At 40.9% G+C, this 72,089-nt stretch overlaps 2 pseudogenes; one reads left to right on the forward strand and one right to left on the reverse strand.

The window, feature by feature from the left end:
• The first annotated feature begins 14,285 nt into the window (after window positions 1–14,285).
• LOC123168018 (achilleol B synthase-like) lies at window positions 14,286–27,618 on the forward strand (annotated as a pseudogene).
• Window positions 27,619–69,844: 42,226 nt separating this feature from the next.
• LOC123166395 (desmethyl-deoxy-podophyllotoxin synthase-like) overlaps window positions 69,845–72,089 on the reverse strand; it is a 5,676-nt pseudogene continuing 3,431 nt past the window's right edge.

Below are 72,089 nucleotides of genomic sequence, written 5' to 3' on the forward strand. Positions count from 1 at the left end.
TTTTTGTAGCAATCGTAACAGTGGCAACGGAAAAGGAACTAAGCAACGATCAATATGTGAAAAGCTCGTAGGCAATGGATCAATGATGGATAATTATGTCGGATGCGATTACTCATGCAACGGTTATAACATAGGGTGATACAGAACTAGCTCCAGTTCATCAATGTAATGTAGGCTTGTATTCCGAATATAGTCATACGTGCTTATGGAAAAGAACCTGCATGACATCTTTTGTCCTACCCTCCCATGGTAGCGGGGTCCTATTGGAAACTAAGGGATATTAAGGCCTCCTTTTAATAGAGTACCAGACCAAAGCATTAACACTTAGTGAATACATGAACTCCTCAAACTACGGTCATCACCGGGAGTGGTCCCGATTATTGTCACTTCGGGGTTCCCGGATCATAACACATAGTAGGTGACTATTGACTTGCAAGATAGGATCAAGAACTCACATATATTCATGAAAACATAATAGGTTCAGATCTGAAATCATGGCACTCGGGCCCTAGTGACAAGCATTAAGCATAGCAAAGTCATAGCAACATCAATCTTAGAACATAATGGATACTAGGGATCAAACCCTAACAAAACTAACTCGGTTACATGGTAAATCTCATCCAACCCATCACCGTCCAGCAAGCCTATGATGGGATTACTCACGCACGGCGGTGAGCATCATGAAATTGGTGATGGAGGATGGTTGATGATGACAATGGCGACGGATTCCCCTCTCCGGAGCCTCGAACGGACTCCAGATTAGCCCTCCCGAGGAAGATTAGGGCTTCGCGGCGGCTCCGTATCGTAAAACGCGATGAATCCTTCTCTCTGATTTTTTCCTCCCCGAAAGTGAATATATGGAGTTGGGGTTGAGGTCGGTGGAGTCCCAGGGGGCACACGAGGCAGGGGTGCGCGCCCCGGGGGGGGGGGGGCGCCCTGCACCCTCGTGGACAGGGTGTGGGCCCCCTGATGCTGATTCTTTTGCCAATAGATTTCATTAATTCGAAAATGTGTCTCCGTTGATTTTCAGGTCATTCCGAGAACTTTTATTTCTGCACAAAAATAACACCATGGCAGTTCTGCTGAAAACAGCGTCAGTCCGGGTTAGTTCCACTAGTCATCAACCCGTGCGTGTGCACGAACTAGCGATCGTGAGACAAAAACACTTGGTGTTTAATATATTTTGGAAAAAGAACAAACATATAATAGTGTTTACATTTGTTAGCCTTTGCAGCAATGTTCAACCATAATTTGATTTAATGTATAAATTTGATATATGTTCAGTACAAAATGAGGAAATAATCCCTAATTCATGGTAGTAATCCAAAAATTGACCTAAAACAATCTAAAGTTGGCGAAATCATACATGGTTGATAAACAGAAAGAAACAAACTTAGTAATATTTAAAAGGGCGCATTTCTTGCAATTGTAAATTTAGTCTCAATTAGCTTTATCAATTTGAGAGAAAATGGATTCTGTTTTTGTTGAACGGTTATTTAAAAATATAGTTGTGCCCTTAAAATAGTTTAATTCTTACTCTTTATCCTTGGGCAGGAAGTATTATATATGGTTGTGACTGTACATCCTTTATTCGTATGAAAATTCTTATTCGCCAGTAAAATCGGAAGTGTTAATTCTTTCTTGAACAAAGACTGAAATTATAAAAAACAGTATGTGCTATTTTAGTCGTCCAGTCGAGCAAACGGATGTCACACATTTGGATACCTATAATTGCACACTATTATTTCTACATTTTATACTGCAACTTGGTCGACCTGGTTCAGATATTATAATGCAATGCCGGTTATGAATACAATGGGGTTTATGTATGCCATTGAAAGAAACAATACAAAAAGTGTTTCTATGGGGCCTTAGAATATTTAGTTAGGAAATTACTTACGTAAAAAAATATTTGACATAGTTTGCAACGCTTGTCTTAAATTATGTTTCGCCTGAAATCATGAATCCTATAGTTTGTACCTAATTGAATTGAAGAAATATATACCGCTGATATTTTTGGTGGGGATATATCGTGATGCTAATATCCATAGAAATATAAGTGTTGAAGTAGGATATAGAAATATGCAAACATTTACAGAACTTAACCGCATCCAAGTGAGAAGAAGTTGGCGATCGAGGGAGACAAAAGAGAATAAATGGCAAAATCATGCACTGTATTATGTCCTAAAGAGAGTAAAAATTAACCTGTTTCTTGAGGGTGTATTTCAAAACTCTTGCCCTTTTATGGCCCACAATCTCTCTTTTTTGCAGGGTAGTCTGAATTAACTATGTCGTTGTGTGCAAAAAAAGAAAAAAATATTTTATCCATCATGTATCACTTGTACGTATTCATCCTGTACTATGACGGGATCCTATATTCATACGCATGCAGATTTCCTTATACAATCGCTAGTAAATTTACTGGCTAAATAGGACCATCAGGACAATCCGATCAATTTATGGAGATGTACGTGTTGGCATGGTGCGCTTTTTTATTGCTTTTGCATGGTGGCCGGAGGTAACGTGTCTAGTTTAAATCTACGTACGAAGTAGTACCATCAGGCTAATCTGGTCAATTAATGGACATGTGTTGATGTGGGGCATTTTTTATTGTTTTTTTCTGGTGGTCGGAGATAAGGGAAGTTGTGCATGACATCTTTTATTTGTACCGTAATCTCATAGGACTGCTCGTATAGAGTCTTTTAATCCTAGTTGTATATTTAATAATCCTATGATTATTATTGTTGTTTCTTTAGGGTTAACCTAGAGCCTCACATGGTGCCTCCAATTAGTTAATATAAAGATTCAAATCATGCAAGTTAGAGTCCAAAATAAGGGCAAAAGTGTTTGGAAAAATAGATACGTTGGAGATGTATCAAGGATTTACAGAGTGTTCCATCGAAATGGTAGGTTCAGTAATAACTAATTCCTGATTCGATTAACTAGGCATCTCCTGATTTGATGAGCTAGCCATATCCTTCATAGGAAGGATATCTTCAAAGAAAGTCGCATCATTCGACTCCATGATTGTACGGACATGCATGTCAGATACCTTAGATTTTACAACCAAGAATCTATCGCCAATGCTATGAAAATCATATCCCAGGAAAACACAATCCACAGTTTTTGGTCCCAGCTTACGCTTCTTTGGAATTGGCATATTGACTTTCTCCAAACAACCCCAGGTTCGTAGATAAGAGAGTTTTAACCTTTTCTTCTCCCATTCCTCGAATGGAGTTATCTCTTTGTTCTTTGTGGGAACTCGGTTTAGGACATGACATGCAGTCAATATTGCCTCCCCCCATCATGCCTTGGAGAGACCCAATGTGTCTAACATGGCGTTAACCAAATCAGTTAGAGTATGATTCTTTCTTTTGGCTACCGCATTTGACCGAGGTGAATAGGGAGGCGTCCTGTCATGGATTATACCGTGCTCTCCGCAAAAAGCATCAAATTCATTGGAAAAATATTCTCCACCACGGTCGGACCTAAGCCTCTTGATTTTACGATCAAGTTGGTTTTCCACTTCAGCTTTATAGATCTTGAAAAAGTTCAAAGCTTCATCCTTAGATTTCAGAAGATACACATGGTAGTATCTAGTGGAGTCATCAATTAACGTCATGAAATATTTCTTTCCACCTTTAGTCAAAACACCATTCATTCCACATAGATCTGAATGTATGAGCTCTAGTGGTGCACGATTTCTCGTTTCCACAGTCGTGTGAGACTTACGAGGTTGCTTAGCTTGCACACAAACTTGACACTTAGATCCCTTGACAGTGGTGAAACTAGGGATTATGTTCAACTTGGCTAGTCGCGACATGCAACCAAAGTTAACATGACAAAGACGTGAATGCCATACATTTGATTCACTATTGTTGCAAACATGATTAACAACTTTATGGCAAACATCTGACAAGGATAAATGAAACAGGCCTCCTAAATCATAGTCTTTACCAACAAAGGTTCCATACTTGGATATCACAAATTTATCCGACTCAAAGACAAGCTTGTAGCCATCTCTACACAGAAGAGATCCGCTAACAAGATTTTTATTGACGGATGGGACATAATGCACGTTCTTCAGCTGCATGATCTTCCCCAAAGTGAACTTCAGATCGACCGTGCCAACACCACAAACAGAAGCACTTGAACCATTGGCCATCAGCACAATTAAAGTCCCTGTGGTCCGATAAGACGAAAACATGGAAATATCACGGCATACATGCACATTAGCACCCGTGTCAATCAACCAATCAGGGGAATGACATACTGAAAGAATAGTGGGAAATATACCATACCCAACATCCATCATGTCAATGTCACCAATGATAACATGTGATAGCCTGGCTTATTAGGGATGATAGATTACTCATATAAATAAGGAATTCCTTCTTTTCCGGGAGCCCATTCGGAAAGAACTCCAAAGTTAAGCGTGCTCATCTTGGAGTAATTTCAGGATGGGTGACAGACCGAAAAGTTGCTCCCGGGTGCGGACAAGTGAGGACAAAGTGCATAGAAAAGACTAGTATTGATCTGTGGGGCCAGTCTAGATCTCGCCAGGAGTAACGACCACCGGCGGGTGTGTCCGGGGCGTTACAAGTTGGTATCAGATCTGACCCTCGCGGTTACACGGATGTTTGTGGACAGGTGCGCGGTCATGTTGTGCATGATGTTTGTGACCCGCCGGGGCACACGGCATGGCGCATGTGCCGGACTGGATGCACAGACATATGTGCCAAGAGGGAACGTTCCTGTGGCCCGACGAGGACGTCGGTTCCTCTGAGTGGGGGTGTATGTGATAGCCTGGCTTATTAGGGATGATAGACTACTCATATAAATAAGGAAAATTCCTTCTTTTCCGGGAGCCCATTCGAAAAGAACTCCAAAGTTAAGCATGCTCAGCTTGGAGTAATTTCAAGATGGGTGACTGATACGTCTCCAACGTATCTATAATTTTTGATTGTTCCATGCTATTATATTATCCATCTAGGATGTTTTATATGCATTTATATGCTATTTTATATGATTTTTGGGACTAACCTATTAACCTAGAGCCTAGTGCCAGTTTCTGTTTTTTTCCTTGTTTTTGAGTTTTACAGAAAAGGAATATCAAACGGAGTCCAATTGACGTGCCAATTTTTGATGATTTTTTATGGACCAAAAGAAGCCCCCAGAGTAAAAGAGTTGGGCCAGAAGAGTCCCGGGCCGTCCACGAGGGTGGGGGGCGCGCCCCCCTATCTCGTGGACGACTCGGAGACCCCCCTGACGTGAGACCTACGCCAAAAATTCCTATAAATATAGAAACCTCCAGAAAATAACCTAGATCGGGAGTTCCACCGCCGCAAGCCTCTGTAGCCACCAAAACCCAATCGGGACAATGTTCCGGCACCCTGCCGGATGGGGGATCCCTCACCGGTGACCATCTTCATCATCCCGAGGCTCTCCATGACGAGGAGGGAGTAGTTCACCCTCAGGGCTGAGGGTATGTACCAGTAGCTATGTGTTTGATCTCTCTCTCTCTCTCTCTCTCTCTCTCTCTCTCTCTCTCTCTATCGTGTTCTTGATTCGGCCCGATCTTGATGTATCGCGAGCTTTGCTATTATAGTTGGATCTTATGATGTTTCTCCCCCTCTACTCTCTTGTAATGGATTGAGTTTTCCCTTCGAAGTTATCTTATCGGATTGAGTCTTTAAGGATTTGAGAACACTTGATGTATGTCTTGCGTGGGATACCCGTGGTGACAATAGGGTATTCTATTGATTCAATTGATGTATGTTTTGGTGATCAACTTGCGGGTTCCGTGACCTTGGGAATCTATGCATAGGGGTTGGCACACGTTTTCATCTTGACTCTCCTGTAGAAACTTTGGGGCACTCTTTGAAGTTCTATGTGTTGGTTGAATAGATGAATCTGAGATTGTGTGATGCATATTGTGTAATCATACCCACGGATACTTGAGGTGACATTGGAGTATCTAGGTGACATTAGGGTTTTGGTTGATTTGTGTCTTAAGGTGTTATTCTAGTACGAACTCTATGATAGATCGAACGGAAAGAATAGCTTCGTGTTATTTTACTACGGACTCTTGAATAGATCGATCAGAAAGGATAACTGTTAGGTGGTTTCGTACCCTACAATAATCTCTTCGTTTGTTCTCCTCTATTAGTGACTTTGGAGTGACTCTTTGTTGCATGTTGAGGGATAGTTATATGATCCAGTTATGTTATTATTGTTGAGAGAAATTGCACTATTGAAATTATGAACCTTAGGCCTTGTTTCAACGCATTGCAATACCGTTTTCGCTCACTTTTATCATTATTTACCTTGCTTTTTTTATATTTTCAGATTACAAATACCCATATCTACCATTCATCTTGCACTTGTATCACCATCTCTTCGCCGAACTAGTGCACCAATACAATTTACCATTCTATTGGGTGTGTTGGGGACACAAGAGACTCTTTGTTATTTGGTTGTAGGGTTGTTTGAGAGAGACCATCTTCATCCTACACCTCCCACGGATTGATAAACCTTAGGTCATCCACTTGAGGGAAATTTGCTACTGTCCTACAAACCTCTGCACTTGGAGGCCCAACAGCGTCTACAAGAAGAAGGTTGCGTAGACATCAGTGACGGACCGGGAAGTTGCTCCCGGGTGCACACGAGTGAGGACAAAGTGCGCAAAAAAGACTAGTATTGATCCGTGGGTCCTGTCTAGATCCCGCCAGGAGTAACGACCACCGGCGGGTGTGTCCGTGGCATTACACAACCTTAGTGGTTGCTACTTCTTGAGCTTGCGTGTTTTTCCCTTGAAGAGGAAAGGGTGATGCTGCAAAGTAGAGTAAATATTTCCCTCAGTTTTAAGAACCAAGGTATCAATCCAGTAGGAGACAATGCTCAAGTCACCGAATACCTGCACAAACAAACACCAACTTGCTCCCAACGCGATAAAGGGGTTGTCAATCCCTTCACGGTTATTTGCAAAGTGAGATCTGATAGAGATGGATAAACGGTAAAGTAATATTTTTTGTATTTTTGGTTTATGGAACGAAAAGTAAAAGATTGCAAAGAAAGTAAATAGGAAACTAAAAAATAGATTAGAAACTTATATGATGGAAATAGAAGATTATATGATGGAAAATAGACCCGGGGGCCATAGGTTTCACTAGAGGCTTCTCTCAAGATAGAAAATATTATGGTGGGTAAACAAATTACTGCCGAGCAATTGATAGAAAAGCGCAAAGTTATGACGATATCTAAGGCAATGATCATGAATATAGGCATCATGTCCGTATCAAGTAGACCAACTCCTTCCTGCATCTACTACTATCACTCCACACATCGATCGACTCCTGCCTGCATCTAGAGTATTAAGTTCATGAAGAACAGAGTAACACATTAAGTAAGATGACATGATGTAGCGGGATAAACTCAAGCCATATGATGAAAACCCCATCTTGTTATCCTCGATGGAAACAATACAATACGTGCCTTACTGCCCCTACTGTCACTACGAAGGACACCGCAAGATTGAACCCAAAGCTAAGCACTTCTCCCATTGCAAGAAAAACCAATCTAGTTGGCCAAACCAAATCGATAGTTCGAAAAGACTTGCAAAGATATCAAATCATGCATATAAGAATTCAGAGGAGATTCAAATAATATTCATAGATAAGCTGATAATAAATCCACAATTTGTTGGATCTCGGCAAACACACTGCAAAAGAGTATTACATCGAATAGATCTCCAAGAACATCGAGAAGAACATGGTATTGAGAATCAAAGAGAGAGATGAAGCCATCTAGCTACTGGCTATGGACCCGTAGGTCTGTGGTAAACTACTCATGCTTCATAGGAGAAGCAATGGTGTTGATGTAGAAGCCCTCCATGATCGAATCCCCCTCCGACAGGACGCCGAAAAAGGCCCCTAGATGGGATCTCACGGGTACAAAAGGTTGCGGCGGTGGAAAAGTGTTTTCGTGGCTCTCTGATAACCCACAAGTATAGGGGATCAACTGTAGCCTCTTTCGATAAGTAAGAGTGTCGAACCCAACGAGGAGATAAAGGTAGAACAAGTATTCCCTCAAGTTCTATCGACCACCGATACAACTCTCCGCACGCTTAACGTTCGCTTTACCTAGAACAAGTATGAAACTAGAAGTACTTTGTAGGTGTTTTTTGATAGGTTTGCAAGAATATAAAGAGCACGTAAATAAAAAGTAGGGGCTGTTTAGATAAATACACAACTAAATTAGTTTTAGTAAAGAGCTTTTTGTCACGAGAAAGTTATTTGTCCCTAGGCAATCGATAACTAGACCGGCAATCGTTATTGCAATTTTATATGAGGGAGAGGCATAAGCTAACATACTTTCTCTACTTGGATCATATGCACTTATGATTGGAACTCTAGCAAGCGTCCGCAACTACTAACGATCATTAAGGTAAAACCCAACCATAGCATTAAAGTATCAAGTCCTCTTTATTCCCATATGCAAACAACCTACTTACTCGAGTATGTGCTTCTGTCACTCACGCCACCCACCATAAGCAAATCATGAACATATTGCAAACCCTACAACGGGGATCCCTCACGCTTGCGCGACACGGAGAGCACATAGGACAACACCAATAATAAAACATGCAACTCAAACCAATCACGATCATCAATTAACACATAGGACAAAACGGATCTACTCAAACATCATAGGATAGCCATACATCATTGGGAAATAATATATAGCATTGAGCACCATGTTTAAGTAGAGATTATAGCGGGTAAAAGAGGGGTTACACCGCTGCATAGAGGGGGGAAGAGTTGGTGATGATGGCGGTGAAGTTGTTGGTGAAGATTGCGGTGATGATGATGGCCCCCAGTGGCACTCCGGCGCCATCGGAAGCGAGGGGGAGAGAGCCCCCCTCCTTCTTCTTCTTCCTTGACCTCCTCCCTAGATGGGAGAAGGGTTTCCCCTCTGGTCCTTGGTCTCCATGGCATGGGAGGGGCGAGCGCCCCTCCGAGATTGGATCTGTCTCTCTGTCTCTCTCTGTTTCTGCGTTCCTTGATTCTGCCCTTTCACCGTTTCTTAAATTCCCGAAGATCCGTAACTCCGATTGGGCTGAATTTTGGACACAATCTCTATCCGGATATTAGCTTTATTGCGGCGAAATAAGGGCACCAACCACCTTATGGGGTGGCCACGAGGGCCCAGGGCGCGCCTGACCCCCTGGGGCGCGCCCCCTGCCTCGTGGCCCCCTCAGGCATCGTATCGCATTGATTCTTCTTCCCAAAAATCACATATAGTCCAAAAAAATCTCCGTCAGTTTTTATCCCGTTTGGACTCCGTTTGATATGGATTTTATGCGAAACAAAAAACATGCAACAAACAGGAACTGGCACTGGGCACTGGATCAATATGTTAGTCCCAAAAATAGTATAAAAAGTTGCCAAAAGTATATGAAAGTTGTATAATATTGGCATGGAACAATAAAAAATTATAGATACGACGGAGACGTATCACTATCCTCATTGGTTTGGGAATATTTGAGAATATATAGGCGGAAGAAATAGGTCGGTGGAGTCACGAGGGGCCCACAAGGGTGGGGGGCGCGCCCTACCCCCTGGGCGCGCCCTCCGCTCTTGTGGGTGCCTCGTGGCTTCCCTGACGTGTACTCCAAGTCCGCTGGATGTCTTCTGGTCCGAGAAAAATCATCACGAAACTTTTATTCCGTTTGGACTCCGTTTGATATTCCTTTTCTGCGAAACTCTAAAACAAGGAAAAAACAGAAACTGACACTGGGCTCTAGGTTAATAGGTTAGTCCAAAAAATAATATAAAATAGCATAATAATGCATATAAAACATCCAAAACAGATAATATAATAGCATGGAACAATAAAAAATTAGATACGTTGGAGACGTATCAGCGGTCTTGCCGCCTTTCCCAAGATGACACTTGTCATAACGATTAGGGCAACTAGGAGCCCAATGATCAGGATCTCCGCACACATGACAAACATATTTCTTCTTGTCATTCTTCTTCTTGAAGTTGGTGTGTTGTACAACCTTGTTGTTCCCATCAAACTTTGCTTTACCATCAAACTTGCCCTTATTCTTGAACTTGTGGGGCTGGAAGTTTTTCTTCTATACCAGATTGGCACTAGATCCTCCCTCAATACCTCGAGCATGTGTGTCTTTTGCTCTCGCTTTTTCTTCCATATCAAGAGCACCAATGAGATCCGGAAGAGAAAAACTCCTGTCTCTTGTGTTTCAGTAAAGTAGCAAAGTTCCTCCACGGAGGAGGAAGCTTAGTGATGATGCCTCCGACAACAAACTTGTCCGGTAGCATACAATTCAAGTGCTCAAGTTCTCTAGCAAATGACTGTATCTTGTGAGCTTGCTCAACCACAGAGCGCTCTTCAGTCATCCTGTATGAAGGAAATATGCCCTAGAGGCAATAATAAAGTTGTTATTTATATTTCCTTATATCATGATAAATGTTTATTATTCATTCTAGAATTGTATTAACCGGAAACTTAGTACATGTGTGGATACATAGACAAACATAGTGTCACTAGTACGCCTCTACATGACTAGCTCGTCGAATCAAAGATGGTTAAGTTTCCTAGCCATAGACATGAGTTGTCATTTGATGAACATGATCACATCATTAGAGAATGATGTGATTGACTTGACCCATTCCGTTAGCTTAGCACTTGATCGTTTAGTTTATTGCTATTGCTTTCTTCATGACTTATACATGTTCCTATGACTATCAGATTATGCAACTTCCGAATACCGGAGGAACACTTTGTGTGCTATCAAACGTCACAACGTAACTGGGTGATTATAAAGATGCTCTACAGGTGTCTCCAGTGGTGTTTGTTGAGTTGGCATAGATCAAGATTAGGATTTGTCACTCCGAGTATCGAAGAGGTATCTCTGGGCCCTCTCGGTAATGCACATCACTATAAGCCTTGCAAGAAAAGTGACTAATGAGTTAGTTACGGGATGATGCATTACAGAACGAGTAAAGAGACTTGCCGGTAACGAGATTGAACTAGGTATTGAGATACCGACGATCGAGTCTCGGGCAAGTAACATGACAAAGGGAACAACGTATGTTGTTATGCGGTTTGACTGATAAAGATCTTCATAGAATATCTAGGAACCAATATGAACATCCAGGTTCTGCTATTGGTTATTGACCGGAGACGAGTCTCGATCATGTCTAGATAGTTCTCGAACCCGTAGGGTCCGCACGCTTAACGTTCGGTGACGATCGATATTATGAGTTTATGTGTTTTGATGTACCAAAGGTTGTTTGGAGTCCCGGATGTGATCACGGACATGACGAGGAGTCTCGAAATGGTCGAGACATAAAGATTGATATATTGGACGGCTATATTCAGACACCGGAAGTGTTCCGGGTGATTTCGGAGAAAACCAGAGTGCCGGAGGGTTACCGGAACCCCCCCGGGGAACTAGTGGGCCTAGATGGGCCTTAGTGGAGAGAGAGGGGTGGGCAGGGCAGGCCGCGCGCCCCCTCCCCCTTGAGTCCGAATTGGACTAGGAGGGGGGGGGGGGTGTGGCGCCCCCCTTTTTCCTTCCCCTCTCCCACTCCTTCCTTCCCCGTCCTAGTAGGACTAGGAAAGGAGGAATCCTACTCCTACTAGGAGGAGGATTCCTCCCCTCCTTTGCGCGCCATAGGGCCGGCCGGCCTCCCCCCTTGCTCCTTTATATACGGGGGCAGGGGCACCCTAGAACACACAACAGACAACTGTCTTAGCCGTGTGCGGTGCCCCCCTCCACCATAATCCACCTCGGTCATATCGTCGTAGTGCTTAGGCGAAGCCCTGCGCCGGTAGCTTCATCATCACCGTCATCACGCCGTTGTGCTGACGAAGCTCTCCCTCGACACTCAGCTGGATCGAGAGTTCGTGGGACGTCACCGAGCTGAACGTGTGCAGATCGTGGAGGTGCCGTACTTTCGGTACTAGGATCGGTCGGATCGTGAAGACGTACGACTACATCAACCGCGTTGTCATAACGCTTCTGCTTTCGGTCTACGAGGGTACGTAGACAACACTCTCCCCTCTCGTTGCTATGCATCACCTAGATGGATCTTGCGTGTGCGTAGGATTTTTTTTTGAAATTGCTGCATTCCCCAACACTGTAGTCATAGAATTGTTCCATGATGTACAGCTCAGTGCCGGCATCCGAGACCCCAAACTTGGCCTCAAGTGCATCCCACATAACTTTTCCATTATCAATTGACGCATAAGCATCAACTATGTTCTCACCAAGAACACTCAGGAGAGCAGCCTTAAACAGGGTATCCATTTTCTGAAAAGCTTGCTCCTGTTGAGCATAAAAAACTCCTTCAGGTTTTTCAAGAGTGGCGTCATAGCAACTCATGGTTTGAAACCGTAAGACTGCTCTCACGCGCCACCTCTTATAGTGGATACCCTTAAACATAGGAGGTCTCATGGAAGCAGCAAAACCACACAGGGTAAATTGCCTATAATATGGTTTTTGTATTGTTGGGAATATGAGCAATTTACCATATGATTTTATTGACAGAAATAATAGATAAAACATGACTATCATATTAGAGATGAAACAAGTCATGTAATCTAAAGATGAGGCAGGAAATGGCAAATGCATATATGAACTAAAAGAGAAGAACATATGTAGAATAGAGGCTAGAACCAGAAACGCTAGAGCAAGAAACTGAGGCAAGATATTCAATAGAGAGAACACGAAGACATACGGAACAACGGCGGAACCGGAGCATCCGTGATGAACTGGTCAGTAGTCACGCAGAGCGCTCCCCAAAAACCTTATCACCTTTCTCCCGTACAGGACTCAAAGAGGCGGGGTTTCGGAGGCCTACTGTTCGCATTCAAACTCCACTATAGCAAAATATTAACCAGCGCTGTGGCGTGGAGTGGCGGGCGGCGGAGGAGCGCGCGTGGATGTCCCTCTTTTTCTCATGCTCATACATGTGGGGAAAGAGCCTCCCTTATAAGGAGGTCCAACTCCTACCAAACTAGCAATGTGGGACTAAACTTAAGCTCCACCTCTTGCCTTGCACGAATGGGCTGCGTAGGCCTCTAGGATTTATTAGGAATTTCTGAATCTGCTATTGGGCTGACCCATAAATAGAAAAAATTCCAGCAAAAGTGAGGTGCTTATTGTGTCTCCATTTCTTGCTTAATGTGGTGCTAGTAGGAGGTGGAGGCTGTGTTGGCACGGTCGCAATTGCCAAATGCGTGTGGACAATTTTTTTTATTTGCTCATGCTCTTTATCCCCTCAATATGGAAGACCGGCGAGAAAACTGGTAGGGAGAACAACAAGTCTTCTGCAAGGTCAAAATTGAGAACAAAATGTTTGGCTTGGAAGCAGGGGTTTATCGGACGGAAACCATACGTTTGATTTTGCCCGGTGTGTACTTATCAACAGTATGTGTTGGTACATCTTCTATTGTTCAGTAGGCTCCTACGCTTAAGTAAACAATGTCCACCTGATCTTTTGTGATTCCATAGAGTAGCACGGGCATCTTGCTTGTATATATCTTACGTTGAGTATTTAAAGAAGCCACGAGGGCTGAGAAAAAATGTAGCACTTGTGTTCACCAAAAGGATCAGACCCTCTTGGCAAAGCTAGCAGTCGGTTTCTTCCTTGGTGTGTTTATTGTTCCCTCGTGAGCTGTGAGACGGAGCTAGAGCAAGCAGAAGAGCATGCAGCTCCAACAGTGTTTACATATTCGCATATGGCTAGATGCTGTATCCTATTTTCAGTAGTATCTGTGCTACTCCATCTGTCCCATAATATAATAACGTTTTTGACACTACACTAGTATAAAAAACGTTTTTATATTTTGGGACGGAAGGAGAACTAATTAAGGAGAAATTAAAGCTGCATTCATATTAATACGTATTGTTGTTGCCAGCATGCATGCGACAGCCTGGTTCACATCGCCACAGACCTATCATCATTACAACGTGAGTTACTACTATTTATTACGTACTTGATGAACAATGAATCACGGTAGAGATGAGGTTAATTTGTGGGAGCAACAAGCAGACGATCAGGTCTTTGTGCCAGAAGAGGATAACGATGAGGACGGTGAAGACGGAAGGTAGCTAGGGCTGAATTGAAGATGGCCACCTGTCCTCTGGACCAATATTAACTACTGTACACACAAGTTGGCCACCAGAACTTTACTTACTAGGCGCCGGTGAGCCGATCTGATCTCAAGTCTGAAGCGATCCACCATACGAGTATATATTTTGGGTTAGCTAGCTAGCTAGTTAGTGAACGGCAGGGAGGGAGGGAGATGTGGAGGCTCAAGGTGTCGGAGGGCGGCGGGCCGTGGTTGCGGTCGGTGAACAACTTCCTTGGCAGGGCAGTGTGGGAGTTCGACCCCGACCACGGCACGCCCGAGGAGCGCGCCGAGGTTGACACACTGCGCCGGGACTTCACCCGCAGCCGCTTCCACAAGAGGGAGTCACAGGATCTTCTTATGCGCATGCAGGTACTTATATACTGCGTGTCACGTCTATGTAAACTTGTTGTATATGCAAATCTGGGTTTTAAGTAAGTATATACTCCAGCATCTACCGTACAATTCTCAAATTATCTATTGCATGCAGTATGCGAAAGAAAAGCTTCTTCAGGTTCAGGTGGATCTTCCGGCGATCAAGCTTGTAGATATTGCACAAGTCACAGAAGAGACTGTATTAACATCATTGAGGCGAGCCCTTAGTCAACACTCTGCTCTGCAAGCACACGATGGGCATTGGCCTGGCGATTACAGTGGAATTATGTTCATTATGCCCATCTTGGTCTGTATTTTATTTTACTTACTTATCTCACTATATTTTGACTTCACTTTGTTTCATGAAATATATTTTATAGTTAGTCGGTGAATATTGCTAGCAGAAAGGAAATGCTCTATTGTTGGATGGTGAACCTGATTGTTTGTGACATAATTTTTAGTAATTTTTGTACCCAAGTCTTTCCAACAAGTTGTATGTGTACTGCCAGAAATTCTGTAGTAAAAATTTCACTTCCTTTTGTACTGCTTAATTAAGGACTATCTAATTATAGTGCCAGCGATAATCCTGAAATGTTGGCCAGTTCAGTTTAATGTTGGGTTGTCAATAATCCTGAAATAATTATCATAGTGATGATTTTTATTTCAGTTTACCGTAGTTGGCCTATGGACAACATTATGATGATGATTTTTATTTTATCTTGCAGATATTTGCTCTACATGTTACTGGAACACTCAATACCGTCCTTTCAAGAGAACATCGTCGTGAGATTTGTCGCTATATTTACAACCATCAGGCATGCCAACATCAGTTCCACTTACTTTCTAGTAATAGTCTTTATATGCCAAATGCGCATTACTGTTCCATGGTACAGAAGAACATGACGAAATTGCATTTATTGTAATCCATGTAGAATGAAGATGGTGGTTGGGGCACACAAGTGTTGGGCCCGAGCACCATGTTTGGATCATGCTTAAACTATGTTACCTTGAGGCTTCTTGATGAGGTGGACAATGAAGCCTTGATCAAGGGGCGTGCTTGGATTCTATTGCATGGAAGTGCAGCTGCAATACCACAATGGGGAAAGATATGGCTCTCGGTATGCCACTGAAAGACAAACAATCTAGTGTGTGACATATATCTATGCATGCGTGTGTGACAATAAATCGGGCTCTATGGGGCATGTTTTTTTTGGCAAATTCCTTAAGTATCATGAAGGGATTTTTTCTAAACCAGTTACATGTTAAGTCTAACATTTTCCCTAACTATCTTGAACAAACTTAAATTGCACTTTAAAATTTAATCATAATGCCTTTTGCATGAATTTTTTGTGAATGTACTAGATTGTTAATAAATAAGAAAACTGATTAAAATTTATCAAAATCTTCATCTTTATGGTATTTTTAGTTTTCCTCCAAATTAAAATGAATTCCATGACTGTTTGTTGTTTCTATTTTAATTACAAGAATAGATTTCTCGAAAATTAAGGTAATAATTATTTATCTCCACTTTAATTAGTGAAAGCATTCCGAGTGAAATAGTTTAGCTTCTTAGTTTCTAGGGTATGTTAGGTCTCAGCCCTAAAATGACCAAATGTTGGTGGCCAAAATTGTTGTTGTATTTTATCTAGAAACCATTATTTCTTCGCTAATTAAGGAGGGGTTAATGCAAGTGATTCATGTTTTATAAATGAAGGTGGTTGGTTTGTATGAATGGTTTGGAAATAATTCGATCATTCCTGAACTATGGCTTGTCCCACATTTTCTTCCAATTCATCCAGGTACTTGTTTCTTTTGTGCGAATCCTCTACATATGTAATGCCTCTCATGACTAAAATGTACACTAAATTTCCAAATCTGTTCTTACTATCTCAATTCTCTTTGTTGTTTTCCCTACATGTACCAGTCAACTTTCTCGAGTTTCTCCTTGTCTTACTATCTACATTGAATGCACATTTTTATGTCATAAATGACCATATTGACATTTTCATGCACTACTGTGTTGGCTATTAATTATGTCACCAATTTTAGTTAAAATTTTACGAAGTTACGGGCAGATGAAGAAGTACTTGTTCTAAGTTGCTTTTTTGTTTAAACTATAGTTACTTGAAAAATATTTCAATAGACCCAGACTTCATTGCATCCATTATGTTCAATGGAAATTGATATCGGGGATGCTCTCGTGGGGATTTCATGACCATAGACATTTCTAAGAGGTGGGGGGGGGGTGTGCGAGAGGATGGCCGAGGAACAAGATTCACTTGATGGATTTTAGCCAGGTTTGGGCCCTCTGTCTAAGAGGTCATACCCTATTCCTGCTGAGTGTTGCTTCTTCCTCGTATGAGGGTTTTAGTAATGGCATGAATGCTCACAATGGAAACCCCCGACCAAGTTCCCTAGCCATGCCTTATATAGGCATGGCAAGGTTAGAAGCTACAGCGGTCAGCTGGATTAATATCTGCTAGTAATGGCTCATTGAATGTCGATTGTTTTTGTTGCTACTCATTACATGATGTAATGCCTGGATTGGTTGTTGAGTGGAGCGGGCGGGTAGTAATGCCCGCTTTCATGACACTCCCTTTGACATGCCGAGTGGATTTCCTAGATAGCTTCCTGCCGACTAGGCTTTGTGGATTCGTCCTAGATATATAGGCCTCATATTATGGGCTTGGTCCTTCCCCATCCTACTAGGCCTATACCATGTCGTGGGATTGCTCAATTGTGATTCTCTCATCAGATTCCACATGTTAAAATGTTAAACCCTCCATTCCATAATTTTTATCGTGGTTTTAGTAAAAAAACTTGAACTAAAACTATGACAAGAATTATGGAACGGAGGGAGTAAACATGATTTGGACTAAACTAAATCTAATTCAACAAAATGCAATTATGTATGTGATTTATAGTTTTGACCCTTCACATGTAACTTTGTGCATTTTTTTGGATAATTTGGGATCAATTTATTTGTTTGAGTCATAGGAAAATAGTGTGTTGCTACGGGAGATAGTTCCCCCATTGGGGCATCGAATGATGAATGTACCTTATTAGATTCATACCTGTCGAAAGATATGTTGTCACATGAATCTCTACGACTGTGTGGAAGGTGGAAGCAGGAGCGACATCTACCCCCACCCCATAGAAAATCGGAGTGACATAATGAGTATAAGTTGATATCATGCATACGAATGAGGATAGTTGTATACTAATAAGTAACACGAGTTGCATGTTTCTTTTGAAACTGTAATTCGTGAGTGCTAAGTTTGGTTGTTTATGTGGATAAAAGGTAATGAATCAAGAACCATTCAGCAATTAACATCTTCAATAATGCATTTGGATGTTACTTTTATGAACATTTTTCTTATTTAGGTGTACTTTCTCTTCCATAGGACGATTCTGGTGCTTTTGCCAATTGATTTATATGCCAATGTCTTATCTCTATGGTAAAAAGTTTGTTGGCCCACTTATACCAACAATATTGGCAATAAGGGAGGAGCTCTATAGCATACCATACGGTGAGGTCGATTGGAATAAAGCACGTGACACTTGTGCCAAGGTTTGTTTTAGTAAGATTGCTAGCTCGAAATGTAACCCTTATTTTGGAAGCAAATATATTAGTAAGTTGTTTTTTGAAAACAGATCGTACCGTAGAGTGCGAACCTCCTACATAATCTGTTCATTTATGTATGCCATCTTATAGTTAGTTGTAGTAACTATGCATGTGTAAATTTTATGTTTTATACATACTATCATTTGGTTGTGTGTATGCTCAATTATTACAAAATTAGAACAACACTGAATATCTCTAATTGTGTTTAGTTTTGCTTTGCAAATTGTAAGTTTATATATGTACTTTGTTTTCATTTTGAGTTAAGTTGCTTACACTTGTCACATGTGCATGTTCTTATGATACAAAAAGAAAACTAATGACTATTAGTGATCGCGAAAACTGTAGAAGAAGCATTACACAACTTGTAAAACTAATGATTAAAGCTTAGATAAGGTGACTGCCAATGGAAGTAAGATGGGAAAATTATAATTATTTACTCAATATAAATCTTGTCTGTTTTCCTTAAATTGAAATTGTCAAGTATTTAATTTATGTGTCAAATATACGCTTTTAACTGCCTTTTTTATTATCTGTTGTTGCATGCAGGAAGACCTTCGCTATCCACGATCATTGCTGCAAGATGTTATTTGGACATGTCTTACGAAATTTGTGGAACCAGTGTTGAATTGTTGGCCAGTTAATAAGCTAAGAGATAAAGCATTGAAAAACCTCATGAAACATATCCATTATGAAGATGAAAGTACTAAATATATTGGTATATGTCCGATTAACAAGGTAATATAGGCTTACTTCTTCATCTATAGAACAAAATTATGGATGACTTTTGCTAATTTTGCAAGAGAATTTGTCTAAGGCTAGACTCAATTCGTTTTGAGTGAAGCAAGCTTTATGTTTGGGATTAGACGTGAGCTAAATAGAACTGATTGTAGATACTATGCATGATCTTCAAGGTTTTGTCTATCTACATGTCATTTCACCAACATATATATATATATATATATATATATATATATATATATATATATATTCTAGATAATGTTATTATTAGTCAAAACCTAATAGCCAGTATTGTCTTGACTACGGTTTTGCTGTCAAGAGGAGCTATGAAGCACTAAAAAAATAGAAGTTTTATTGTATTCGTTATGCATATATTTAGTGTAATAACCTTGGTGCTTATGCAATTACAATTGTTTCTTATTTTCTACATGTGTTATATTAAATATATGCATACAAAAGGAGGAGCATCATGATAGATGTTTAGTATTATTTAACGGTGTATGCTTAGAACTAGACAATCAAACCAGTCCCAGCCCCCCCCCCAAACCCAGTCATTGCCACTGTCAAGTTCATGTGTTAACATTCCTATTAGCCATTTTACCATCTAAATGATTTCTTTGCCATTTTCTCACAATTTATCTCGTAACCTAAGTAATTTGAACTAACACATTGAGATTTTTTTTCTCTAGGCACTAAATATGATTTGTTGTTGGATCGATGATCCAAATTCAGATGCATTGAAGTTGCATATTCCAAGGATCTATGATTATCTATGACTGGCAGAAGATGGCATGAAAGCACAAGTAACAATTTTTTTTGCATGTTTTTACACTACTTTTCCTTCACTCCATTTGTTATAGTTCAAAAAGGTTGAGCACCATTATGTGTAAATCTTGGCTTGAAAGATCAGCTACTTCATCCTGTTGATTCCACGACTACTGATAGATTATTTGTTTATGCATTTTGTGTTTATGGATAATTTGTTTACCAATGAAACCAAATGGAGAATAGAATGTCACACCCTATATTTCTTAATTAACTATAAGTTTTCTTTCCTTTTTATATTTTTTGTTCTTTAGGAATTTTTTGCTTCTTGCTGACCTCCACGAATGTCATGCCATCAGAAAACTTTGCATACATGTGAAACACATAATTGTTTTTTGTCCATAAATTTCAGTATTTTTATTATTTTACCATTTTTTAGATTATACTGTTCCACCGGGTGCATGTGAGCTCGTGCTCACAAACTCCATGTCCGTTTTATGAGATAGTTTTGTTGTGATACATCATCTCATCGGAGCCATCACCGAGAAGATCGAGTTTGTTGGTTTTCGTTGAATGAATGGATATGATTTATTGGATTCATAAAACATGCGCTTTTATAAGTAGTGGATAAGGAGATAAATGAACAATTAGTGGATACTAACATAAGGAGACAAACTGACAATTAAACCAGAGCCTGCTCCAGATGCCTCGACGCCTCCCCCTCCCCCCCGGTGTTTCACCGGTGCTGATCTTTGCAAAGGTCCCTCCCCTATACTACCAATAAGTTCAGTTTCTTCGAATAAACCAAATCTAACCTTTGTTCGCTCCTACTGCCTCCCCTCTGGTTTTTGGTTGCGGTTGGATGACAGATAAAATAATGCTAATGAGGGAGGGGGGAGGATTGGGTTGTTTCCTAGAAAGGAGAGGGGAAGCAACATGAGCGAGGATTATGTGTGTAAGTTTTTTTGTGTGTATCCCCTTTGTTGGCCATCATGGATTCGACCCATTTTAATTGGGACCAATTTTTCAACAAAGTCAATTCTGAAAGCAAATAAAATCTAATAAAATGAAACGCTACTAAAACATTATGAGAAAATTTCGGAAAGTCAAATTAGACAAGAGGAATGCAATAAAAATACAACAATACAAACATAGGAAATTGCGAAAATTCATTTCATCCTTTCATTAGGCAAGTTAATTTCAAAAAATGTGAGATTAATTTGAGCAACTCCACATAAATCAGTTTATTGATACATGCACCTGGCTTGCAACATGCTTTCCATCATTTTTTTAATCCATCAAAATGAGGATGTTACATTGTTTTTATGTTTTTTTTAATATTTTCCATGTATTTGATGTGAGAGCTTCTTTCATACACATCTGTAATTCAAGTGTTCTATGAAGATACATGTGTATTGCATACACCCATTTTGCCTAGTTATTTATGATAGGTATATGATGGTTGTCAAAGCTGGGAGACATCTTTTATTATCCAAGCATATTGCTCAACAGACCTTATTAATCAGTTTGGTCCAACACTTCGGAAAGCCCATGAATTCATTAAAAATTCACAGGTTAAATATTCTCTATCTCCCGACCTTACATATTGAAAATAAAAAAATATTGGCATAGTAATTTCGACATCAACTTCTTACTTACAGGTTCTTGAGAACCATCCTGATAACAAAGCCTATTACCGCCATAGATCGAAAGGTTCATGGACACTTTCAACCGCAGATAATGGCTGGTCTGTATCAGATTGTACTGCAGAAGCACTTCAGGTCATGAGAAATTATTTCTGATATTGTCTTAATCTAGAAAAGTGGGAATGTTCTTTCGTGGAAAAAGTCTATCATTAAGTGCACTACTGGTTAATATATGCTTCACCCAAAAAGTATATGTGATTTTATAGGTTCCAAACATTTGATTTACACAATAGAATGGTGAATGATTCTAAAATTTCCCAAGAAGCTAATGAATGTCTATGGAAAAAGATAAGCAAGGTTCTCATACATAACTAATACAACGCTTCATGATTTGTATTTTTGTATTATATATACATTATAAAATTCGTACACAAATATTTGCAAGTGCACTTGTGTCATTATGTCATTGAATTTTGTGGAACTTTTCGGTTATTTTCAAGTGTACAAATGCCCTAACGTTTTCTGTGTGGATAAGTCACTAATTGCAAAACATATTTTTCTTAACAATTCTTATCTCTTTAGGCATTATTATTGTTGTCAAATATCCCTCCTAATCTCGTGTGGGGGGGGGGGGGGGCCAATAAAAGGAGAAAGGTTGTATGATGCAGTGGATTGCTTACTTTCTTTCATGGTATGAGCCTAACTTGGATATTGTTTCATGTCCTCATAGTTAATTTTCTCAATTTTTTGAGGTACTTCGTCTAAATTATAATCAATCCAGTCCACTTATATCATCTCTTCTACAGTCATGCCTACAGGTAAAGGCTGTGCGATCTTGTCTAGAGGTCAAGGCAGGTACAACATGCCCTTGGGACAAAGATAACATTGAAAAGAGTATCAACGATACATCTAAATTTCAAAATCATGGAAATACATGCACATAAACAGATAGAATACAATGTGAAGATGTGAATTGCATTAAAAAATAATGTCACTAATAGATAGTGCCCCCAATGGCCAATAAATGTGTGCGAGTAGTGTAGATAATAATTTATAGCTAATGATTAAAGTATACTATGGTTCACCAAAATAATGTGGGGGGAATGGGGCGTCGTATAGATCGTTGTGCTTTGAAACTGTTGATTTGGGTCCATGGAGTACATTAAGTGAGTGACATGATATCCTAACCAATCATACAGCTACAAATATGCTCACATGGCATTCGACTTGTTGACACCCTCTTTACAACAGAGGGAGAGATTGGCAACAATAGAGGTGACAATAGAGATGGGCTCATCTTACTAGCCAATGTCGATGACTGGGTACCCTACAATTTTACCCGAAAACTCAAGATTTGAGGAGCAGCGGGAAATATATTTGAACACTCCCTCATGTCTAGCCTCCTCCAAGTCCTAAATGTGGGATCGACGTAGACCAGGAATATTATTATTGCATTTTTTAGGTCTTGAACTTGAGACCTCTAGGCTTTAGTGCGGTGCCAGAGGTTAAGAACTATGGGTCCAAATGAACTATGAGCTGACCCTGCAACTAATAGATAGAATTGTCATTTCATGGCCCTAGTACCATATTGAATTGCATGCATCATCTAGCTCACCCAAAAGCTCAAGCTTCTGAGGAGATTGGCAATGTATTTCAACTAGTTCCTCCTACTCCTCATTATGGTTATGATCGGGTTACAACCAATTGTTTTGTTCTCTTTGGTAATACTAGTTTGGCTTGGACTAAGTTTGAATACGATCCTCAATGGTCGCTGAACCAATGCCAGGACTTTGTTGGTCTTGGACCCATTTTCCATGCCGACACACCTGAAATATTGCATCAGACTAGTTTAATTCAATCGACGTTAGGACAAGACAAAAGGTACACTTATAGGCAGTAATTATGTCAAACATCATATGGGTAGAAGCGTGTTGTGGTGGAATAGTTGGAATGTTAGAAACAACATGGATTCATCATATCTTTGTTTCCAATGTTGGCGTTCTATTGTCGTCATGATTAGTTGTTGACAAAATATTGGGGATCCTATGGTGCAAACAAGTATTAGCTACAAAAGGTTTCTGAACTTTCTCTCCCAGATTTTTGCACATCACTCCAATTTCGGTGATGAATAATTTTGAAGGATAAAGAGTTCATCAACTGCATAAGATACAATTATATGTGTCATCATCATTCCTTTAAATCATTATTCCTTACTGAAATTGTTTCAGTTTTGTGCTCTTGTGTGGGTTATAAGTTTATATTACGTCTTAAGACAAAGTATCTTCCTTTTTTAACTTATTTTATTATTCCATTTTTAGTAATGCTTACTACATTCTATGTGTTCTCTTTAAATAATTGAACCTTGCAATTCAAATAAATGATTATTGATAATAAGCTTGTCTCCTTTGAAGAACAAAGATGGTACCTTTTCTACGTACGAGTGGAAGAGAACTACTTCACTGATTGAGGTGAGTATTTGGCAGTTCTACATCTCTTATATGGGATACCAAGTGCACCAATTCTATGGGGACTATTTTAATTGCATGTAACAAGGTTTTAAGAACCTTGTGTACACAAAATAATCTTAAAATAAGGACAAGTAGTTTCAGTTTGCAAATTCAGAATGGAAATTCAGATGTAACCAGTTCTTGGCCAGAGTTACAGTCAATTTAAATTTTAAAAACTAACCAAATAGACAACCCACTACACTACACTTGACCACACTTGGGAATCAGCTACTTCTGAATAGTATTTTTATCACCCGAAATGACAACTACCTGTACAATAATAGTCAGTAGTATCTTTGGATGACAGAGATAGGAATGGGTCCAGTTTATGCAGCAGGTACCCTGTATATTAATGCTCGAACCCAATTAGCACATGAATATTATAAAAAATAAACTACAACATAATCTAATAGTTCAAACTGGGGAATAAATTTTAATATCTAGCATTCACTCATTGTTTATTCCTCTTATCTTGTGTATTGTATATCTATTCAGAATGTCCAAAATGATATTGTTGTTTTAACATGTTTTACTTGACCATACACTAACTTTTTAAATTTGTAATAGGTTCTCAACCCTTCTGAGACTTTTCTGAATATTATGGTCGATTATCCGTAAGGAGGAAAACATCTTGCTTGCAGAAGATACCATCTATTCTTTTTTCCTTCATATAATTGGAGAGCTAATTCATGTGCTTAAATCAATTGATAGATCCGTCGAATGCACATCATCGGTGCTTCAAGCCTTGATTATGTTTAGAGAAATTTACCCGGGGTACCGTGAAGAAGAGATAGGAAAATGCATTAAAAATGCTTCCATATTTATTGAGAATAGTCAACGAAAGGATGGTTCATGGTATCTAAAATATTTTGTTTGTTGGTGTCAATTATTTGAACTTTATATATTGTTAGTCAATAATTGGATTATTTCTTATCTAATAGGTATGGCACTTGGGGTATATGTTTCACTTATGGAACATTATTTGCTGTAAAAGGTTTAATAGCTTCTGGAAGAACTTACGAAAATAGTTCCTTTATACGCAATGCATGCAACTTTCTATTATCAAAGCAGTTAAGTACATGTGGATGGGGAGAGACTTATCTTTCTAGTGAAATTGAGGTAATTTTTCTTGAGAAAGCTTTTGAGATGCTATCCGTAATGCATGTAGCCCCGCGCTGTTATTAGGGTTTGATAAGGTCATGCTTGGTTTGTAAAAAAAAAATCTTGAGCAAGCTTTTGAGATGCTATCCGCCTATCCCTTAGCAAGCTTTCGAGATGCTATCCCCTAGTAGATGTATCTGGCAGATCATTAGCACAAACTCCATAGCCCCAAATAGTTCAGAAATTTGAACCATACATTGGAAAATCATTAGGAATAGATTGTGTTGCGCAACCCTGATCCCACTAAACTAGCGTCGTAGGTCTGTTAGACTTGCAAAGGCAAACTATAGAGAAACACAACCTTATAAGAGATCTTGGCCCCCCTCCCCTCTGTATAATTTTTGCTCTCTACTTCCCTCCACAGCCATGTTTGTTCATAGCATCTCGATATTTGGTAAGTTTCAGTTTCTGGCCAAACATTTGTTGAATGGGCATGTTTTCGTTGCAACAGGCTAGATTTCTGGTCAAATACATATGATATACTCCCTCCATTCCCTTATACAAGGCCACTACCAAAAATACATTTTGCATCAATACAAGGCCACAAACGGTAACCGAGGCAAAAATTAATGATGTTTTCTCGTACTAGTAACTTTTTAATACTTACATGCATGTAGTCATAATGACACTTAGCTACTTCCTTCACATTCATTCGTTGCATGCTTGTGGCGTATTAAAGATCCCGGTTAACGAAAAGAAAAGTTGCCTTTCAAAGTAGTCATTAAATTTTCCCTTGGTACCTGTAATATGAGTTTGTGGCCTTGTATAAGGGAATGGAGGGAGTACCGTCATGTAGAACATATGATATACCATGGTTGGTGTGTAGGTTTTAGAAAACAAAAGGTCCATTGATGGCATGCTGCCCAAATCAATGATTGCTTAGTTGTAGGTTTTAGAAAAATAAAAAGGGGCAAATCCAGGCCTGTTAACATTTTCCTTGCTGTAGCTAACCTCCTATGTTTTGGATCATATCCTTTTATCTGAGAAAACGCAATAAGTATTGCACCTCGTTTTGGAACATGCCCAAGCAGGCAACAACCGAGGGAAACAAAAAGAACCAAGTGGTACAATGGCACCATGAAAAAGAGCCTCATGGCACAATCGAGCTGAGTAGATGCTGCTAGCAGTCCATCTTTTGATCACCTCCAACAGTGTTGGAAATGCACATTCAGTCTATACTGAAACCATCATCCCTTCTGGAACCCCGATAAAGTGGGACCGGCTAGGGGTTCACCTAGGGATTAACTAGCTGCGTTTTCAATGCGACTTGCTTCATCATGTTTAACTTGTATAATTTTATTTGCTTGTAATAACTAGTTGTCTATGCCCTACTCAATCATCCCACAACTCCTATCTCTCAGACTAATTCCAATTTCAAAATATAATAATCTTACTCATTCTTCATCTATAATCAATGAAAAACAGTTATCCCTTATTATGTTGTCACATGAACATAGAAATTAGTCATGTCAATTGATGTGATGGAAGTGTCTTGGAAGTGAAATTGTGACAAAATACGTTTGTCCTTATTTGTTAGTCAATGCTGCTCTTACCTTACCCGGCTGAATGTTTTACCGTAAAGCCCTTGTTGTGCAAGCTACCAACTTGAGTCCTTTGATTGAATAATTAATTATATGCATAATGATAAGCCATTTAAAATTAGTATAATTGAAAATGTCTAGATCCCGTTCCCTTTGAACCATTGACATATTGTGAGTTCTGATTATGGAAAATCTTAATGAATTTAATGATGGTTTCCACTCTAATATTTTACAGTCTTATGTGGATGCCGCTAGTCCTCATGCAGTCAACACTGCTTGGGCAATGTTAGCTTTAATTTATGCTGGGCAGGTATGTTTTCTTCATGGTTCATTTGAATTGACTCTGGGCTGCTAATATATCGTTAACTTTCAACTATTCTGGCATCCACATGTTATTTTCGTATCACGGTCATTCTATTCAGGTTGAGCGAGATCCCGCACCACTATATCATGCTGCAAAAGAATTGATCAATATGCAACTAGACACAGGCGAGTTTCCCCAGCAAGTAAGCATTGAACTTTTGAGGCTACATTAATAGTTTATCGTTCCTGCTTAGGATCATGTCGAATCATCTGATAACCTTGTTATACCTAAATATATGGCAGTGTTATGCCAAAGTACATTTTTTTTTGGAAATGTCTGTTACTGCTTCCTAAAGCAATCTGAAGTTTCACCTTTGGTGGCAGGAACACATTGGATGCTTCAACTGCTCCTTTTACTACAATTACGGCAACTACAGCAATCTATTCCCCATCTGGGCTCTTGGGGAGTTTCGTCGTCGACTGCGTGTGAAGAACTGAATCCGCTGAACATGATCCAACCGAAGATGGAAAATGGGCTATAGACAAACTACATCTATGTAGAACAGAAGATGAGATTGTGTAAACCCAACATCTGCCTACACTATGAATCCTCGCGCTTGACTTCCAGAGTTAATTAGGCAGTACGCTGATTGCTGAAATAATACTTGAGTAGCGAATACTATAGCCTAATAACTCTGGATAAAAGTCTAGGAATTTTTATGTGATGGAGCTGTGGTATGTAATAATACTCTGGAAAACAATGTATGCAGGAAGTGTATTCATTCAAATAATATCTTATATTCCAATAATATCCAATGGTTTGTGGAATGTATTAGTATTAGTTGAGGGTACATTGTATATTTATTTTCATACAGTGTTAGCAGCATGCAATGCCTAATATGGCCATTATGGACTGAGATGAGTCGATGCATATCACTCAATAAATCTGCAAGCAATACACTGTTACAGTGTTACTGTATGAAAGAATTCAGTGAGTGAGATTTTGTTCGAGTACGTCAAAGATTCATCGACTGAATCTGCTTCTTACGGGCCAAAATATATTGACTCTTCACACTTATGGGCCATACATGTCTTGCAGAGTTAGGCTTCCTTCAAGCTGCTAGGAGTGTTGCTTTTGGCACCGGAGAGTCGGTGGACGAAATAGAGCATGCATTGCATGCAGCAAAAAACAGAAGAGGAGCTGCTCTGCTCTGCTCTGTTTCGGCCAACCGATGCCTTTTTTTTTTGCTTTTGCTTCATCCTTCCAAAAAGCATGCAGCAACAAGATTAACTACTGACAGTACAACCTTTTACAATCAAGGTCTTATCACGTCATATAAATAAAGTGAAGTACATCTGTTCAACCCAACAACTGACAAGAAACAGAGACTCTGTCTTTTTATTCTTATTCTTGAGTAGTAGGGGCACCTTATAGCGGGATCCATGATTTTAATTTAATCCATTGATTATATGATTATATCTTCATCGTAAGTTATCATTACAGACTGAAATCTGTCAATGTATATTACTCAGTCTTCAAGTACGTAGCCATTATGGTATGAAAAATGAAAGATTCAGCAGCGACTGAAATTTTCTTGAGCTCACCAAATAGCTGAGTATGTCAAGTCTGTTGTGAAACAGAAGATGTGGTTTTGCGAAGTAAGAATGAATTTCAGAGCCAAAATCGTACGTAGTAGCTTGAGGCAGCATCACAGCGGACTCACTCGATCCAATTAATCCCTGGTTGTACCTTTGACGAAACAGAGCATGCATGCAGCTAAGGGTCCAGCAAGCACAGAGGAGGAGCTGCTCTGTCTCGGGCAACCAAAAAAGTGGAAGCATGAACCAAGTAATGCTGAAGAACAGCTTGGTTTCAGAAGCCAGGACCAAAAAAGTGAATTCCACAACCTTGCAATAAAACGAAAATGGTTCCATATATATATATATATGGACTGCAACAGCCTTACTTTAATTTCTCAGCTCAGCCATCCCCAATACAACGGAGTATATATCCAGCTTCTTACTAAATCTGCAAGATGTTCAGTTCAGCTACCGTTCAAAGTGTTGTACATTTTCGATCTGATTTTCCATCTGTCACTGTCGATACGAGCGTCGGCGACTTGAGGTTATCTCTGAGTGGATTTGCGGGTGGGGGGTCCTCCACTCCAAATATTCTTCTTCTCGCTTCTACAGATATTCTTGTCTATGCTTGATACAGCCACAAAATCTGAGAGAAAACAGGATTTTGATGCACTGTTCTGAATAAAACTTGGAACCAATGTATTCCACCAAACCCGGACAAACCTACAAAATTGTCAGCTGTGCCGACTGTTGAACATATGGTTTGTGCATGTATATTGTATAGCCCGGCCCACCTCCTAAGTCATTGTAGGCCCACTTTGTACTCCATATATACGTGCGCTATGCACCGATCAATACATCGTGAAGCATTGCCAAAACTCTCGTTTCCAACACAGACAATGTATTATCTAACATATATCTGCGGCACCTCGTCAATGCCACAGAGCACAAGATGTACCTTTCTTTGTGTGGTTTGACCTTGCAGCAGATACTAATTCAGATTCCTAGCGCTTGCTCAGATTTTGCAAAGGAGCAGTGCAACATTGCCAATCCTACCAGGGCCAACATGAGAGTGTATTTGGCCAACATGGTCAACAAACACAAGATAAATATCTAGGACAAGGTCTCACTACTACCATGCACTTTCATCTGCATCGCATAGAACAGATGTATCAGAAAATTCAGTGTCCACAGAGCTCAAAACAAGCTTCTCCACTCTTACAGAAAATTAAATTTCTCAAACAAGCTCAATAGGTTCAAATTTGTTAGCAGCCATCAACACTGAGCTACAAGTTTAACCGATCGGACTCCGGAATAACTTTCCACCACAGTAAATCAGTGTTTTGAACTTACTACGAGGACTCCTAAAGATAAAGATTAAGAGAACATGGACTGCAATTGTTAGACTAGATGTTGAGCATAATTGACTTGACAGAGTTCAAGATTCAAACATAATCATGAAATAGAACAGCACGTGCCACACCGAGGAATGAACAACACGTGCTGCCTGTCGGGGAGGTGCAAAGGCTCCCGCCATCTGTTCCAGCCCGCCTCCCCATGTAACAACGTCGCGCTCCAGCAGCAGCTCATCTCCACGCAGCATGAGCTCCGGGCCGTCTCCATCTCCAGCACCAGAGCCCGCATGGAACGCGAGCACGAGCCCCTGACCAACGCCGGGGACGTGCTGCGCCATGGAGGACTTCGGAGCTCAAGCGCAGGTGGACAAGAGGTGTTCAAGGGAATGCCAAAGAGAGAGGGAGAGGAGGAAGAAGAAGATCGTGGGCCGCACCTGTAATAATGTCAACTGAACGGTCAAAATAAAAAGAGTTGACTTTGTTGCCATGTCAGCCCTGACCTGTGGATTCCGCATGTCATAAACGTGTTGAAATCGTCTAAACTAGCTATTATCTGAAAGTGATTAATTTTTAGTCACATCTAAAAAAAATAGTTCTCAAAATGTGGTAGTTCAATTGGATGCAAACCCCTAAGAGCAAGTACAATAGGGTGACATAAGCAGGCTATGAGGAATAGAATAATATATTTTTGCTTAGTTGGAGGAGAGAGAAGAGAAGCGGACTCTTGGTTAGTAGCCAGCTGCAACACAAGACCCAAGACGCTCTATGAGGATGTAAGGTGGGACAACTATTGATAAACTAATACATATTTAAAACTTATACATGCCGACTAAGAGGTTGGCTGTAGACGATATGGCAACTCCTTATAGCCGACCGTTGGCTGTATTATTAACAATGCTCTAAAGTGGTACTCCCTCCATCACAGTTTAGGGAGTGCGCTTCAACAATCTCTGGAACCAAGACGATTAGCGATTGGACTGAAAAATAGAATCGGTAGTTATAGCACGGCGCCTATTACTAAAGTAATTAATGCGTACACACATGCATGAAATGCTTCCACCCCGTGTATACATATGCATGCAGTTATTCCACTCCGCGTAAGTTGTGGGCTGGATTGCGGTTATCACACCCTAATTAAGTGGCACTAAATCAAACGCGTCTAAAATCCCTTCGGTGGTGAAAATGCACGAGAATTGAAGCGCATCGTGTAAACTGTGACTGAGGGAGTAGTTTTTTCGTCAATCACTCCTTCTATATCCCTTCAGCAAAAAAATGTCTGTGGCATGCATTTATGTGTATATTCTGGGTTTTGTAGAAATATTATTAGGAAGGTATATCTCTGGATTGGATACATCAGATTTTTGCATTGTTGTCTTGTAGGCAGGTCATAAGTGACGCTTCTTTATTTTGTATATCAGCCTTTCAAAAATAGATTCCTGCCGTGTTGCTGCATGTCGTCACTTCAAGCCATGGTCCGGTGGCAGTAATGGCCTGCAAATAAATATTGCTTTCTTGTAAAACTAGTACTCTCTGTAAACTAATATAAGAGCGTTTAAATTACTAAAGTAATGATCAAAACGCTCTTATATTTTACGGAGGGAGTACATGCGTATGTGCAATGCACATCGGTAGTAGGTAGAATAATAATTGCACATTGATATCATGCAGAAAATTCATAGCGCGTTTGATAATAGGTAGGATACTGTATTAGTTAGGTGCTAATTATGTGGATAGTCCATATTTATTATGTTGTTAATTGCACACTAAATATGTTGAGCGCTCGCCATCGGAGAAATATAGGTCATCAGATCGACACTCTTTGATGGCTAAGATTTGCTGCATCTGCCCCTTTGGGTCTTTTTATATTGGTACAGATATAGATATAGATATAGTTATAGATGATGGTATCTTCTCCCAAAAATAATTTACAACATTCATTTGCTTCTCAAATATTGCTTTAATTCAAATATTAAATGATTCAAATTTATGGTGCTCCAAAACATTAATTTGCTTCTATAAAAGTACTGCCAAAAGAGAGCTTTGCAACCCACAGATATTCCGAAGAACGACATAACATAGAGAAGGAAAAAAGGCTGTCATGGCAATATTCAAGAAGAACACAAGTGCCCAGTGTTTGTTTGGCTCTTGTGGTCATGGCGGCTGTCATTTCGTCTTGTGATGCGTTTGGCCCAGGTACATGCATCTCTGACCTAACTATAAGTAACTGTGGTTTTGCCATGTGATGCTAATTTTCTATATAGTTCACAATATTGAGTTGTATGGATCTTATGGCATCTGGTCCATGTTGAAGCATAACTTGACATATTGTCTGGGTATTCTTCTAAACAATGTTCTTTTTATGAATATGCAGAAGGAGGATGTTTCATGCCTTTCTTGCAATGCGATCTAGACATGTGCAGGCGTGACTGCAACGGTTTATTTGCCTATTGCACACCGGTAGGAGAATTTCACCACCGTTGTTGTTGCGCTCCCAAGAAACTCAGTGCATCTGTTGATAAGAATAGTCGTCCTTGATATATGCATTCCTAAATTGTAGTTTATATGTCACTGCTTTTTCTCGGATCGAATGCTACCCGATTAAATAAAATTTATCGCCATTGAAAAAAATACTGCTCCCAAGATATTTACGTATCGTGTGAAACTGTAATGCTTCGTTTGTATGTTCATATTCAGACTTCGACATTGATATTGGGGCCAATATCAATTTAATTTGGACATTGATATGGACATTTAAGATAAATTCTGCTCTTTGGATGTTGATATATTTGACACTTAGACATTGACATTGAGACCAATTTTAAATCTTGCTTAGATGTCCATATTGTTCATTTGGCACTTGGCCGACATGTCATACTCTGTCTGGCCTCCACAATTTTCCGTCGACTTCTCTTCTGGCGGAACGATCACTGCCGACAATCGTACGATTGACATGCAAAAAGAGGGGTTGGAAAAAAGGGAGGAATTGGAGCTATGCTCGTCCCATGCCCTTTCTCATCCCCTCACGGAACTCGACCCTCACCTTCCCCTCGTGTCGCCGTCGATGCAGAGCCACGATGCCGCCAATAACCCCTCTTTACAACTCCATTTCTTTTTTAGTGCCAGCCAGTCTCGTGCACTACATCCTCCGCTGCCTCCAGCTTCATCCGCGTGAGTGCACTATGCTCCATCCTCAGAGGACGAATGCTTTCCCGCTGCTGCCGACTTCGAGTTCGGCTCACGCCATAGCCACGACATTGCATTGATGACCCCACCATGAGCTCCGGCGAGGAGGCATTTCACTCTGGTGGCATCCGCGTTGGCTACCTTTCCCCCATCCACCAAGAAACGGGCCACGAGGAGCGGGAGGAGCTGGGCGGCTTCGACAACCATGCATGTGCGGCGGCCTCACTGCGTCAGGTTAGCTCGAAGGGGGAAGCGGCCGGCTGGGCACTGCGGCTCGTAGGGGGAAGTGGAGGTCGTGGTCGTAGGCAAGGAGGAAGCGCTTGGGTCCATGACTCCTTCCCCTTTTACCTTAATGGGTATTAGGGAATCTCCAATGTTGACCCCCAAATAGACATCGTATCCATCTACGGAACGGTGGGGAGCACTCCTCGGACACTGATACGGGAGCCATTCATCCAAAGTTGTTTCCTAAACAGGGTCAGCCCTGTGTTTTGGAAGGCCCTAGGGCGAACTCGACAACATGGGACCCTAAGTCGTAAGACCATATATATGTGTGGACAATCAAATTTAATTGGGGTGACTCATCATAAAAGTAAATAGATAGGCCCTTCGCACAGGGAAGCAGGGATTTGTAGAGGTGCCAGAGCTCGATTTTGAAACAGAGATAGATAATATTTTGAGCGGCATACTTTCATTGTCAACATAACAACCGAGAGATCTCGATATCTTCCATGCTACACACATTATAGGCGGTTCCCAAGCAGAATGGTAAAGTTTATACTCCCCCAGCACTAACAAGCATCAATCCATGGCTTGCCCGAAACGACGGGTGCCTCCAACTAACAACAGTCCTGGGGGAGTTTTGTTTGCAATTATTTTGATTTGGTTTGAGCATGGGACTGGGCATCCCGGTGACCAACCATTTTCTCGTGAGTGAGGAGCGGAGTCCACTCCTCTTGAGAATAACCCGCCTAGCATGGAAGATACAGACAGTCCTAGTTGAGACATGAGCTATTCGAGCATACAAAACAGAATTTCATTTGAAGGTTTAGAATTTGGCACATACAAATTTACTTGGAACGGCAGGTAGATACCGCATATAGGAAGGTATGATGGACTCATATGGAATAACTTTGGGGTTTATGGAAGTGGATGCACACGCAGTATTCCCCCTTAGTACAAGTCAAGGCTAGAAAAGGACTGGGAAGCGACCAACTAGAGAGCGACAACAGTCATGAACATGCATTAAAATTAATCAACACTGAGTGCAAGGATGAGTAGGATATAATTCACCATGAACATAAATATCGTGGAGGCTATGTTGATTTTGTTTCAACTACATGCGTGAACATGTGCCAAGTCAAGCCACTCGAACCGTTCAAAGGAGGATGCCACCATATCATACCACATCACAACCATTTGAATAGCATGTTGGCACGCAAGGTAAACCATTATAAACTACTAGCTAATTAAGCATGGCATGAGCAACTATAATCTCTAATTGTCATTGCAAACATGTTTCATTCATAATAGGCTGAATCTGGAACGATGAACCAATCATATTTACAAAAACAAGAAAGGTCGAGTTCATACCAGCTTCTCTTATCTCAATCGATCCATCATATATCATCATTATTGCCTTTCACTCGCACGACCAAACGGTGTGGATAATAATAATAGTGCACGTGCATTGGACTAAGCTGGAATCTGCAAGCATTTAATTCAAGGGAGAAGACAAGGTAATATGGGCTCTTGGTTAAATCAACAATAATGCATATAAGAGCCACTTTAACATTTTCATCATGGTTCTCTCCTATCGACCCCCAAAGAAAAGAGAAGAAATAAAACTATTTACACGGGAAAGCTCCCAACAAACAAAAGAAGAACGAGAAATCTTTTTTGGGTTTTCTTTTAGTTACTACTACTACAGGCATGGAAAGTAAACGGCTACAACTATTTTTTTTATTTTCTTAAGGTTTTTCAAACACACCAGAAGAAGCTTAGAACTAGAAAATAAACTAGCATGGATAATACCATGAAAAAGTATGAGCACCGACAACTGGCATGAGTGTGTGAACAAGAATGTAATGTCTGTGAGAAATACGTACGCCCCCAAGCTTAGGCTTTTGGCCTAAGTTGGTCTATACCCACGGATGGCCTGGCGGGTATCCAAAGTTGTAACTGGGGTCGTACTGAGATGTAGCAGCTACTGCCTCAAGAGTTGCAGCTTGGAGGCGAGCTGCCTCCGTCCTGCTCTCGTACTCGTTTGCCTCCTCTCTGGTTATAACATATCTCCTTTTTGCGTGAAAGTCAAAGAAAGTAGGAGCAGGGAGAGTAATATGGACAACGTGACGTCTGTCAAAGATTAGTCGATACTTGAGAGACTGTTGATTCCTCTCAACAAACTGATGACGAACCATAGCATTAAAATCTAGATAAGCAGGAGGCAACTCCATATCATTTTCATGAATGGGGTACCTCAAGAAAATTAGCTAAACAGGCTGCATAAATTCCCCCAAACAAATCTCCGCTAATACTGTTATGATGCAACCTTCGTGCAACAATAGCTCCCAAGTTATATTGTTTATCTCTCTAATACAGCACTCTTGAGAACACTAAGATCGGGAACGCACATGTGACATGCCTCGTCCTTACCGTTAATACATCTACCTACAAAGAGAGAAAATAATGTATGGCAGGAAAATGAATGCTTCCTATGGTAGCTTGCGTGATTTCCCTAGATTCCCCCACAGTTATACTAGCAAGAAAGTCTTTATATTCAGATTTGCGAGGTTCACTAGCACTACCCCACTGCGGGAGTTTACAAATAGTATTAAAATCCTCTAAATCCATGGTATAAGATTTATCATAAATATCAAACAGGACCATGTGAGAATTGCGTGATGATGTAAATTTAAACCTTCTCACAAAAGAGTCAGTTAGGTAGTAGTATTGAGGGCACTTATCTGACACGAAGCCCTCGAGTTCAGCATTACGCACATACGCGTCAAACTCCTCCTTAATGCCCGCTTGAACCATAAAATCTTCTGACGACCATTCACAAGGCCGCACTTGAGCTTCTCTTGCTAGTTCATAGTCCGGCTCACATATTGTGAGCCTTGGTGCTTGCTTCTTTGATGAACCACCTTGGTAAATTTTCCTAAACATATTTCTTCCTCTGGAAAATTTCTGAAATTTTTAGTTACTCAAAAATAAAAGTGAACCAAACTCAACAAGATTGGTAGCAACTACTCCCACAAGTGCCTAGAGACTATATCATGCATTAGAACTACTTGGGACCATATAAATTTGACATGCAAGCTCAAGAACAGGGTCACCTAAGCAGCAAAAATTTGCAATAAATAAAGCACTAGAACAAAAACTAATTGGACCATTGGAGGAGTCACATACCGAAGAACAATCCCCAAAAGCAGTTTTGTGAGTGGGGCTTTGAGCAAGGAGATCGAAAATCGCAGCAAGATGAGCTAGAACACGGGTTTGAGCTGTGTGGTGATTTTTTCTGGAGGAAGACGAAATGTGTCGGTGCATGAATAAGTGGAGGGGGTCCACGTGGGGCCCACGAGGTAGGGGCGCACGCAGGGGGTGGTGCGCGCCCTGGACCCTCGTGGCCAGGTGGTGGCTCCCCCTGGTGTGTTCTCAGTGCCAGATATTCTTAAATATTCTACAAAAAATCATATTTCAATTTCGGGGCATTTGGAGAACTTTTATTTTCGGGGTATTTTTTATTGCATGGACAATTTAGAAAACAGACAGAAAATACTCCTTTTGATTTATTTAATCTAAATAACAGAAAGTAAAAGGAGGGTACAAAGAGTTGTGCTTTCTAACTTCATCCATCTCATGCTCATCAAAAGGAATCCACTAACAAGGTTGATCAAGTCTTGTTAACAAACTCATTCCGAATCGCATGAAACCGGAGAATTTTCAAATAGCACTAGGTTACCTCAACGGGAATATGGACATCCCCAAAAATAAGAATATCATATTTCTTCTTGACAGTAGCAAGAGGAAATTCAAAAGGCATAACACTATTCAAATCAAGTCTACAATATAAAGAGAGAGGCATAACACTAACACCGGCTCCAAGATCACATTAAGCAGTTTTAACATAGTTTCTTTTAATGGAGCAGGGTATAGTTGGTACTCCTGGATCTCCAAGTTTCTTAGGTATTCCACCCTTAAAAGTATAATTAGCAAGCATGGTGGAAATTTCAGCTTCCGGTATCTTTCATTTATTTGTAACAATATCTTTCATGTACTTAGCATAGGGATTCATTTTAAGCATATCAGTCAAACGCATACGCAAAAAGATAGGTCTAATCATTTCAGCAAAGCGCTCAAAATCCTCATCATCCTTTTCCTTGGATGGCTTAGGAGGAAAAGGCATGGGTTTCTGAACCCATGGTTCTCTTTCTTTACCGTGCTTCCTAGCAACAAAGTCTTTCTTATCATAACGTTGATTCTTTGATTGTGGGTTATCAAGATCAACATCATGTTCAATCTCTACATCATTATTATTGCTAGGTTGAGCATCAACATGAACATCATCATTAACATTATCACTAGGTTCATGTTCATCACCAGATTGTGTTTCAGCATCAGAAACAGAAATATCATTGGGATTCTCAAGTGTGTCAACAACAGGTTCACTAGAGGCATGCAAAGTCCTATCATTTTTCTTTTTCTTCCTCTTAGATGGACTAGGTGCATCAACATTAGTTCTCTAAGAATCTTGCTCAATTCTCTTAGGGTGGCCCTCAGGATACAAAGGTTCCTGAGTCATTTTGCCCCCTCTAGTCATAACTCTAACAACATTATCATTTTTCTTATTATTTAATTCATTGAGCAAATCATTTTGAGCTTTAAGCACTTGTTCAACTTGAGTGGTGACCATAGAAGCATATTTACTAATAAGGTTAAGTTCACCTTTAACTCTAGACATATAATCACTCAAGTGTTCAATCATATAAGCATTGCGTTTCAATTGTCTACCAACATAAGCATTGAAGTTTTCCATTTTAACCATAAAGTCATCAAACTCATCCAAGCATTGGCTAGTAAACTTAGTCGACGGTATTTCAACTTTATCATATCTATAGAGAGAATTTACCTTTACTACCTGTGTCGGGTTATCAAGACCACACATTTCTTCAATAGGCGGTAAATTTAGACTATGTATTTCTTCAATAGGCGGTAAATTCTTAATATCTTCAGCTTTAATACCTTTTCCTTTCATGGATTTCTTTGCCTCTTTCTATATCTTCAGGACTGAGAAATAGAATACCCCTTTTCTTCGGAGTTGGTTTTGGAGTTGGTTCAGGAAGTTTCCAATTATTTTCATTACTCAACATATTATTCAATAGCAATTCAGCTTGATCAACAGTTCTTTCCCTGAAAACACAACCAGCACAACTATCCAGGTGGTCTCTGGAAGCATCAGTTAGTCCATTATAAAAGATATCAAGTATTTCATTTTTCTTGAGAGGATGATCAGGCAAAGCATTAAGTAATTGGAGAAGCCCCCCAAGCTTGTGGGAGACTCTCTTCTTCAATTTGCAAAAAAATTATATATTTCCCTTAAGGCAGCTTGTTTCTTATGAGCGGGGAAATATTTAGCAGAGAAGTAATATATCATATCTTGGGAACTACGCACACAACCAGGATCAAGAGAATTAAACCATATTTTAGCATCACCCTTTAATGAGAACAGAAATAACTTAAGGATATAGTAGTAACGAATTTTTTCCTCATGAGTGAATAGGGTGGCTATATCATTTAATTAGTAAGATGTGCCATGACAGTTTCAGATTCATAACCAGAGAAAGGATCAGATTCAACCAAAGTAATTAACTCAGGATCGACAGAGAAATCATAATCCTTATCAGCAATACAGATAGGTGAAGTAGCAAAAACAGGGTCATATTTCATTCTAGCATTCAAAGATTTTTCTTTCAGCTTACCTAATAATTTCTTAAGATCATATCTATCATTGCAAGCAAGAAAGTCTCTAGCAGTTTCTTCATCCATAACATAACCCTCAAGTACAACAAGAAATTCATATCTAGGGGGAGAATCTTCATCATCACTTTCATCAATATTATCAGTTTCAACAATTTCATTCTCTCTAGCCCTAGCAAGTTGTTCATCAAGAAATTCACCTAGTGGCACAGTATTATCAAGCATAGAAGTAGTTTCATCATAAGTATCATGCATAGCAGAAGTGGCATCATCGATAACATGCGACATATCAGAATTAATAGCAGAAGCAGGTTTAGGTGTCGCAAGTTTACTCATAACAGAAGCTGAATCAAGTGCAGTGCTAGATGGCAGATTTTTACCTCCCCTCGTAGTTGAGGGATAGATCTTGGTTTTCTCGTCTTTCAAGTTCCTCATAGTGATCAGCAGATATAAATCCAAAGTGACTCAAAGAATAGAGCTATGCTCCCCGGCAACGGCGCCAGAAAATTGTCTTGATAACCCACAAGTATAGGCGATCACAACAGTTTTCGAGGGTAGAGTATTCAACCCAAATTTATTGATTCGACACAAGGGGAGCCAAAGGATATTCTCAAGTATTAGCAGTTGAGTTGTCAATTCAACCACACCTGGATAACTTAATATCTGCAGCAAAGTAGTATCGAAGTAACGGTAATAGTGGCAAAAGTAACAGTAGTAGTTTTGTAGTAATTGTAACAGTGGCAACAGAAAAGTAACTAAGCAAAGATTGATACGTCTCCATCGTATCTACTTTTCCAAACACTTTTGCCATTTTTTTGGACTCTAACTTGCATGATTTGAATGGAACTAACCCGGACTGACGCTGTTTTCAGCAGAATTGCCATGGTGTTATTTTTGTGCAGAAACAAAAGTTCTCGGAATGACCTGAAAATCAACGGAGATTATTTTTGGAAAATATAAAAAACACCGGCGAAAGAATCAAGGCCAGGGGGCCCACACCCTGTCCACGAGGGTGGGGGGCGCGCCTGCCCCCCTGGGCGCGCCCCCTGCCTCGTGGGCCCCCTGGTGCTCCACCGACCTCAACTCCAACTCCATATATTCGTGTTCGGGGAGAAAAAAATCAGAGAGAAGGATTCATCGCGTTTTACGATACGGAGCGCCGCCAAGCCCTATACTCTCTCGTGAGGGCTGATCTGGAGTCCGTTCGGGGCTCCGGAGAGGGGAATCCGTCGCCATCGTCATCATCAACCATCCTCCATCACCAATTTCGTGATGCTCACCGCCGTGCGTGAGTAATTCCATCGTAGGCTTGCTGGACGGTGATGGGTTGGATGAGATTTATCATGTAATCGAGTTAGTTTTGTTAGGGTTTGATCCCTAGTATCCACTATGTTCTGAGATTGATGTTGCTATGACTTTGCTATGCTTAATGCTTGTCACTAGGGCCCGAGTGCCATGAACTCAGATCTGAACCCTTTATGTTTTCATCAATATATTTGTGTTCTTGATCCGATGTTGCAAGTTATAGTCACCTACTATGTGTTATGATCCGGCAACCCCGAAGTGATCATAAGAAATTATTAGCTAAGTTGAAAGAAAAATCTCTGAATGCTAGAATGAAATATGATCCTGCTTATGCTACTTCACCTATCTTTGTTACTGATAAGGATTACGATTTCTCTATTGATACTGAGATAATTACTTTGGTTGAATCTGATCCTTTCTATGGCTATGAATCTGAAACTGTTGTGGCACATCTCACTAAATTAAATGGTATAGCCACCCTATTCACTAATGATGAGAAAATTCGCTACTATTATATCCTTAAATTACTTCCGTTCTCATTAAAGGGTGATGCTAAGACATGGTTTAACTCTCTTGATCATGGTTGTGTGCGTAGTCCCCAGGATATGATTTATTACTTCTCTGCTAAATATTTCCCTGCTCATAAGAAACAAGCTGCTTTAAGGGATATATATATAATTTTGTGCAAATTGAAGAAGAGAGTCTCCCACAAGCTTGGGGGAGGCTTCTCCAATTACTTAATGCTTTGCCTGATCATCCTCTTAAGAAAAATGAAATACTAGATGTCTTTTATAATGGACTAATCGATGCTTCCAGAGACCACCTGGATAGTTGTGCTGGTTGTGTTTTCAGGGAAAGAACAACTGATCAAGGTGAAATCCTATTGAATAATATGTTGACAAATGAAAATAATTGGACACTTCCTGAACCAACTCCTAAGTCAACTCCGAAGAAAAGGGGTGTTCTATTTCTCAGTCCTGAAGATATGCAAGAGGCAAAGAAATCTATGAAAGGAAAAGGTATAAAAGCTGAAAATGTTAAGAATTTACCTCCTATTGAAGAAATACATGGTCTTAATTTACCACATGTGGAAGAAACACATGATCTTGATAACCCGATACAGGTAGTAAAGGTAAACTCTCTCTATAGATATGATAAAGCTGAAATCCCGCCTGCCAAGTTTGCTAGCCAATGTTTAGATGAGTTTGATGATTTTATGGTTAAGCAAGAAAACTTCAACGCTTATTTTGGTAGGTAATTAAAACACAATGCTTATATGATTGAAAACTTGAGTGATTATATGTCTAGAGTTAAAGGTGAACTTAAACTCATTAGTAAACATGCTTCCATGGTTACCACTCAAGTTGAACAAGTACTTAAAGCTCAGAATGATTTGCTCAATGAATTAAATAGTAAGAATAATGATTTTGATGTTAGAGTTGCAACTAGGGGAGGTAAAGTGACTCAGGAACCTTTGTATCCTGAGGGCCATCCTAAGAGAATTGAGCAGGATTCTCAGAAAAATAATGTTGATACACCTAGTCCTTCTAAGAGGAAGAAAAAGAAAAATGATAGGACTTTGCATACTTCTAGTGAACCTGTTGTTGACACACCTGAGAATCCTAATGATATTTCTATTTCCGATGCTGAAACACAATCTGGTAATGAACATGAACCTAGTGATAATGTTAATGATGATGTTCATGTTGATGCTCAACCTAGCAATGATAATGATGTAGAGATTGAACCTGCTGTTGATCTTGATAACCCACAATCAAAGAATCAACGTTATGATAAGAGAGACTTTGTTCCTAGGAAGCACGGTAAAGAAAGAGAGCCATGGGTTCAGAAACCCATGCCTTTTCCTCCTAAACCATCCAAGGAAAAGGATGATGAGGATTTTGAGCGCTTTGCTGAAATGATTAGGCCTATCTTTTTGCGTATGCGATTAACTGATATGCTCAAAATGAATCCTTATGCTAAGTATATGAAAGATATTGTTACTAATAAAAGAAAGATACCGGAATCTGAAATTTCCACCATGCTTGCTAATTATACTTTTAAGGGTGGAATACTAAAGAAACTTGGAGATCCAGGGGTACCAACTATACCATGCTCCATTAAAAGAAACTATGTTAGAAATGCTTTATGTGATCTTGGAGCCGGTGTTAGTGTTATGCCTCTCTCTTTATATCGTAGACTTGATTTGAATAAGTTGACACCTACTGAAATATCTTTGCAAATGGCTGATAAATCAACTGCTATACCTGTCAGTATTTGTGAGGATGTGTCTGTTGTTGCAAACGTTACTATTTTAACAGACTTTGTTATTCTTGATATTCCTGAGGATGAGAGTATGTCTATTATTCTTAGAAGACCCTTTTTGAATACTGCAGGGGCTGTTATTGATTGCAACAAAGGCAATGTCACTTTTCATGTTAATGGCAATGAGCATACGGTACACTTTCCGAGGAAACAACCTCAAGTTCATAGTATAAACTCTACTGGAAAAATTCCATCGATTATTTTTGGAGGTTTTGAATTTCCTCTCCCTACTGTCAAAAGGAGATATGATATTCTTATTATTGGGGACGTGCATATCCCCGTTGAGGTAACTTAGTGCTATTCGAAAATTCTCCGGTTTCATGCAATTCGGAATGAGTTTGTTAACAAGACCTGATCAACCTTGTTAGTGGATTCCTTTTGATGAGCATGAGATGGATGAAGTTAGAAGGAGGCACAACCTTCTGTACTCTCCTTTTACTTTCTGTAATTTAGTTGAAATAAAGTAAAATCAGTATTTTCTGTGTGTTTTCTGAATTATCCGTGCAATAAAAAATACCCCGAAAATAAAAGTTCTCCAAATGCCCCGAAATTGAAATATGATTTTTTTTCTAGAATATTTAAGAATATCTGGCACTGAGAACACATCAGGGGGAGCTAGCACCTGGCCACGAGGGTCCAGGGCGCGCCCACCCCCTGGGCGCGCCCCCTTGCCTCGTGGATCCATGGTGGCTCCCCTCTACTTATTCCTGCACCCACACACTCCTTCTTCCTCCCAAAAAAAAATCACTAACCAGCTCAAGCACGAGTTCTAGCTCATCTTGCTGCCATTTTCAATCTCCTTGCTCAAAGCTCCACTCACAAAACTGCTTTGGGGGATTGTTCCTTGGTATGTCACTCCTCCAATGGTCCAATTAGTTTTTGTTCTAGTGCTTTATTTATTGCAAATTTTTGCTGCTTAGGTGACCCTGTTCTTGAGCTTGCATGTCAAATTTATTTGGTCCCAAGTAGTTCTAATGCATGATATAGTCTCTAGGCACTTGTGGGAGTAGTTCCTATCAATTTTGTTGAGCTTGGTTCACTTTTATTTGAAGTTACTAAAAATTTCAGAAATTTTTCAGAGGAAGATATATGCTTAGGAAAATGTACCAAGGTGGTTCTTCAAGGAAGCAAGGACCCAGGCCCGCAATGCGTGATCCGGACGATGATCCACCGAGGGACGCTCAAGTGCGGCCTTGTGAATGGCCGTCAGAAGATTTCATGGCCCAAGCAGGAATTAAGGAGGAATTTGAGGCATATGTGCGTAACGCTGATTTGGAGGGCTTCGTGTCAGATAAGTGCCTCCAACATTATTACCTTATTGATTCCTTTGTGAGAAGATTTAGATTTTCATCATCACGCAACTCTCACACGGTCCTGTTTGATCTTTATGATAAATCCTATACCATGGACCTTGAGGATTTTACTACCGCTTGTAAACTCCCGCAGTGGGGTAGTCCTAGTGAACCTCGCAAATCTGAGTTTAGAGATTTTCTTGCTAGTATCACAGTGACGGAATCTAGAGACATAACACAAGCTACTACAGGGAGCATTCATTTTCCTACTATACATTATTTTGCTCTCTTCATAGGTAGATGCATAAATGGTAAAGACGAAGCATGTCACATGTGTGTTCCTGATCTCAGTGTTCCCAGGAGCGCTGTATTAGGAGATAAGCGATATAACTTGGGAGCCATTGTTGCGCGTAGGTTGCATAATAATAGTTTTAATGGAGATTTCTTTGGTGGAATTTATGCAACCCGTCTAGCTAATTATTTTGAGATACCTATTCCTGATTATGATATGGAATTGCCTCCTGCTTTTCTAGATTTTAATGCCATGGTTCGCCACCAGTTTGTTGAGAGGAATGAACCGCCTCTCCAGTACCGACTAATCTTTGACAGGCGCCATGCTGTCAATATTGTTCTTCCTGCTCCTACTTTCAGGCAAAGGGGAGATATGTCATAACCAGGGAGCACTACTAGGGAAAACCCTAGCAGTAGTGCGGGTATTTTGCCTATCAGTAGCGCGGGACGTCGCGCTACTGATAAGGTGCTATAGCTAACGTGTAGCAGTAGCGCTTGTCGTCCCATGCTACTGCTATACATGGATAGCAGTAGCACGCTTTAATGAAGAGCGTTGCTGCTAATATCTGCAGCGCTTTTTACAGGGAAGCGCTACTGGTGAGGCAGCACTACTGCTAACTTTGTTCCCCTCGCTACTGCTAGTTTTATTATTATTTTTCTGCATATTTGTTTTGTATTTGAATAGGCTTTATACAATAATCTTTAGCATACATACACATACAAATGTAATCGTAGCATATACATACAACTAGTCTCATCAAATCATGTCATCATCGTAATCATCATCCAACACAAAGTGGTCTCTCGTCATCATCTCGAAAATAGAGATACAAGTCTCGATTACTTGCAACTACATTGTCATCCATCTAAACAATGATATACGCGAGAAGAGCTATCACTTTGAGTGAGAGCGGAACTATGCAGTACATGAGTTCGTATCCCTCTCTCGCATTAGCGTGCTAAACTAACTACTGCCTGTCGCTCAGAAACCGGAAACCGGTACACCTCGGCCTGACAGTCCGGCCACTTGTCGTATATATACTCCTCGCGTAGCACTTCTTCGCCATCGATGATCTATGCACCTGCATCGTCACATGAGTCGATGATATGCAACATATATAGTTGAGCAACATAAAGAGACAGACTTGACAAAAATAGAAGCAACATATCATAAGCATAAATAACAAAGTTGATCATACCCTAAATGCCCTAACTAGAGTGATCGTCGCTAGTCGAGGAGGATGGTTTAGTTACATCACAAATAAAATTTCGTCGTGCATAACTCAAAGTTTCATCATACAGAAAGTATGGACTAAACGGACTCATTGTCATATATAGACAATCACTCCAACATGTCGTGCCATCCATCCAAGTCAGGGAGATAGTCCCCGAGCCTAGTGAAAGGCTTCAGGTCGAGACGCTGAGAGGCTACCCGTGTTCGGACGTCTTCCCACGACATTTGTCCTTCTTCGTAGAACATCTCTATTTTTCCGACGAGCTCCTTCATGATGATTTGGGCAAGTTCGCGCTGGATGTGATAGAACTCAGCTCGAAGTCGATGATCCTCGATATCTCCTACGTTCTTTGCCCATTGCAGAATATGGGCATCGTCGGATTTAGGTGACATGCGAAGGTTCTGGTGATCCCGTCTGTACTCCAGCATGTGGTGTAGGACATAGAATCCATCATTAAGAGAATCACCCGGTTGCTGGATGCAGCAGAAGTCGGTCTTATGGCCGAAGGCGGGCCTGCCGTCCCTTCTCTTCTTGTCCTTGACCTCTCCACCCCATGCGCCGTAGTGAAAGATAGCACTGTCAAGAACATCCTTGATGTGGGTGTAATCCTTTTTGTTAATGTTCTTCGATGAGTCCAAGTAAAGAGCGTGGGAGTATCGGGGGTAGAGGATGATGAGGACGGCGCGCCCGCCGCTGCGCAAAATAAGTACACCTCAAATTAATTAGCCTCCACCGTGCAAATGAATGATTGAAATCGAAGGAAGGATATCCGCGCGGATGACTTACAGGGGATGATAAGGCACGATAATTGCCTCCTTGTCCTTATTGGCGAGCATGAAATTGATGATGTATTCCCTCGCGTATTCACGGTGCTTTGCGCAGACTCCCAAGAAGCCCTCGTGCATGAAGTACGGGTCAGCGACACAGATATGAGGTATCTACTCAACCCCGATGATGTAGTTCATGTGCAAGGCATAAAGGCGGAAAAACGTAAAATCCAGCTTCTTCACATGAAACATGTCGAATATGTAATCGAATCGAAGGAAGAACTTCTCCGCGGGGAATGTGTCGACGTACGACAATTGCCGTGGAACATTAACCACGTAGAGTGGGTATCCTGGATCTTTCGAGGCATTGAGGCCTTTCTCTATCCGCAGCACATCGTCATGAAGTCTCCGTAGATCGTCGAATCTGGCCCCTAGCGCAGTTGCAGGTAGGATTGGTTGACCGGGGATATGCCATTTATCCGCACCGGGGATATCCATACGGTCTTGAACCCGAGGCTACTGAGGCGGCTGGATCATAGAATCAGCTTTTTTTGGCTTTCCTCGGTCTCTTCCTAGACTATTTAACTACCGTAAGGTCGTCCATAATACGTTCAGCCTCTGGAGATGGCAATTCAGGCACCGACTCATGACGCTCAAACCCTAAGTAGGCGCCAGTATAGACATACTGTTGAGTGTCATCGTCATCCTCATCCTCATCTATGGCGACGTCACCAGCGACTAATGGAGCCTTTTCCTCACCCCTCCGCTATCACCCAGCACGACAGCCGACGCTAATTGGGTAGGTGAGGTGTTGATGTTCATACCTAACTACGTGCTCGTGGGTGTGCTCCCGGCCGCCTCCAGACGAAGAAGACTCTTTGGCCACAACAGGACCCACCCATGGCAACAATCACCAAGCCGTCGCGGGGTCTCGTCGTCATCCCCCACTAGTACCAGAGGAGGCAAATTCCCGTGGCCCGGTTTGACACTGGCCACTGATACGTCTCCGTTGTATCTACTTTTCCAAACACTTTTGCCCTTGTTTTGGACTCTAACTTGCATAATTGGAATGGAACTAACACGGACTGCCGCTGTTTTCAGCAGAATTGCCATGTGTTATTTATGTGCAGAAACAAAAGTTCTCAGAATGACCTGAAACTTCACGGAGATTATTTTTGGAAATAATAAAAAATACTGGCGAAAGAATCAAGGCCAGGGCGCCTACACCCTTTCCACAAGGGTGGGGGGCGCGCCTGCCCCCCTGGGCGTGCCCCCCTGCCTCGTGGGCCCCCTGGTGCTCCACCGACCTCAACTCAAACTCCATATATTCGTGTTCGGGGAGAAAAAAATCAGAGAGAAAGATTCATCACGTTTTACGATACGGAGCCGCCGCCAAGCCCTAAAATCTCTTGGGAGGGCTGATCTGGAGTCCGTTCGGGGCTCCGGAGAGGGGAATCCGTCGCCGTCGTCATCATCAACCATCCTCCATCACCAATTTCATGATGCTCACCGCTGCGCGTGAGTAATTCCATCGTAGGCTTGCTGGATGGTGATGGGTTGGATAAGATTTATCATGTAATCGAGTTAGTTTTATTAGGGTTTGATCCCTAGTATCCACTATGTTCTGAGATTATTGATGTTGCTATGACTTTGCTATGCTTAATGCTTGTCACTAGGGCCCGAGTACCATGATTTCAGATCTGAACCTATTATGTTTTCATGAATATATGTGAGTTCTTGATCCTATCTTGCAAGTCTATAGTCACCAGCCCCGAAGTGACAATAATCGGGATCACTCCCGGTGATGACCGTAGTTTGAGGAGTTCATGTATTCACTATGTGTTAATGCTTTGGTCCGGTACTCTATTAAAAGGAGGCCTTAATATCCCTTAGTTTCCACTATGACCCCGCTGGCACGGGAGGGTAGGACAAAAGATGTCATGCAAGTTCATTTCCATAAGCACGTATGACTATATTCGGAACACATGCCTACGTTACATTGATGAATTTGAGCTAGTTCTATGTCACCCTATGTTATGATTGTTACATGATGAACCGCATCCGGCATAATTCTCCATCATCGATCCAATGCCTACTAGCTTTTCACATATTGCTCTTTGCTTATTTACTTTACCGTTGCTACTATTACCATCACTACAATACTGCTATCGTTACCTTTGCCACTGTTACCGTTACTATCATACTACTTTGCTACTAAATACTTTGCTGCAGATATTAAGTTATCCAGGTGTGGTTGAATTGACAACTCAACTGCTAATACTTGAGAATATTCTTTGGCTCCCCTTGTGTCGAATCAATAAATTTGGGTTGAATACTCTACCCTCGAAAACTGTTGCGATCCCCTATACTTGTGGGTTATCAAGACTATTTTCTGGCGCCGTTGCTGCGGAGCATAGCTCTATTCTTTGAGTCACTTGGGATTTATTTCTGCTGGTCACTATGAAGAACTTGAAAGACGCGAAAACAAAAATTTATCCCTCAACTACGAGGGGAGGTAAGGAACTGCCATCTAGCTCTACACTTGATTCACCTTCTGTTTTGAGTAAGCTTGCGACACCTAAACCTGCTTCTGCTAGTAATTCTGATATGTCACATGTTATTGGAGGGGGAGTATAAACTTTACCATTCTGTTTGGGAACCGCCTATAATGTGTGTAGCATGGACGATATCGCCATCTCTTGGTTGTTATGTTGACAATGAAAGTATGCCGCTCAAAATATTATTTATCTCTATTTCAAAACCGAGCTCTGGCACCTCTACAAATCCCTGCTTCTCTTTGCAAAGGGCATATCTATTTACTTTTATGTTGAGTCATCACCCTCTTATTAAAAAGCATCGGCTGGAGAGCACTGCTGTCATTTGCATCCATTATAATTACTTTATATTGGGTATGACTATGACTGGATCTCTTTTACCATGAATTACAATGTTTAGTCAGTCCTTGATCTTTAAAGGTGCTCTGCATTTATGTTTTGCGGTCTCAGAAAGGGCTAGCGAGATACCATCTTGTTATATCATATTATGATTGTTTTGAGAAAGTGTTGTCATCCGAGATTTATTATTATTGCTTGCTAGTTGATTATGTCATTGATATGAGTAAACATGAGACCTAAGTGTTATTGTGAGTGTGGTTAGTTCATAATCTTTGCTGAAAACTTGAATGCTGGCTTTACATATTTACAACAACAAGAGCAAACAGAGTTTGTAAAAGTTTTTCTTTATCACTTTCAGTTTGTCAACTGAATTGCTTGAGGACAAGCAAAGGTTTAAGCTTGGGGGAGTTGATACGTCTCCGTCGTATCTACTTTTCCAAACACTTTTGCCCTTGTTTTGGACTCTAACTTGCATAATTTGAATGGAACTAACCCGGACTGACGTTGTTTTCAGCAGAATTGCCATGGTGTTATTTATGTGCAGAAACAAAAGTTCTCGGAATGACCTGAAACTTCACAGAGATTATTTTTGGAAATAATAAAAAAATACTGGCGACAGAATCAAGGCCAGGGGGCCACACCCTTTCCACGAGGGTGGGGGGCGCGCCCCTTGCCTCGTGGGCCCCTTGTTGCTCCACCGACCTCAACTCCAGCTCCATATATTCGTGTTCTGGGAGAAAAAAATCAGAGAGAAAGATTCATCGCGTTTTACGATACGGAGCTGCCGCCAAGCCCTAAACTCTCTCGGGAGGGCTGATCTGGAGTCTGTTCGGGGCTCCGGAGAGGGGAATCCGTCGCCGTCGTCATCATCAACTATCCTCCATCACCAATTTCATGATGCTCACCGCCGTGCGTGAGTAATTCGATCGTAGGCTTGCTGGACGGTGATGGGTTGGATGAGATTTATCATGTAATCGAGTTAGTTTTGTTAGGGTTTGATCCCTAGTATCCACTATGTTCTGAGATTGATGTTGCTATGACTTTGCTATGCTTAATGCTTGTCACTAGGGCCCGAGTGCCATGATTTCAGATCTGAACCTATTATGTTTTCATGAATATATGTGAGTTCTTGATCCTATCTTGCAAGTCTATAGTCACCTACTATGTGTTATGATCTGGCAACCCCGAAGTGACAATAATCGGGACCACTCCCGGTGATGATCTTAGTTTGAGGAGTTCATGTATTCACTATGTGTTAATGCTTTGGTCCGGTACTCTATTAAAAGGAGGCCTTAATATCCCTTAGTTTCCACTAGGACCCCGCTGCCACGGGAGGGTAGGACAAAAGATGTCATGCAAGTTCTTTTCCATAAGCACGTATGACTATATTTGGAATACATGCCTACATTACATTGATGAATTGGAGCTAGTTCTATGTCACCCTATGTTATGATTGTTACATGATAAACCGCATCCGGCATAATTCTCCATCACCGATCCAATGCCTACGAGCTTTTCACATATTGCTCTTTGCTTATTTACTTTACCATTGCTACTGTTACAATCACTACAATACTGCTATCGTTACCTTTGCCACTGTTACCGTTACTGTCATACTACTTTGCTACTAAATACTTTGCTGCAGATATTAAGTTATCCAGGTGTGGTTGAATTGACAACTCAACTGCTAATACTTGAGAATATTCTTTGGCTCCCCTTGTGTCGAATCAATAAATTTGGGTTGAATACTCTACCCTCGAAAATTGTTGCGATCCCCTATACTTGTGGGTTATCAGCCACGGAAACCTTGAAGACGTTCGGGGGGATCGGCTGGCTGTGGAACAATGGTTCCTTCGGCTTCATTATCGTCGCCTTCCCCACGTTCACCTTCTGGTCGCCGATGGTGTACAATATGGTGCACGGGGTTTCGTCGGCCTGCAAAGAAAAGTCTGCGACGTGAGACATCCGAAAGGCAACGAAAACGGGAGATTATACATTTATTGAAGGGGGCCGGTGTGACAGATACCGTGAGGGCATGGAGCTCAGCCAAAGACGAAGCACCGCCGAGCACGTCTGGTGCCGGAGCCGGTGCCGGAGCAGGTGCGAGAGCCGGTGTGGGAGCCGGTGTGGGAGCCGGTGCGGGAGCAGCTGCAGCTGCAGGTGCTGGTGCAACGCTAGTCGAGCTGCTCCCCAAGAAGTCAGCAAAGGGAAAGTCCTCTGCATTTTTATCTGGATTTTGCCTGCTCCAATTGAAAACGGCCGGAACCAAGGTAGTAGACATATCTACAAGCACCTGTTTTGCGGCAGCTACCACTGTCGCGACTGTCTCGGATGATTTCTTCTCAACCGCAATCTCAACCTTCTTGTCGATGTTTTCTTCAGTTAACCTCCGTCTTTCCTTTCTCTCCTCTGTGGTCTCACGGTAGTACTTCTTCCAGGTGGCGCCGTCTCCAACACCGTGCACGCGTCCGTATGATGGTCGAGTCTCCACCGGGAGTCATTTCAATATGTTCAATGCCCGGTTGAATGGAGTGTCCCACTTGGGCCTCGCCAACGCCTCAGACGGCGAGTCGCTTTCGGTCGCAATCCTGTGCTGCTCTCTCTGCAAAAGGCACAAGGATCGTTTACAAATATGACTAACGTGCAGTCAAATTGATCAGAAACTAAAATTACCAGCAGTCTCATGAACTCTGTCGTGACCGCGTTCGTCTTGAAAACCTTCTTCACTGGGTCCCAATGGTGCCGGGCCCTGAGGACGTCACGCTCCTGCGGGATGGTGAACTCCGCCAAGGGGTTTGGGATGCCCAGACTCGCGGCTTCCGCGTCCTCCTTGGCCCATATGGACCTCTTCCCGCCGTAACCACGACTTCCGAGGTGGTGGCACCCAATGTTCCTCTGTTGAAGCCCCTTCATGTACTTCGACTTTTTTTGGCAGCTTTGGCCTCGCAAGCCGCCTTGAATATTTCAAACTGCTCTGTCGTGATTGTTGGATTATCCTTTACAATCTCAGAGTAGGGTTCTTTTTTGTCGATGATCCTTGCTTTCACCCTTGTTTTCCAGGCGGCCAATGCGTCGCTAAACTTGGTCATGGCGTGTTTGTTTATCTTCTTCATTGCCGGGTCCTTATCTGGATCTTTAAAATCCTTTTCATTCCGGCCCGGGAACAAGAATATCTGGTGCAGCTTCTTTAGGAGGGAGGGCCTCATATTATCTATCTTCTATAGTTTCTCATCGTTGATGATGGCGGTTGTCCGTACGATGCAGCCTATTTGATTGCTGTAGCACGCGCGCGCTTCCTCGTGCGCGTTTGGCTCAAAATTGCCGTCGTCCACCTCTGTGACCACCAGTCTAGTAGTCCTGAGCTTGTTAGGAAGTCGTTGCCTCTTTGCTTTCGGTTCTACACCGGCTCCGCTAGTCTCGGCGCCGGTCTCAGTCTGAGCGCCGGTCTCGATGCCGGTCTCAGTCTCAGCGTCGGTCTCAGTCTCAGCACCGGTCTGCGTGTCGGTCTCAGTCCCCGATGCCACCGGTGGGCCCAACAACAACATCGGTTGATCGTCGGCAAGGCTCAAAAATTCGTCTGCCGCCAGGTAGACGTCGTCGCAATCACCAGAACCCTGTCCTTCATCGTTGCTAGCCATGTTTCCTACGATTAAATCTAGTCAATTAATTCTAGACCTAATAAAATGAATAATGACATAAAAAAGGCCTATTGTTTTGAGAACGTTGACTCCTTCCCGGTGCAGCAAATCCCAGGCACTCGATATGTCCTAGTTTGTAGCACAAGTCATGCCGAAATTCACGGAAATTTTGGGCATGACCTTTGCTAAAAAGTGGACAAATCGAGAACCTGAAATTTGCCGGAACGAAAATGAATCAACATTAACATAGGCCATTCAGCATCATTCCCTGGAAACAACAAAAGGCCACTTGGGCACAATCGAAACATGTGCAAACACAATTGAGGAATTTGCATATATCCTGACCACTTCAAATTTGCATGTCCTAGTGTTTGACACTACAAGAAAATCTACACAAATCTCATGCTCTCTCAAACTCAATTCAAAAACCAAATATAGATTATATTTAGTTAACTACTGAACTAAACTTTACTCTAAACTAAACCCTACTGCCCTAATTAACATCAACATTATCTACTACTTAACATCTATTATTACCCTAACTAAAAAACATCAACATTATCTACTACTTAACATTAACATCTATTAACTAAAAAGGATAGGTGGGGGGCTTACAGAGAGGGGAGAGACGGTGGCGGGGAGGTGCTTAGCGACGGAGGTAGGGGCGGAGAGGGCGGGCTTGGGATCGGGAGGCGGCGGTCCTGGGCTGGCTCGGGGGCGGTGAGGTCGAGGGCGGCGCCAGTGAGATCGAGGGAGGCGACGGTGAGGTCGAGGGCGGCCCGAGAGGCGGCGGTGGTGAGGCTGGGCGGCCTCGGGCAGCGGCGGTGAGGATGAGCGCGGCGTTGACGCCGGCAGGAGACGGCGGTGAAGTGGGGGCGACGGCGAAGTGGGGGAGACAACGACGAAGTGGGGCGAGGGATTTGGGGGAGAAGTGGTGGCCGGGGGGAAACCATTTTTGGGTTAAGTCAAAAGTAACGGTAGCGCGTTACAGAAAACGCCCTATAGCTAAGTTAGCTATAACGCGTTTCAGCGAACGCGCTACTGCTACGTCTTCATCCTTTTTTCCCTTTTTCATTTATTTTTCTTTACATTATATATTTTTCCTTTCTCCTTTTTCCATTTCTTTCATTTTCATTTACTTTTCTATTCTTTTTTCATTTTATTTTATTTTCGTTAGCAGTAGCGCTTTACGCATAAATGCACTGCTATAAGAATATTAGCGGTAGCGCGGTTTTTGGAAGATCGCTACTACTATGTGTAGCCCATCGGCTTAGTGGTTGGAATTTTAGTAGTTGCGAGTTTGCGGTGAGACACGCTACTGATATATATATATGCATCTGCAGCGCGCTTATTTTGCACGCGCTACTGCTGTCTAGCAGTAGCGTGCTTTTTTAACAAGTGCTACTGCTAAAGTTCTATGTATAACGTTTTCCCTAGTAGTGGAGGAGGCAAATGAGTACGAGAGGAGCACGAGAGCAGCTCGCCTCCAAGCTGCAGCCCATGATGCAATAGCCGCTACATCTCAGTACGACCCCAACTACAACTTTGGATATCCGCCAGGCCAGCCGTGGTAGTAGACCAACTTAGGCCAAAAGCCTAAGCTTGGGGGAGTACGTATTTCTTACCGACATTACATTTATGCTCACACACTCATGCTAGTTGTCGGTGCTCATACTTTTTCACTGTAATATCCATGCTAGTTTTATTTTCCTTTTCATGCTTTCTTCTTGTGTGTTTGAAAAACCTTAAGAAAAACCAAAAAAATTAGTTGTAGCTTTTAGCTAGTTTACTTTTCATGTTGTAGTAGTAGTAATTAAAAAGAAAATCCAAAAAGATTTCTTGTTCTACTTTTGCTTGTTGGGAGCTTTCCCGTGTAAATAGTTTTATTTTTCTTTTCTTTGAGGGTCGATAGGAGAAGACCATGATGAAATTGTTGAAGTGGCTCTTACATGCATTATTGTTGATTTAACCAAAAGCCCATATTGCCTTGTCTTCTCCTGTTTATTGAATGCTTGCAGATTCCGGCTTAGTCCAATGCACGTGCACTATTATTATTATTATTCACATCGTTCGGTCGTGCAAGTGAAAGGCAATTATGACGATATATGATGGACTGATTGAGATGAGATAAGCTGGTATGAACTCGACATCTTTTGTTTTTGTAAATATGATTAGTTCATCGTTCCTGATTCAGCCTATTATGAATAAACATGTTTACAATGACAATTAGAGATTATAGTTACGTATGCCATGCTTAATTAGCTAGGAGTTTATAATGGCTTACCTTGCATGCCAACATGCTATTAAAATGGTTGTGATGTGGTATGACAGGGTGGTATCCTCCTTTGAATGATTCGAGTGACTTGACTTGGCACATGTTCACGCATGTAGTTGAAACAAAATCAACATAGCCTCCATGATATTTATGTTCATGGTGGATTATATCCTACTCATGCTTGCACTCAATGTTCATTAATTTTAATGCATGTTCATGACTGTTGTCGCTCTCTGGTTGGTCGCTTCCCAGTCTTTTGCTAGCCTTCACTTGTACTAAGCGGGAATACTGCTTGTGCATCCAATCCCTTGAACCCCAAAGTTATTCCACATGAGTCCACCATACCTTCCTATATGCGGTATCTACCTGCCGTTCCAAGTAAATTTGTATGTGCCAAACTCTAAACCTTCCAATGAAATTCTGTTTTGTATACTCGAAAAGCTCATGTATCAACTAGGGTTGTCTGTATCTTCCATGTTAGGCGGGTTATTCTCAAGAGGAGTGGACTCCGCTCCTCACTCACGAGAAAATGGCTGGTCACCGGGATGCCTAGTCCCATGCTTTATGCAAACCAAATCAAAATTATTGCAAAAAACTCCCCCAGGGTTGTTGCTAGTTGGAGGCACTTGTTGTTTCGAGCAAGCCATGGATTGATGCTTGTTGGTGGAGGGGGAGTATAAACTTTACCATTCTGCTTGGGAACCACCTATAATGTGTGTAGCATGGAAGATATCGCCATCTCTCGGTTGTTATGTTGACAGTGAAAGTATACCACTCAAAATATTATTTATCTCTATTTCAAAATCGAGCTCTGGCACCTCTACAAATCCCTACTTCCCTCTGTGAAGGGCCTATCTATTTACTTTTATGTTGAGTCATCACCCTCTTATTAAAAAGCACCAGTTGGAGAGCACCGCTGTCATTTGCATCCATTACTATTAATTTATATTGAGTATGACTATGACTGGATCTCTTTTACCATGAATTACAATGTTTAGTTAGCCCTTGATCTTTAAAGGTGCTCTGCATTTATGTTTTGCGGTCTCAGAAAGGGCTAGCGAGATACCATCTTGTTATGTCATATTATGATTGTTTTGAGAAAGTGTTGTCATCCGAGAATTATTATTATTGCTCGCTAGTTGATTATGCCATTGATATGAGTAAACGTGAGACCTAAGTGTTATTGTGAATATGGTTAGTTCACAATCTGTGCTGAAAACTTGAATGCTGGCTTTACATATTGACAACAACAAGAGCAAACAGAGAGTTTGTAAAAGTTTTTCTTTATCACTTTCAGTTTGTCAACTGAATTGCTTGAGGACAAGCAAAGGTTTAAGCTTGGGGGAGTTGATATGTCTCCGTCGTATCTACTTTTCCAAACACTTTTGGCCGTGTTTTGGACTCTAACTTGCATGATATGAATGGAACTAACACGGACTGATGGTGTTTTCAGCAGAATTGCCATGGTGTTATTTTTGTGCAGAAACAAAAGTTCTCGGAATGACCTAAAAATCAATGGAGATTATTTTTGGAAAATATAAAAAATACTGGCGAAAGAATCAGGGCCATGGGCCCACACCCTGTCCACGAGGGTGGGGGGCACGCCCCCCTGCCTCGTGGGCCCCCTAGTGCTCCATCGACCTCAACTCCAACTCCATATATTCGTGTTCGGGGAGAAAAATATCAGAGAGAACGATCCATCGCGTTTTACGATATGGAGCCGTCGCCAAGCCCTAAACTCTCTCGGGAGGGCTGATCTGGAGTCCGTTCGGGGCTCCGGAGAGGGGAATCCGTCGCCATCGTCATCATCAACCGTCCTCCATCACCAATTTCATGATGCTCACCGCCGTGCGTGAGTAATTCCATCGTAGGCTTGCTGGACGGTGATGGGTTGGATGAGATTTATCATGTAATCGAGTTAGTTTTGTTAGGGTTTGATCCCTAGTATCCACTATGTTCTTAGATTGATGTTGCTATGACTTTGCTATGCTTACTTGTCACTAGGGCCCGAGTGCCATGAACTCAGATCTGAACCCTTTATGTTTTCATCAATATATTTGTGTTCTTGATCCGATATTGCAAGTTATAGTCACCTACTATGTGTTATGATCCAGCAACCCCGAAGTGACAATAATCGGGACCACTCCCGGTGATGACCGTAGTTTGAGGAGTCCATGTATTCACTATGTGTTAATGCTTTGGTCCGGTACTCCATTAAAAGGAGGCCTTAATATCCCTTAGTTTCCGCTAGGACCCCGCTGCCACGGGAGGGTGACAAAAGATGTCATGCAAGTTCTTTTCCATAAGCACGTATGACTATATTCGGAATACATGCCTACATTACATTGATGAATTGGATCTAGTTCCGTGTCACCCTATGTTATAACTGTTACATGAATAATCACATCCGACATAATTATCCATCACCGATCCAATGCCTACGAGCTTTTCACATATTGTTCTCCGCTTAGTTACTCTACCGTTGCTATTGTTACAATCACTACAATACTGCTACTGTTACCTTTGCCACTATTACCGTTACTATCATACTACTTTGCTACTAAATACTTTGCTGCAGATATTAAATTATCCAGGTGTGGTTGAATTGACAACTCAACTGCTAATACTTGAGAATATTCTTTGGCTCCCCTTGTGTCGAATCAATAAATTTGGGTTGAATACTGTACCCTCGAAAACTGTTGCGATCCCCTATACTTGTGGGTTATCAAAGATCAATATGTGAGAAGCTCGTAGGCAATGGATCAGTGATGGATAATTATGTCGGATGCGATTCCTCATGCAACAGTTATAACATAGGGTGGCACAGAACTAGCTCCAGTTCATCAATGTAATGTAGGCATGTATTCCGAATATAGTCATACATGCTTATGGAAAAGAACTTGCATGACATCTTTTGTCCTACCCTCCCGTGGCAGCAGGGTCCTACTGGAAACTAAGGGATATTAAGGCCTCCTTTTAATAGAGTACTGGACCAAAGCATTAACACTTAGTGAATACATGAACTCCTCAAACTACGGTCATCATCGGGAGTGGTCCCGCTTATTGTCACTTCGGGGTTGCCGGATCATAACACATACTAGGTGACTATTGACTTGCAAGATAGGATCAAGAACTCACATATATTCATGAAAACATAATAGGTTCAGATCTGAATTCATGGCACTCGGGCCCTAGTGACAAGCATTAAGCATAGCAAAGTCATAGCAACATCAATCTCAGAACATAATGGATACTAGGGACCAAACCCTAACAAAACTAACTCGATTACATGATAAATCTCATCCAACCCATCACCGTCCAGCAAGCCTATGATGGAATTACTCACGCATGGCGGTGAGCATCATGAAATTGGTGATGGGGGAAGGTTGATGATGGCGACGGTGATGTATTCCCCTCTCCGGAGCCCCGATCGGACTCCGGATCAGCCCTCCCGAGAGAGATTAGGGCTTGGCGGTGGTTCCGTATCAGAAAACACGATGAATCCTTCTCTCTGATTTTTTTTCTCCCCGAACGTGAATATATGGAGTTTGAGTTGAGGTCGGTGGAGCATCAGGGGGCCAACGAGACAGGGGGCGCGCCCAGGGGGTTGGCGCTCCACCACCCACGTGGACAGGGTGTGGGGCCCCTGGTCTTGACTCTTTTGCCAGTATTTTTTATATATTCCAAAATATTCTCCATGAAGTTTCAGGTCATTCCGAGAAATTCTATTTCTGCACAAAAATAACACCATGGCAATTCTGCTGAAAACAGCGTCAGTCCGGGTTAGTCCCATTCTAATCATGCAAGTTAGAGTCAAAAACAAGGGCAAAAGTGTTTGGAAAAGTAGATATGATGGAGACGTATCAATGCTGCACCAGCACCCAAGTCCCAAAAGCTAATGGGGGATGCAATTAAGTCAGGGGCTGCTACTTCAAAGCCCAAGATTTCCCCCAAAGCTGTTGCTCAAGCTCAAAAGACTTCAAAGCCCAAGAGGAGCACTAGGAACATTCCAGCTGCAAAGAAGAACAAGGCCCCAGTGCCTGAGATGGAAGAAGAAGATGCTGAAGCCCAAGTGCTAAGGAAACTTAAACCAAAGATTCCAGACCATGATGACAGCCATCCAGGGGCAGAGGATATGTGCATCAGGAAGGATGCAGGTCTGAGACTTTGGAGACAGAGTGAGGAGGAAGACCGCAGTGGACTACAGGTTCCACACCAAAGAACAACAAGATTTCTATGAAACTATTCTGCTTGACAAGAAGCTCATAGTTTGTGACTTGAAGTGGGCTGACTGGAAGTACATTGATGGGAATGAAGATCATTTTCCAGGTGTACATGAGAGCTTTAGAGCTTGTGGTGTTGACAAGTTTTTGGGTCATACGTTGACAAAATGGAATGATGAACTCATCATGCCATTCTACTCTACGGCTCATTTTTATCCAGGTGGTAGAATTGTATGGATGTCTGAGGGTACAAGGTACCAGTCAACTGTTGATGAGTGGGCTAAGTTGATAAATGCCCCTGAAGAGCATGAAGATGACTTGGATGTCTATGCCAAGAAGAAGAAAGACCACAACTCTATGGCCAATATGTACAAAGAGATCCCAAACAAAGCTTTGGATACACATATATTTGGATCTGTTCATTACTTATTGTCTGGTCTAGCTACAATCAACACTATATTGAGGCATACTTTGTTGCCCAAAATCTGGAGATCACAAGATGATCAGAGGCCATTCAATCAATTTGCTGCAGATATTTGATGTGCCTCAGAAATTCAAAGTTATGAGCCTGATTGTTGAAACAATCAAGAGGACTGCTGCTAATCAGAAGAGATCTTGTGGGTATGCTCCACATATTCAGGTGCTCATCAACTCCAAGATGGGCACAAGCACCTATTTGTTGGATAAGGAGCATCTACCCCTAAGACCAGAATTTGAGGACAATACTGTTGTGATGAATGAAGAAGATCCCACATCTGTTCAAGCATAAGAGAAGAGAGAAAAGGCAAAGGCAGAAAAAGCTACAAAGATGCCAAGTGTTGAAGAGGCATTTCAGGTATTTTTGAAGAGCAAACAAGATCAGCTTGCATATCTGATTCAAGCAACTTTGAGGATTGGGATGGGCTTGGCCACCCTGACTCAAAATCAGGAGAGCCTAGAGAGGATCATTGAGACCAAATTCTATGATCTTGATCTTAAAGTGACTGAGATGTAGACAGCTGTTGAGCAGCTCCAGGAGGAAGCAGGCTACAACAGATGCCTTTTAGAGAGTGCCTAGAGGTCAGAGGTCAGCTGCAGTGCCCATGGCTGACACTAGAGCAACTACATCAGCACCAGCAGCTACATCTTCAATGCCACCTCCAGTTGCCAGTCCACCAGCTCCAACAACATCTACATATGCCTTCATCCTTGGAGTCCTCTCAACACCACCTCCCGAAGATCAAGCCTAGAGAGACGCATAGCACTATGCATCTTCAAACTTTTTTGTAACTTGTTGCCAAAGGGGGAGAAATGTATAGATCATAGGCTTCGAGAGAGAGTGTTTTTGCTTCTTTGGTATCTTGCCATTTGGTTGAAACTTTTGTGTGTGCTTGTTTAACACTCTTTATGTTTGTGTGTGAGAGACTTGTATGATCATGTGTTTGATCATATCCTAATTTAATGCTTGCTTGGATGATATTATCTTTTATATCCCATATATGATCATTCACTTTGCTTGGTGATGAGTGCATGCTTTTAATTTCTATCATTTTGAGCACTCCACCAAGATGTATGTGACATGGAAGAGTAACCCATGATCCTAATCGATTGTGCATTTGCATTCAAAAGCAAATTTTAATTAATGCACATACTTAGGGGGAGCTCTTGCTTATCACACACTTCTCAAATCGACGATGTTTTTAAATCTTATTATCATTTGTCGAAGCTTTGATCTATATGTTGTCATCAATTACCAAAAAGGGGGAGATTGAAAGTGCAACTATCCCTGGGTGGTTTTGGTAATTCCTAACAACATATAGCTCATTGAACTAATGCTACTTCAAGATGATTATTTCAAAAAGTTCAATGATTGGCATGGCATGGACTAGGAATGTGGACCCCTCAAAATGCTAAGGACACATATTGGCTCAAGCTCAAGACTCTACATTTTCATTTTAGTGATCCAAGATCACATTGAGTCCATAGGAAAAGCCAATACTATGAAAAGGGGATGAGGTGTTGCTTAATGGCTTGCTTTCTCAAAATGCTTAGTGATATGCTCCAAAAGCCCTCAACCACTTTATCATATCCACATATGTCCCAAACCAAAAGTCAAACTCGGCCCCACCGATTTGATCTATCCGGCGCCACCGAGTTCATAACTGCCAGAAACCCTAGTCACTTCGGTCTCACCGACAGGGATCTCGGTCTCACCGAGATGGGATTGCAAACTCTCTGTTTTCCTTCGTAACGTTTCGGTCAAACCGAGATGAGCAATCGTTCCCACTGAGTTCGCAATGCAAACTCTCTGTTTCCTTTTCGTAACGTTTCGGTCTCACCGAAATGAGCGATTCGGTCCCACCGAGTTTGCCTGACCAACTCTCTGGTTGTTCATTACAGAAATCGGTCCTACCGAGTTTGTATGATCGGTCTCACCGAGATTACGATATGCCCTAACCCTAATGAAATCGGTCCCACCGAGTTGACATGTCGGTCGCACCGAAAATCCTAACGGTCACATTTTAAACTAAATCGGTCTGACCGAGTTTTATGATTCGGTCCCACCGAGTTTGGTAAATTGTGCGTAACGGTTAGATTTTGTGTGGAGGCTATATATACCCCTCCACCCACTCTTCATTCGTGGAGAGAGCCATCAGAACGTGCCTACACTTCCCACATACATTTTCTGAAAGAGAACCACCTACTCATGTGTTGAGACCAATATATTCCATTCCGACCACATGAATCTTGATCTCTAACCTTCTCTAAGTTGCTTTCCACTCAAATTATCTTTCCACCAAATCCAAATCCGTGAGAGAGAGTTGAGTGTTGGGGAGACTATCATTTGAAGCACAAGAGCAAGGAGTTCATCATCAACACACCATCTATTACCTTTTGGAGAGTGGTGTCTCCTAGATTGGTTAGGTGTCACTTGAGAGCCTCTGTCAAGATTGTGGAGTTGAACCAAGGAGTTTGTACACGCAATGAGATCGCCTACTTCGTGAAGATCTACCCTAGTGAGGCAAGTCCTTCGTGGGCGATGGCCATGGTGGGAGAGACAAGGTTGCTTGTTCGTGGACCCTTCGTGGGTGGAGCCCTCCGTGGACTCGCGCAACCGTTACCCTTCGTGGATTGAAGTCTCCATCAACGTGGATGTACGATAGCACCACCTATCGGAACCACACCAAAAATCTTCGTGTCTACATTGCGTTTTTTGCTCCCTCCAAACTCCTCCCTTTACCTTCACATGCAAATGTTTTACATTCCGCTGCTATACTCTTAGACTTGCATCTGTAGGTTGATTGCTTGACTTGTGCTAAGTTGCCAAAATCTGCCAAGACTTAAAATTAGGAAAAAGATAGATTTTTATTTGGTCAAGTAGTCTAATCACCCCCCCCCCCCCCCCCCCTCTAGACATACTTTCGATCCTACAACCCTCCCATCGGCAATTTTATTTTTCTTCGGACCTGGGCCACAGTGCGCCGCCAGATGGGCTTCCTCCGTTGGGCCAAAACGGATGACAAGTAACGAAACCAAATAGCGTACGTGTGAAATTAATTAAAGCAGAACCAAACGAAGCGGGACGAAATCAAGAATATCACCTACCTTTAATAATAGGTATAGACATCGGCCTTTCAAAAATAGATTCCTGCCGTGTTGATGCATGTCGCCACTTCAGGCCATGGTCTGGTGGCAGTAATCGTGTGCAAATAAATATTGCTTCCTTGTAAAACTAGTACATGCATACGTGCAAGGCACATTGATAGTAGGCAGAAAATTAATTACACATTGATATCACACAGAAAATTCATTGCGCGTTTGATAATAGGTAGGATATTAGATGATCGTATCTTCTCCCCAACAATAATTTACAATGTTCATTTGCTTCGCAAATATTGCTTTAATTCGAATATTAAATAATTCAAATTTATGGTGCTCCAAAATATTCATTTGCTTCTATAAAAGTACTACCAAAAGAGAGCCTTGCAACCCACAGAAATTCCGAAGAACGACATAACATAGAGAAGGAAAAAAAGGCCGTCATGGCAATATTCAACAAGAACACAAGTGCCCAGTGCTCTTGTGCTCATCGCTACTGTCATTTCGTCTTGCGATGCGTTTGGCCCAGGTACGTGCGTCTCTGACCTAACTATAAGTCAATGTGGTTTTGCCATGTGATGCTAATTTTCTATGTATTTCACAATGTTGAGTTGTATGGATCTTATGGCATCTGGTCTTGTCTGGGTATTCTTCTAACAATGTTTTTTTTGTGAACATGTAGAAGGAGGATGTTTCATGCCTTTCCTGAGTTGCAATCTGGACTTATGCAGGCATGACTGCAACGGTTTATTTGCCTCTTGCCAAATGATAGGCGACTTGCACCACCGATGTTGTTGCGCTCCCAAGAAACTCAGTGCATCTATTGATAAGAATAGTCGTCCTTGAGATATGCATTCCGAAATTGTAGTTTATATGTCACTGCTTTTGCCTGGATCCAATTCCGCGCGACTGAGTAAAATTTATCGCCATTGAAAAAATATCGCTCCTGAGATATTTACGTATCGTGTGAAACCATAGTGCTTTGTTTGGATGTTCATATCCGAACCTCAACATTGATATTGGGGCCAATATCAACTCAACTTGGACATTGATATTGACACGTAAGATAAATTCTGCTGTTTGGATGCTGATATATTTGACACTTAGACAGTGACATTGAGACCGATTCTAAATGTTGCTTGGATGTTCATATTGTTCACTTGGCACTTGGCCCACATGTCATACTCTGTAAACATGAGTAAAGCACTGAAAACAGTGAGACGAAAGCACCGGCAATGCCCAGTGAGGTCCAACATCACAACTGAAGCCTCAAGCACGAAATAAGTACAGGCACATTCAATCGACAAATCCTAAACGGCGCCCGTTGCGCCCGTTTCGTTTCTTCACTGCACGCAAAAGGGCGCATACTCCCCGCGCCGCGCTGGGCCGGCCCATTTCTTCTTTTTCTGTTAAAACTGCATCAATCAAAAAACATTGAGTGCGATGGTTCGAACTTGGGATGCCTCGTTCTAAAGAGCACCGCAGTTATCACTAGGCAATGAACCACTTGGTGTGTGTAAACCACTTCTTCTTTTATTGTTTCTCCAGGCCGCGAGGTTTTCTGCTTCTTCTTTTCTGTGTTCTTTTTTCATTTTTCTTTTCTTATTCCTTTTTTCGTAAATGTGTGATTTTTTTTCAAATTCAATGAAGTTTTTATCAAAACCCATGAACTCATTTTTCAAATTCGATGAACTTTTTTTTAAATCAACGAACACTTTTCAAAATCAACGAACACTTTCCAAAATCGACAAACTATTTTTCAAATCGATGAACTCTTTTTAAAATCGATGAACTCTTTTTAAAATCGATGAACTCTTTTGAACTTTTTTCCAAATTGATGAACTCTTTTTCAAAATCGATGAACTCTTTTCAAAATCGATGAACTCTTTTTCCAAAACCAAAGAACTTTTTTCCAAATCGATGAACTCTTTTCAAAATGGATGAACTCTTTTCTCAAAATCGATGAACTCTTTTCAAAATCGATGAACTCTTTTCAAAAAACCGATGACCTTTTTTCAAAATCGATGAACTCTTTTTCAAAATTGATGAACGCTTTTCAAAATCGATGAACACTATTACAAAATTGATGAATTGTTTTCAAAATCGATGAACATTTTTCAAAATTGATGAACTTTTTTCGAAATATGATTTTTTTTAAAACCAATGAACTTTTATGTAATTCATGAACTTTTTCCCGAATGTTTTCAAATATTTTAAAAATCAAAGCGCTACAGTAAACGTTTACATGTGTAGTAAATCGCGCGGTTACAAATGTACATTATGTATTCGCCCTGAATTTACTCAGTAGCGCGGCATAGTCCAGTTTGTTAGTTCTAGTCGTTCCCTGTTGAGAGCACCGGTTAGGAGCTCCCCATACAATCATAAGGTCTGGAATGCATTAGGACCATTTTTTTGGCCCAACATGCCATTAGCCCGTCCATTTCTGTTCCATGTCCTAGGCCGGCCCTGAGGGGGGGGGGGGGGGGGGGGGGGGGGGGGGGGGCAGGGGGTGCGGCCGCCCCGCTGCCCCCCCCTGCGACCAGGTATGCAGTGCGTGCACCCACGCGGCGTCTATTTATCGTATTAAGCGATATGAGAAATTCCGCTCGTTTAAGCATCTGCAGCTATTGGGCCAGCCCATTGGAGCACAATAAAATGAAGAAAGGAAATGGTTTGAGCGAGGATTTGAATCTCGGTCTCCTGGTTCATAGGCAGCACAGCTAACCAGTAAGCTTCGACTTTGATTCTTGACAGAGTAGTAAAGGTAAGTTACTTACGTCGAATACAGTCGAGGTTTCCACTACTTCTCTTCCGTTTTTCCAGCTTTTTTGTTTTATATAATTTCTTTTCTTTTTTTCTTCTCCTTTTTCCTCTTTTTCGGTTTATTTTTTCTTCTCCATTTTTCCTTTTCCTTTTTCTTTTTTGATTTTGATTTTTGGTTTTATTTGTTTCTTTTTTTTCATTTTATATTCTAATATACATGATCAATTTTTTTTTCAAATACTTGTTCCACACTTCTCAAATACTTGTTGAACAGTTTTCAAACACTTATTCAACATTTTTATAGACATGGTCAACATTTTTTAAATACTTTTTCAACATTTTTGAAACACCTATTCAACATTTTTTTAATACATAGTCAACATTTTTTTCAAATACTTGTTCAACATTTTTTTCAAAGACTTTGTTCAACATATTTTCAAATACTTGCTCTAATTTTACAAATACTTTTTTTAAAATTTTAAAATAATTGTTCAACATTTTTATATACATGATCAACATTTTTTCAAATACTTTGATCAACATATTTTCAAATACTTGTTCTACATTTTTCAAATACTTGGTCAACATTTCGAAATACTTGTTCAACAATTTTCATATACCCTTTTCAACATTTTTAGTACTCATTCAATATATTTTTAAATACGTGTTCAACAATTTAATACTTAGTCAACATTTAAATACATGGTCAACATTTTTTCAAATTCTAGTTCAATATATATATATATATATTTCAAATAATATATATTTGAAAGTGCAAACAAAAGAAAAAAATGAAAAAACTAAAAACATGAAAAAACGAAACATGAAACAGGCAGGTGCTTACCCGTGCACGTGGACCAGCCCATATGCTCGCTGGCTTCAGCAAGTAGGAACGACCGACTCGCTAAAATCTCAACCTGTAGATCGTCATTAGAGCTCCAATATCTCACGAAGAAGAACGAAATCACTAATTAAGAAGTACTCGTTGCAAAGAACACTCCATCTTCCCAGGTTACGACAAGTGGCGCACATGAAGCACGCCACTTGTCGCAACCTGGAAGTTTTTTCCTTTTTTCGTAGATTCGTTTATTCAAAACATTTTATCTCTTAAACCGTGCGTCCAAATCTCAAACCGTTTTCATCATTGGATTCCTCGCGTCGAGATCTTCAAAACTAGATCCCATGTTGATAGGTTTTGACGAAAAAAAATTCACGAAAAAAACCGGACGAAAAAACCAAACCGGGAGCACGGTTTTTTCCCTTTCCGAAAGAGGCACGCCCGTGCCTCTCGTGGAAGCAAAACCGTGACTCTCGTGGAAAGAAAAAAAACAGAAAACACGTTTTTTTTTCCTTTCCGAAAGAGGCACGCCCGTGACTCTCGCGAAAGCACAATCGTGCTTCTGGCAAAAGCAAAACCATGACTCTCGCGAAAGAAAAAAAAAACAGAAAACGCGAATTTTTTCCCTTTCCGAGAGGCACGGCCGTGACTCTCGCAAAAGCACAACCATGCCTCTCGCGGAAGCAAAACCGTGACTCTCGCGAAAGAAAAAAAAACAGAAAACGCGTTTTGTTTTTCCCTTTCCGAGAGGCACGGCCGTGACTCTCACGAAAGCACAACCATGCCTCTCGCGGAAGTAAAACTGTGACTCTCGCGAAAGAAAAAAAAACAGAAAACGCGTTTTTTTCGTTTCCGAAAGGCACGGCCGTGACTCTCGCTAAAGCACAGACGTGCCTCTCGCGAAAAAAAAGTGACTTTTCACGAAAGAAAAAAAAGTAAACGCGTTTTTTCGCGCAAATTTTTTTTTCAATTTTTTTGGTCGAAACGCTAAGGAAGACCGGGGAAAAACCAAAACGTTGAAAAAACACGGGAAAAAACCGTTTAAAAAGCCGAAAACGCGTGCGAAAAAATAAAAAAAAGCAAAATCTGGAGGGAGCGTCCAGAGCGCGACACGTGGCGAATGGCTGAGAGCGCGCCAAGTGGCGCTGATCGTTGCGAGGCTCCCGAAGGAGCGCTCGTTAACTAGTTGCTCCCGAAGAAGAAAGACGACATGTTATTGCCATTAGGCTTTAGCTGGGCCTTGGGCCTTGCTTACTCTAGCGTATGTGTGGTGGGCCGACTAGGTTAGGGAGCGATTTTTAGCAGGAATTGGCATAGTGATCGATTATTCGATACCTGCGTTCGTCGCTTGCAGTAGCGGCGCATCTAGTTCAACCCTAAAAGTGCAATGGAAGAGAGGTAGGAGCGACATGCGCGGCTAACGGCGGTCTACCGGCCTGGTGTGCTACGTGGTGAATGCGAAGCATGGATGGGTTGGTTCTGTTGTTTCCGTCGCTTTGGATCAGGTACTAATTCTTTGTTGTCCAATAATGATCAGATACTAAGTCTTTTAGTATGGAAAAGTTGATTCCATGTTATGAGTTACAGCTAGTTGTTTCGCAACCAATCTTTAGTGTTGTATATTTTTCAATATCTTACTTTAGTTTTGTATTTTTGTATAGGCTGAGTTTAGTTGTCATCTGGCTAATTTTACATTTTTTTGTCATACAATTTTTGCATGCTATCAGTTTTGTACATCAAACATTAGGTCCATCACCCGCTAGAGCGTGTTAGCGCAATTTCGCTAGCTTGATGGTAAATGCAATTTTGCTTGATCTCCTATACAATCACCCATGTTGAGTTGTATTGAACCAACGCTTGATTTCTCGTGCATCATGGCCCCTTCTGCCATGCCAAGCGGCAAGTCGTTGAGATGAGACCCTTCCCAATGCCATGATTTTTTGGTTGCGTCTAGGAATGCTAGGGCCCCATGTCCTAGTTTCGCCCCGGGCTCCAAAATCTCAGAACCGGGCCTGGTTGTATTACCATTTCTATCCACACATGCACCTCATTTCTAAGAAACAGAGGCACACAGTCCAAACTATGGCGCGGAATCATGTTAGAATTAGTACGGGCATATCTCCTTCACTCCACATTTAAATCAGCTTACAGCCAACATTATTATTTTCTCATTGCAAGCCACCACAAACTGAAACCTTTTCGATTTCTCCCCAATATATGTGTCAGTTTAGTTTTTTGCAATGACTGCCGAATGCCCGATCCAATAGTATATTATTGCCTATGATATTGTTTATCCCATGATCATGTGTCAAACATTTATGAAAAATTCTATCAAATTGTTGAAAAATGGACTGGCGCAGCAACGCGCACCATCAATGATCTAATTAAATGTAAGTGCTGCCATCAGCTTCGAAGGTGGGGTAGATAGTGATTTGCTAATTTTTGGTTGCTTGAGAAATAGTTGTTTCCTAGTCGATCTTTCTGTATCATGGTGGTTTTTGTCTGCATTCATTATAATTTTGAATTTAGTTCGCCATAAGCAACATCTATATTTTATTTAACAAATTTATTCATGATTAAATTAAATAAGTTTGCCATAAACCATTTTTGTGTTCATGCCAACTTAGCAATCTACTTACTAGAATTCTGAATTTAGTTCATTGCTACTTTTTTGGGTTCATGATAGGGTTTGATTTGGTTACTTAACTCCAACAATTTGGATAATCAACTAGTATTTCTCAGACACCCTAATGCATGGGCACTCCCATCATTAAAGCATTTAGAAATACCAAACTTAGAAAATTTTCTGTCTTGTTCGCATGAAATTACTGATTTTTCATAAATATTATCTATCACTTACCAAATTACTATTTTGTGATTTTTTCTGAACAGTTCGAGGTGAGGTAACCCATCTAAATTGCATGCATTGAACTGCATAACATTGACTGGTGAAGTTGGACACAAAAAAAATGAAATCCTAACGAAATTGTAAAGAAGTGAACTTTCACAACAAGGTGAACTTCCCAACAACGAGGCAACCTTCCATACAAAAAAAAGTAAACTTCCCAACAAAAATAGAACTCCCCGAATAAACAATAAATAAAAGAAGAGTTTACCTTATTTCTTTTGGTAAAGGTTATAATAGTCAATTTTGTGGGTTGTGTGTATTATATTAATGCAGTGGTTGGGAGATCAATAAACGAGTTCCTTGAAATGATCCCCTATGGTAGATGTGTACTGTTAGGGAATACATGAGAAGAAATAATTTGACCATTAGTGTCAATAACCTTTGTCATAGATAAAGACATTATAGATGGAAGCAAATAGCTACAAGTATTCAAGGAAATGTAAGATATTATGACAGCCGTTTTGTCACATAAAACTACGGGGTGCGTAGGGGTATTCTTGGGGTTTGTTACAAATACATATTATGATTACATAAGGTACATATGTGAGCTACTTATAGTAAGAGCATGTGGTTTTGCAAGTGTAATTCATCCAAGGGGAACACGAATAATTGGACGCACAAATAGGTTGACCTTCCTTCGAGCAGTGACTCCGAACTCCTCTGTCATGTCTACTTCCCCTGGTTCAACTCCGAGAGGCAGCTCCCAGTTAAAATGGTAAAGAAGGCTAGCCAAAGCAATCGCAAGGTTTGCATACGCAAAATCAATCCCAGGGCAAATCTGCCTCCCAACACCGAAAGGAGTGAACTCGAAGTCCATGCCTCTCAAGTTGGCAACACCCTCACCTTCGAACCTCTCTGGCATGAACTTGTCCGGCTCATTCCAATACTTGGGGTCCCTAGAGATTGCCCATGTGTTGGTTAGGACAATCATCCCTCATGGTACATCATATCCTTGAATCTTGCAGTCTTCCACGCACATTCTAGGGAAGAGCACGGCAGGAGGGTGTAGCCGCAAGGTCTCTTTAATAACTGCCCTGAGGTATTGCATGCTCTTTAGTGCGGCCTCTTGTACTGTAGCCTGTCCTGCGAGAGCACAATCTGCCTCGGACTGCACGCGCCGCATCACCCTTGGGTTCGCCATTAGTTCAGCCATCACCCATTGTAGACTAGTAGCTGTGGTGTCAAGTGCTGCACCAAAGACATCCTGTTGGGAGGGATACAAGCAAGTACTATCAATCAAAAAAAGGGCTGTAAAACTATTAACTAGAGAGTAGGATATATGCGACGTATAAATCTATTATATACATAAAACAGAAGTCAAACAAGCCATCACGTTCGTCCACATATGCTAATTATATTTACATCATCCGATCAAAAAAATAACGGCTGAGATCTAAAAGTTATTACGTAACATATAAAGATGCATGTAGCAATATATTGGACTGTCACGTAGATCTATATCTATATCTATATCTATACCTACTAATAAAGCAAGGTGCGTTTCCCTAATTTTTCATCCATTCACCACCAGATTTTTTTTTCTATACGAGGTGGTACTAAACTTTTGTAGGGGCAGAATTTCATACGTGGGCCGAGCGCGTGGTGACCCAGTAAAGTCAGCTTATTTTTTCCATGCCCACGCGACAACTAAAAAAGTCCTATTTCCCGCACACTGTGGCAAATAGTTCGAGTAACATACAGGGCTCCCAAGACTGGCCCACCCATTTTTTTGTGTTCTATTTCACTTTTTCCTTTTCTGTTTCTTTCTATTTTTATCACCTATTTCTTTTTTAGTTTCCCCATTCCAAATCTATTTTTTACTTTTTTCGGAAATTCGAAAATTCTAAAAATGTTCGGAATTTCAATTAATTTTCGAAATTTCGTGAAATGTTATGAGTTACAAAATTGCTTTCTATTTTAAAAAATATTTGCAATTTTTTTGTCTTTCCAAAATTTTTTCAACCTTAAAAACTCATTAGAATTATTTTGAAAATGTTTGTATTTTTCAAAATTGTTCAAGATTTAGAAAATGCATTTGAAAAGAGTTCCAAAATTCTGAAAATATTCATGTTTTAGTGATATGTTCAAAAATTGAAAATAGTTTTTGCATTAAAGAAGCACATTTGATAAAATTCTTCTGAATGTTCAAAACATGTTCACATTTTAAAAAATTGTTCACGACTTCAAAAATGTTTGTATTTTTATAAAATGTTCTTGTTTTTAGGAAATGTATGTGAATTTCATGAAATGTTCCTTTCAAATTTTTTGTTCTTTATTTTTCCAAAAATAAATGGAATTTTCAAAATACTGTTCGTAATTGGGAAAAAAATTCACGTTGCCAAATATATTTGGTAGTTCATGTTACGAATTCCAAAATTGTGTTCCTATTTCAGAAAAGTTTGCAAATGTTTTTGTAATTCCTATTTTTTGTCAAAATTTAAAATATTATTCACATTTTTTAAAAAATGTTTGAGTTTTTTCCAAATTTATTCAAGATTTAACAACCGTTACAAATTTGAAAATATTCTAAAAATAAAAATAAATTTCAAAACATGTTCCCATTTCGAAAAATTGTTTACAAATTAGACAATATTCGTATTTTCATAAAAGTTCATGCTTTTAAGAAATGCGTGTGAATTTCAAAAAATGTTTCGTTCAATTTTTTTGTGTTTTTTAATGTATGGAGTTTTAAAAAAATGTTCATAACTTCGAAAATTGTTCACGTGGCCGATATTTGTCAGTTCATAGCTATCTTTTTTTGAAAAGTTCAAAAAAATAAATCAAAATGTTTCGAATTTGACGTTGCATTGTATTCTTAAATATTCAAGCTG

This window comes from Triticum aestivum, chromosome 7D (genome assembly GCF_018294505.1).
Source record: "Triticum aestivum cultivar Chinese Spring chromosome 7D, IWGSC CS RefSeq v2.1, whole genome shotgun sequence".
Classification (NCBI taxonomy): Eukaryota; Viridiplantae; Streptophyta; class Magnoliopsida; order Poales; family Poaceae; genus Triticum; species Triticum aestivum.